This window comes from Aegilops tauschii, chromosome 7 (assembly GCF_002575655.3).
Source record: "Aegilops tauschii subsp. strangulata cultivar AL8/78 chromosome 7, Aet v6.0, whole genome shotgun sequence".
In the NCBI taxonomy this organism is placed as follows: Eukaryota; Viridiplantae; Streptophyta; class Magnoliopsida; order Poales; family Poaceae; genus Aegilops; species Aegilops tauschii.
This window is the reverse complement of record NC_053041.3, coordinates 339,862,936-339,935,024: the sequence shown is the minus strand read 5'-3', so window position 1 is coordinate 339,935,024 and position 72,089 is coordinate 339,862,936. Positions and strand designations below refer to the sequence as shown.

The following is a 72,089-nucleotide window of genomic DNA, read 5'->3' as shown; positions in this document are numbered from 1 at the left end:
GAACCCTAAATAACAAGTATCGTCGGTGCGAGATACATGTGGCCATCGGTGTCGAACACTACATCCACGTCCCACAAGTGACGCCGACGTCCGGCATCCCAAAGCAACTGTTCTCGGCGTCGATGGCGGTCGAACACCATCGCGAATTTGTCAAGCAGCCTCTGCGATGACGATTAAAAGGCAAGTGTTGAAACTCGAAACACCCAAACTGACTCAAGTCGGTTTGGTTGTTTGAAATTTCAAAACATGGCTTTAATCCTCATCGCATAGGCTGCCAGACAAATTCGCCAAGGTGTTCAACCGTCATCGGCCACCAGAACTATTGTTGCGGGATGCCAGGCGCCGGCTTCACTTGTGGGATGTGGATCTAGTGTTCAACGTCGACCGCCTCATGTAACTTGCACCGATGGTAGTTGCTATTTAGTTTACCCGGGGACGAGCGGGTTAGGGGGTTCCTCGGTGTCGATGGTACCCTAAATAGCATGTATCGTCAGTGCGAGGTACATGTGGCCGTCGGTGTCGAATACTACATCCACGTCCAACAAGTGACACAGGGGTCCTGCGTCCAGCAGCAACAGTTCTCGGCGTCGATGGCGGTCGAACACCATTGTGAATTTGTCTGGCAGCCTCTGCGATGACGATTGAAAGCAATTTATGAACTTCAATTCTATGGAAGAGTATTATGGAAGAGCTGAAGCAATTTATGAACTTCAATTCTATGGTGAAAACCCACCAAACGTCGTAGTCTTCAGATGTTATTGGTTCCAGCCGAGGGAGACTAGAAGGACTCATGAACATATAGGGCTAGTCGAAATCAAACAAAGCACCCATTTGGATGTTCCCGATGTCTATATTATGGCTCAACAGGCAACCCAAGTTTTCTATCTACCGTGGGCCTGTCAAAGTGATCCAAATCTCAGTGGTTGGGATGTCGTTTATGAAGTGCCGCCACGTGTTAGACCACCTCCCCCCAATGAAGAGGATTATGAATCTCACATTAACCAAGACACATATGACGAAGGATAATTCTTCCAAGAAACACGTCTTTCCAAAAAACGTTTCAAGAACCGCTCTACTCCACCCCAAAACATTGAAGTAGACAATGATAGTGAATCCGACTTCACCCCTGAGCCGGAACAAGAAGAGCCGGAAGAAGAAGAAGTTACTGTTGCAGATGACCTGTCAATGCTTGAACGATTACGTAAAGGTGGCCTTCCACATGATGATGCATTTATTAATGATGATGATGAGCACGTCATTACCGACAGTGATGATGATGATGCATTTATTAATGATGATGATGAACACGTCATTACCGATAGTGATTATTAGGTATTCAAATTTTATGTCGTAGTTGATTTATATAGTTATTTGTATGATTATATGATTTATATAGTTGGTATGTATAATTTTCTTACTTTGTATGATTGTTTCTTATACATAGTGCCATGGTCTTGATGTCCGTCCCCGTCGGCCCTCGCCCGCTTTATGATTCGGATGTGGTAAATTCTCTTTCATAACTATTTGTTGCATTTCACATTTATGACAATTATGGCCATCAAGTTGACATAGAGATATTTTAATCTAGGAGGTATGTGAACCGGAATTTGAAACCGACCCTCTTGTCGAGAAGTTAAATTTAGTTGAAAAATAAAATGAGTATTTGAAAGGAAAAATTAAAAGAATTGAAGAAGAGAAGATGATATTGGAGTTGTATGTTGCCGATGTCATCGATGATCACAAGATGAAGATGAATGCAATGCGCTTGAAGATGGATGCAATGTGCCTGAAGCTTAAGAAGATTAGAAAATATGCCATTGATAATGAGGCTTGGTATCATTATGCCGTTGGATCAATTGTTACCTTAGTCGCGATCTTCATCACATTTGTTGTGATGAGGGTAAGTTTTCTCTAGTGTTTTGCTTTACAAATGGATACTTAGCTTATTTTCCTCCGAAATGGCATAATTACCTAAGTTAGATAAAAAAAATGAGCTATACTTAGCTTATTCAGTTCTTTGTGACATACTTAGCATACTTAGGTCAAAAATGGCATGATAATCTTTGTTACCTCCAAAATGATATAGACTTAGCTTATTTTCCTCGAAAATGACATAATAACCTTACTAAGCTCCAAAATAACCTATTTACCTAGCTTAGCTCTAAAATGACCTACACTTAGCATTTTTACCTAGCTTAGCAATAAAATGGCATTTTTACCTACCTTAGTTAGAAGAAGAAGAAGAAGATAAAGAAGAGGAGAGGAGAAAAAGAAAGTGAAGAAAAAAATCTTCTTCTCCTTCTTCTTCTAACTAGTCTTCTTCTTCTTCTTCTTCTTCTTCTTCTAACTTTCATCTTTCCCAATTTGCAGATTTGCTTTACATGAGGAAGCTTGGATTCATGGAGTGTACTATTCTTATGGTGCTTCCTTGTTGTTTATGAAAACTTGTTTGGATATGTATGTCTATATGGATATGTTGTTGGAAACTTGTTTCTGGTTATGTATATATGGATATGTTGGACTTTGTTGAACTATGCTGTTGGATTTGATGAAATATGTTGTTGGACATGCTGTTGGATATGTTGGATATGTATGCATGTATATCTGTGTTTGAAACCATGTCTAATTAATTGGATTTAAATAAAAACAAGGGATATACAGCCTCTTTGTCGTCCACTAGCAGACGGCAAAGAGGGCACGTGGCAGTCACCTGTGCAACCTGGCAACATTGGCTGCCTATTTGGTCATTTTGACGTCTGCTGGCGGACGGCAAAGTGACCAAATAGGCCTGGAAAACAGGGCCATCTATGCCATCTGCTGGCAGATGGTATAGCTAGCCACGTGGCAGCTTCCCAGTGCTGGCCTAGCTAAGCTCTTTGCCGTCTGTCAGCGGACGGCAAAGAGCGCCGTTAACCCCCTAACGGCTCTCACCCCACACCACTGTCATCCGTTCTCTTTGCCGTCTGCTGGCCTCGGATGGCGGACGACACAATCCTTTTCCGTCCATTTCTGCAAAGCAGACAGCAAAGAAGGCCTTTGCTGGCACGTGTTCAGACAGACAGTTTGCCGTCCGCTGGCTGACAGCAAAGGAGTTTGCCGTCCGGGATCTGTGCCTTTGCCGTCCGCCATGGCGGACGTCAAAGAACCTTATTCCAGTAGTGTAGGAGCCGGATGGAGGAGCGTCTGCACTCTTATTTTATTTTAAAATGTGATAAAGCAATCTTCAGCAAATGTAGTTCTCTTCGAGGGTTCTCGCATGTGATAATGGAAGTTGATTGCGTGGAACACTCGCCACAATTGTCGCTTAATTCTGGCTCATATCCTGTTACGAATAGGATGCTCGGTAATATTTTATCTTTTTTGTTATTCAACATGTAAACAGGTCAGCAAGCCTTGCGGCGCATCTTTGTGCAAACCGTGCTTGCTGCACTTTGAATGTGACCGAGAGCTGGCTTGATGAAACATCTCGCTTCCTTCTTCTTTTTTGCGGGGCACCTCGCTTCCTAGTGACAGTCTCTTGGCTGATCGTCCTAAGAATGCTTATATATGAATAAAGCTCTCTCATTTACCCGCAAAAAAGATTAAGCCATATTAACCGGAAAGGAGGGAGTATGGACTAGCACTACTTTTTGGTGTGTCCCGTCAACTCATAGAACGAGGAGAAGCTTGCAGGACAAGGTGAAGCTCGCTTACGCCCACTCCGTCTACCTCAAGCCTGGTGGCTCGCGGGACGAGGAGAAGCTTTTGACTAATGCAACCTACCCTCACCCAGGCAGTGAACATGCAGCAGTTCATTCGGTGTCAGATTGCCTAAGGCACACACTGTAGTACCATCATTGTTCGACTTCACGAAGAGGCGACAAGCCAAGAGCAAGGTTTAGTAGTACGGGTAGTACTACTACTAGAACCGCGTGGTGCAGTGTCTGTACTCTTATTTTATTTTAATCTCTGACAAAGTACACATTTATTCGGGAGAAGTGCAGAAAACGGCAGCCCAATAGTAGTATTAAAAAACATCGAACATGTAATGATGATATCGATCAACCATGCTCAAATATACCTTGGCCTCCGTGCGAGCCCATCTGTGTGTTCTCGCTCCACGTCTCTCTCAAGGAACAGCGGGTTGGCCATTTTGCCGTCAATTGAGATTGGTTTGCTCACACTCCGGTCCCACATGACAGTGATATGCCAAGAGGAAGTGCGTTGACCGACTGGCCATACGCGTACTTGGTTTTGCACCTTCATACTACTCCTCCCTCCGTCACAGTTTACATGGCGCACTTCATTCTCATGCATTTCTCTCCATGCATTTCCACCACTAGAGAGACTTTAGACGCGTTTGCTTTAATGCTCAATTAATTAGGGCGTGGTAACCGCAATCAAGTCCACAATTTTCTCTCGATGTACTACATGTGTACGCGGAGTGGAGTAAGTGCGTGCATTTGTGTACCCGGGGTGGAAGCACTGCATGCATGTGTGAACGCATTATTTCCTCTAGTAATAGACGCCATGCTATAACTACCAATGCTAGTTTTCACGCCGATCGCTAGTCGCCTTGGTCCCAGATTGTTTTTTTAAGCACGCTCTATAAACAGTGACGGAGGGAGTAGTATGAGTGGATTCAAAGAAGAGTGTATTGATGGTTGCTTCTTCTGAGCAACTTACAGTAGGAAAGGTGGGGCTTATGATTTTACTGCTCATTACTCACTATTAGTGCAGCACAACAACCGGGCTGAGTCGAGCTTTGCTACATCCACGTAATCTTACGTGAGTTTACGTGCTGAATATGAGGTGGCAAAGTTTAATTGGGCTTAATGAGGCGCGGGGCCCACCTTGGAAATCAGGGGGGAATGTTTAGTACGTGGGGAAGGAAGGTTTCATAACTTCACGTAATAGTTTACGTAGGTTAAGCATTTTCCGGCTGAGTCTCCCATGCGGTTGTGCACTACTCCCTCCGTTCTTAAATATACTATGGAGTATTTGTCTTTCTAGAGATTTCAATGAGTGACTACATACGAAGCAAAATGAGTGAATCTACACTCTAAAATATGTCCATTTGAAATTTGTAAAAAGATAAATATTTAAGAACGGAGGGAGTATAATTTTGTGCATGGCACATGGACCCGGATGCTGAAGAGGCTTCTGGCAATGCTATCAAGCTTCTAGCATTTGTTTACATAATTGACGTACTATACAAATAATTTTCCAGCGACATGAAATTGTACAATGCTCAAAGCTTTCTGCTTTTGTTTCGTGTGTCTTGCCATCCATGCTCTTTTGAAAAAATAAAAAACTAACATCCTTGCTAATGCATATCAATGATTAGCATATCAGATCTAATACTGACATCACAACTGAAGACAAACTCGTGAGAAGGTGTTAAATTAAAATTGATCCATGCTTTGATTGGCAGCAACTTCCCCCCAGCTCTGTCCAAATCAACAAGGCATGTTGGGAAAAAAGTAGCTGTCTGGAGCATGCAACATTCCGATCATTTTGTGCGGTTCCACTAAAATAGAGCCGAGCGTTCCTGTTCCAAAGATATTAAGTGTGGTTACAATAATAGAGGACTGTCGATAAAATAATAAACACACAAATAGACGATGGTCACCTTTGCAGTCTCTCTTAAGACTAACTATTTGGAGAAGATTAAGCAAATAGTTGGAGAAGATTAGGCTCGAAGTTGGATGAGGAGGATAGAGCAAGACCAATCTCCCTTTGTGCAGTCGCACTGAAATGTAGAGACGTTGCTCGTGTGACATTTTAGTACAACTGCACAAAACACTCTTAAGAAAAAAGTGATTTGTGCAGTTCACCAAAAGGTCGCAATAGCAACGAGGTGAAATGGATAGCCCTGTTTGCAAAAAAGAGGTATAAAGGAAAAAATTACTGGCCAATAACAGTTGATGACACATACGATGAAAAAAAGCATATTCCTTGTCCTAAGGGAAGATAACAATATGGTTGTGTTTGTCTAAAACGGTGTGACGAGATTGCAATATGGAAAGTACGTCGGACAAGCTACGTTTTGGGCAAAGAACTATGGAAGATCCACATGCAAGATTTTCCACATGCAGCGACGTGGGAGATGGGCAGTGGAGTAAGGCTGGAGGGGATACCTGGGGGTCATCGAGATGTAACTAGGAGAGCGGCGGTGGGCGGGATCTGCCCATACTGGGGCAGCGAGTAGGTGGCATAGGCCTTACCGCGCTGGAGCTTGGTCATAGAGAACGGTGGGTACCGCAGATCGGGACGTGCTACCTCGGCACTGTCGAACGGACAAACAATGCACATCCTCCCTTTCCGCCGGCGGACGGGATGCGGCCGGATCAGTGACCAACGGTGAGAGAGAGAGAGAGGCCACCGCCGCCTTGTGTGAGATACTCTGAAGAGAGACAAACCCCGGCAGGCAGGCTCCATTGCATATAGTGGAGCGGACTGCCTTTTTCTTCACAAAAATCATTTTACATTCTGTGTACGTGCCATTGAGTGATATAACTTTATTTGAAAATAACGCGCCAAAGCATCAAGTCGAACTTTGTTTCATGCACACGTGGTACACGACCTCCGTAGGTAAACAACCACTACACGCGCTCAAATTAGCACGTGGGCTGCCATTTCGTACAGAAATGAGCTCCACCGTGTACCCGCACGGGTGTGGCTGGGCACGAAGCGTGAGTATGTGTGCCTATTCTCTTCGTGTACGTACGCCACCTATGTGGGGTTGTGTGAGAGAGATACAAACATAGAGAGATATAGTGTGTGGATTCGTGAGTGTTTTTTTGGGGGGGGGGGGGGGCGTGAGAGATAGACATGCAATATGTGCCGATGATATTTCAATCAAAAAATGTAACATATGCAATGTGTGTGAAATAGAGGCCTGGATATATCATATATATAGAGGGGGCGATCCACGAGAAGAGAGTGAAGGTATCATTGGCGTGAGGTACCCATAGAATCGAAGAGAGGGATGATGATGATGATGTGTGTGTGTGCGCGCGCACGATCGATAAAGAGTGCCACCGATTTTGTGTGTGCCCACGTCAAAGATATAGGGGGCCTGGCCTACTGGAACGCGAGAGGGGACAGGTGCAGTTTGTCTCTGTGGCATGGATACATACCTACAACGCTCGACTATCGGTGTGTGGTGGGGGTGGCGGGAGAGACCTAATTAACTATAGAGGTACAATGGTTGGTATATGTGTGGAGGAGGAAAGAGACCTACCTTATGTATTGAGGGACATCGATCGGCATCCATGCATATTTGTAGGAGAGGAATAAGGTTGGGAGAGAGACAGAGCTAGAGTGTCGAAGGGGTTGGTGGTGGAGTTGCTTCTAACAAATGCTGGGAGAGGCTTGCTAGACAAACGGAGGGCATGCCTGCAATATCAATAAGAGAGGGGTTGTCTGCCTATCTATGCACGAAGATGAGGGGGGACGATATGGCTGTGGTAAGCAGACGTAACTACATAGGAAGATCAATCGTCCTTTGTCAGAGAAAGGAGAGACATAACTTGTGAGGTACGTCGATCGATGGGTGGGGGAAAATAGTTAAAGTCGACCTAGGTATATGTAGGGAGATCGATCGGTATACATGCATGTATGTGTTAGAAGCAAATAATGCCCGGAGAGAAGAATAGAGAGAGAAGGGATGCAACAAGGAGGTGGTGCGAGAGGCATAATTATCGAGGGGGAAGGAGTGTGCGAGTACGAGATCGATGAAAAGAGGGGTGGGAGTGAGGCATGGACGGTGAGAAGAGAAGAGGGAAAGCTTGTGTTTGTGATAGGAACACCTGGCTAGAGAGGCATATCGATCGATGTGTGCGGTAAAGAAGGAGTTGGGGGGCCTACACACACCGTGGGTGAACGACCTAAAGTGAAAAGATGAATTTGCGTGATGGAGCTAGAGAATTCCGAGGGAGGGTGGGAGGGATGCGGGCGTGTGCATGCACGGGAGAAAGTTAGCGCTAGCTACAAAGACAAAGAGGATTGTGTGGGTGTAAAAGATGAATAGAGATCATAATTCATTATAAAAAGTGAATTAGGATATTTGAAGAATTTATCATAGTGTTTTAAACCGACGCATGCGTGAATATATATAACGGTGATACGCATGGTATGGTTATGAACATGTTATACTACATATAATATATTTTATCTCTACTCTTGTAAAAACAGAGTTGTAGATGATGGTGTGCCTGCCATCCTGCAATATAGGCCACCCGATTTATATCTGACGGATAGGAAGCAAACTATGGCAATTTTGAAAAAAGATACCCACACCCCTCTCCACATTTGCAAATAAGGCCTCCCCTCGATCATCTTGATGTTCCGTAGAACGAATGGGCATCTTGCTAGTACTACATATAATATATAGAACATTGATTATAATTTGGGATAATGTGCGACTTTTGCAGCTCAGGGCTAAATACTTGTCATAATGTAGGGGGTGGGGCACTATACTTTGTGTGATAAACACGGTGTACATATGGAACATGGTTTAGATTATGAATATCTAGTTAGTAAATCAAATGTACTATTATTTGGAATCAACATCAAGTGTATTCAAAAAATTGAATTCGAGTTCATATAGTACACATAGTTCATATCTATCTCTATAGTAATCATGTGGTGTGTTGTTAAGGTAATACACGAATGATGGTTGAAGTTGGCAACAATCATGATTGAAGATTTTTATTCAAATAGAGAAACGAATTCAAATTTAGTTCGAATTGCAGCGGTAGTATAGACATTTGGAATGCACTAAAATGTTGGTATGAGTAGGTTACATGCATTATACAGCCAACGAAAAAATTTAATTGGACATAAAATGGATTCATAGCTTTGAATAGCATTTGTATAGTAAAAAGGGACAAGACTCTCTGTTTGTGTGGTGTGAATAGTTTTGTTTTTTTTTCATTTTTTTCGTTGAGGGAAGTGCGAATTGATTTGGTACGTACTAGTACACTATTACACGTTAGGCTTGTCCCTAAAATTCAACCCGCGCCTTGTTATATCCCAAAAATTCAGATATCGTGCTCCCAAAACTCGCGCCTTCACAACCCGCGCCTTGCTATCCCAAAATTACAACGCACGCGAAAACTCCCTCAAACCACCAAATCCCGACACGCGAAATCCCCCTTCTAACCCTGAGCCGAAAGGGCTGCTAGTTCAAATCGGTGGGGGTACTTTTGTAACACACCCTACATTTTGGACAAGCGCGTCCCTAAGTCATGGTTCCTCTCTCCCATCGCCTCCTTTCCGCCATTCGAAATCTCAGGCCGCCATAACCTCTCCGCTCCAGCCGCGAAACCCCACCCTCCTCCATCCGCCACCTCACCACTGCCCAGCCGGAGCCTCTTCCCCGACGATGTCGTCCACCGCAACAGCTCGACGTCCCTCATCCACCTCCCCGGATGAGGATCCGTCATCCATCTCGTCGCCCCGCTGGTTCAGCCACCCCGTCCTCCACGTCCAAGGAGCTGCTCCGACGATCGCCTCGTCTATCGTGGCTGCTCCATCCCCACAGCGCCGCCTTAACCTGCTCCACCGGAACCGCATCATCCTCACCGACTCCTCAGACGAAGCCGAGGCCTACTCGGCGCCACCAAAGAGGTTGTACACTCATCGCATTGCACCTTCTCCTTAACTCGACCTCCCGGCACCGACGGTGCTCCATCCCGCACCCCCATGGCGGGGCTACCTCAAAGCCGGCACCGCGGGAGACATCTCCACGGCGGCTCTCCCCCAGTGCGAGGCCCCTTCGGCGGCGGCGGCCATACCAGCCGGATCTGCTGCTGCTACTCCGGCTCTCGCTCGCTCGCGCTGCTGCTGCTCCGGCTCTCGCTCGCTCGCTCGCGCTGCTGCTGCTCTCCCCCTTGCTCGTGCTGCTGCTCTGCTCCAATTTAGCTACACTTCAGTCGACTAAATCGACTTTTGGGTCTTTTGATTTTCAGGGGGTGGGGGGGTGGGGGCTCACCGGAGTTAAGGAAGAACCACCCGCAGCGGGGAGGGGGGCTCGCGGGAGAGGTACCCCACTATCTATCTTAGGGTTCAGGGTGGGGGCGGTGGTCGCCGGTGGTGGGGGCGCGGTGGTGGGTCGGTGGCGTGGGGGGGCTAGGGGCTGGCCGGGGCGGCGGCGGACCGCCGGTGGGGAGTGGTTTCGGGGCGGCGAGGCGGCACGAGAGCGCCGCCGGCCACGAGCGGCGGGGGCCGGCGGTTCGGCCGGTGGTGGCTCGCGGCTCAGGGGGGTGCAGGTTGAAGATGAACTGCAGGCCCTCCCTGAACTACATGTGAAGTGCCTCTCTGCTACCATTGCGTTCAGTTTCGACAATAACATTCAGATTCCACAGTAAATTTCAGTTTCGACAGTTAAGTTCAGAGTCAACAGTTTTTACCTCATCTGTTGTAGTTAGGTGGTTTTCGGTGATGTAAATTTTACATCTATCACTTTTTGGTAATGTATTTCACATCATCTATTGGAGATGTTATTAGTAACGATGTATGTCTTGTGCTGCTTCAGCCTCGACGTCTTACGGCTCGTTGGAGCTGCTCCAACGACGGTACTATCCATCACAACAGAGCAGTGCCCTGGACGCCGCCTACAGATTCCTCAGATCTTCCTCCACACCTCTGACAGCCACCTCTGCCTCAACTTCTTCAGCGACCAACCCAATGATGCTGAGGTCGACACGGCTACGGCAAAGAGGTTGTACACTTGTCGCATCACTTATTACTCTACATTCATGTCGATCCATTAGGGCTATTTTGGTTCAACAGAAAACCATAGCAATAGGAAATTTTCCTATGGCACTCTACTATTCAATTATTCATGCATTTTGTTGAAAGGAATGGAGCAAACATCCACCTGGTCCTATTTTTCAAAATCCTATGCATGAAAACAAGACCAAGTGCATTAGTGGCAGAATAACATTCTAACTATACACGCTTTCATATGGTTTCACTTTATTTTAGACATGTTTCTTTGCATTCCTCTACTCTTCCAATTCCCGTGAACCAAACACCCAAGTTGATAGAAATCCTGTGTTTACAAATGCTTTGTTTCCCATGTGAATTCCTATCCTATTCTGGTGTTTTTCCTATCCCTGCGTTTTTAGAATCATGCTAGCCAAATGAGCACTTACAGAATTACTTCAGTAACAGGTAGGTGTCGAAGAAAACTTTGTGTGGTTTGTCCTGCTCCTGCCGCGACATCGTCCACCTCACCTGAGCTGCTCCATCGACAGAAACCAGACATCATGACCCCTGACCGTCTTTCGCCACCTCAGATCTCCTTCCCTGCCGCCGGCACCCACCGCAACGCCATCACCATCATCGACTCAGCAGATGAACCTGAGGAGTACACGGGTCCACAAGAGAGTTCACACTCTTTTCTTTCTGCTTATGTTATGCATTGCTTAATATTACCTGCTACTTTATCATCCTGTTCACATCTTAGACTCCAGGTCAGGTCCAAACTAATGTTCAAACTTGAGTTCTAAATTAGTTGTGGGCACATATCGAGGCAACAATGGATAGTATCTCTGTCTAATATCTGGTTCACCTAGGGTATGCCTATGTTGTTCATCTTGGGTGGGAAACACATAGTAAATCAATCATCATCTGTCTTTTTATTAAAATAAAGCAATCATCAGCCTGCTATCATTATTTTTGGATCCATCCACTAGTTGTTACCATCACTCTAGATTTCTGCATGCTCTCCTTACATAATCTCACCATATGTTTTTCGTATGCATGTCAGACATTGTACACAGGCATGCTGAACATGTAGAGAAAAAGATAAGAGTTTTGCGCGGCAATACAATGTCATGCAGACATTGCTCCATGGTGGGTTCAATGGCAAACCCTCCCTCCTCTCCAGATTGTAATCCAGAGGAAGATATCTGTTCTGAGGGGGATTCAGACGCAGCTGACCACTCCTATTTACTCCCCAAGGTGTTTTCTCTAACTTGGCATGATGATGTTAGTCATATCATGCATATGTTGCCTTGCAGTGCCTACTTTCGACATCATATATGCCATCTGCTTAGTTTAGACATGTTCTGTAATGCCACCTGTTTAGTTTCTATATCATATATGGGAATTATGTTGTCTCATGTCTTTTAGCCAGCCATAATATATGTGAAATGTGCAATGCCATCCTGTTTAACCAGGCATCATATATTTGAATGATATCTTTCCCATCCTTTTCTTCATTACATTTCCATTTGTCGACAATGTTTGTACATTAAACTACTCTTCGTGTGAATCATCCATTTGAGTGGGTGATGGAAAAATCTGGAGTGAAAACAAGGCCTTCAGAGCAGACAGTGCTACCTGTTGAAGCAGATCTCTTGTTGGGTCCCGATATCTCCTCAGAGATGGATTCAGAGACAGATGACCAGTCCTATTCCCCCACCGAGGTGTATGCTCTAACTTGGCACGGTTATACTGCTCATATCATGCATATGGTGTCTTGCATTGCATAGTTTAGACATCATATACACAATATATGAGAATGCCCTCTGCTTAACATATAAATCACATATGTTCTTAGTTCAGACATCATATATGCGAATGCCCTCTGCTTAGCATATAAATCACATATGTGAATTAAATCATGCGATCCTGATTACTTGGATAACATGTATGTGAATTATGTCATGCGATCCTATTTAGCTATTCATCATATTTTTGAATTATCTTATGCTATGCTATCCAGTTTGGATAGACATCATATATGTGAAATTATGTCATGCTATCCGTTTTAGTTAAACAATATACATGTCAACTATTTCATGCCCTCTTTTTTCCACACTATCTATTGCATTTTATCTCATACAATGTCTGTACATTCAACTATGTTTCTTGTTTATCAGCCATTTGAATTGGAGCGGGTGATGGCAGTATCTAGCGGAGTAAAAACACGATCTTTAAATAAAACAGTGCTACCTCTTGGTGGAGATAGCACCCCAGTTGTACATGCACGAGAACCAGCCCTACCACACATAACCCAGACTCTCGCAGATTGTACCCATACTACGATGGACAGAGAACCAGCTTCACCCAATCTAACCCCAACCCCAGCAGATAGTAACCCAGTTCCTGTTGACATAGCACCATCTCCACCAGAGAGCTCCCAAACAAGACCAGTTAGTAAGGAAGCTCTGGTGCCCAAAGCGCCAGTACTACCAGGGCGAACCCCAACTCAACAAGTTAGTACACCTATTCCTATGGAGGAAGCACAACCAGCTATTCATAGTTTAGCATCTATCACATTTGATGTTGTTAAATCCTATGTGCGTATCTTCCCGTCATAGAAATATTATACTGAAGATGAAGGAAAATGCCAGTTGTAGGTGTTTGTCCAGGAGTTATGTGTTAGTAATGTTATTCATGGCAATTACTTTGCTTTGTCCCATACATTCTACCTCCATGATGGTTATAATACGGCAAATTTTCCCATTTTTGTTTATAGAGAAGGACCGATTTGGAAACTCGGGATGAGGTAACCTATGCTAATACCTCTGCTATCTTCAAGAATGCTTGGTGGCAGTATCGGAATTACCTGAAGAAAACGTACTTCACTGGCCAAGAAACTCATCAAATTCCCTTACGTTCTCCTGAGACACATTTACTAGACGATGACTGGGAATTCCTTGTTCTGTACTGGTCCCAAGCCAAGAATGTGGTAAGGTCTATGAGCTCATTTTTTTAAAGTACTATATGCTTGCGTCTTACTGTACTCTGCTCATGTAGAACAAGTGCTTAAACCTAAAGAACAACTGTTCTCATTTAAGATTCCATTCCTATCGTGCATATTGCTTGGCTCTTGTATCACTGTATTTACTCATACAAACTTATTTTTAAATTGAACGATCCAATCGAAACTCCAATGGCACAACAGGTATGTTTACGCATGTTTCTTTAATAGGTTTGCTCTTATAAATAGCTCTATTGATTTCAATTTCAATTGTGTATACAATTGACTTCTCATATCATGCAGATTACTAGCATCACAACAGAGCCAATATTGCTGTTGTACATGTAGACCTGTGGTATCCATCTGAAATGTTGTTGTTTCGTGTAGTTTCCTACACTTTGTATTCTTTCAGTGTTGCTTTCTCTTGAACTGATATGATTTGAACCGTGTCTCTATTTTGATTTGGCAAGACAATGCAGTGACCATAGGACATAGATATATGTTTGTTTGATGCTTTTATAATGTAGTACTTCTCAATAGAAGACTTGGTAGTTTAATCTTGTCCACCTTAGTAATGAACTGGTTCACCGAAATGAGTTTCATATACTAGTACATGCTAAACCAGTTATGTGTCTGCCTGTTTCTTCTTTTAGAATGCTGACAGAATATTGGGGAAGAGTGCCTTATTAAGCAAAGGTAAAGGAAGTAATGCAGATAAGGTTCAGGATAGTGAGACATCCTTTTTGGTCTCCAAAAAAGCTGATAAAACAGCTAAGGAAAACTATCTTGAAGATAGTGAGACAACCCCAAAGTCTTGTCTTGTGTGGCACCCCGGCTCAGAGCAACCGGTTTACCTTGCATTGCCAGCCCAGAGATCAAGTGTTCTGGCAATACACAACAACATGCTACAGAAACAACTGCTTTATTGAAGCTAGCGGATTACATAAGTCTGATATTACATCGAGATACGAGGCCAAGCGGCACACTCGGTGCGGCTGGACAGTATGTACATTATTTAATGAACATGACGAGGGACTTGATCACACGAACTACACGGCAGCGGAAGAACGACGAAGTGGAAACTCCATAGCACAGGGACACCGACGTGGACACGGCCTAGACGCGAGATGCGCTCCGATGCAAACCGACTTGCCTAAAAGCTGGCATGACACGCCAGGTCAGTACATTGAATGTACTTGCAAGCTCAGAACAAACATAAGCACGATGACAAACAATATCAAGACAATTAATCAGGTTAATACAATACAAGAAATACTAGTAATGCGGTGAAACCAACATGTGCACCAAGTCTCGTGGACTCGCTTACCAGACGAGTTACCTTGTAACCGTACGATGACCATACCTGGGTCACAACTGAAACCAATCACTCATGATGCAACTGATGAGTTCATCAATCATCACGAAATCAGTGCCAACAACAATCATTTAGTGTCCAGGATTACTTATGAGAGTTGATCCATGGTGTGACTTACTTCCGAGCTATGCCCATAACCGAGGACGCAACTATCGATAGATTAAATACACTCTGCAGAGGTAGCGCACTTTACCCACACCACAGAACCAATGGCCTCGCACTCCCATTCGGGTGGACCAACAGCGTCCCGACGAAACCCTCCCCTTACCATGACACTCTCCCGGTCACTCCGACCAACTCCCTCTCAGGGCTAGGTCTTGGGTGGCCCCGTGCCTACCAAAGGCACCAACGGCCACCGTCGTGGCAAAAACGGTCCCAAACGGGGACAAGGTACCATAAAAACAAAACGAGCACACAAGGTTATGTCTGCTTACCGGGCCAGGGTATGCGGTAACCTTCCCTCGCGGGAGGCACCGGTGAGAGGCAAAACAAAGGACCGAATCAAGACCCCCCCATAAGGTAAATGTGGTCGCACTGAGTAAAACCAGATTTAGTGGCACCATGACGTGATCAACATCATATTCAAGTTGGACTTAATCAGGTTTAACTTTGAAATAAAAACTTTATATAAAAACCCATACTATGCCATGGTCAAGCAACTAATCGACATGCAAAGCTAGCAACTCATAGATACGGATCAACATAATTATCTTGCACTACTCAGGATCAAAAACTTTACTGGTTCTACCTCATTTTAATTGTCATGCAATATTTTGATTAACTCATAATTCATATGAATATATCACTTAATAAAAGAACTATCATTATTTTATCATAGCAATATAACTAAGGCAAAGTTTTATTGTACTTGACCAAACTAGTCCATGCATTCAACCAGTAACTTAAACAAGCATTTCAAGCATGATAAAGTAACTAGCACCTAACAAAATTTATTCAACAAATTTTTAAATGCAAATAAGAACTCATATTCAAGTAGAAAATCATAGATATTGAAATAACACCATCCAAATGCTGGTGTGGCTTGCCTTAGTTCAGAGGATCACACTCCTCCTGGTTGGCTTCAAGACAAGTCTCTCCTTCTGAGAATATTTAAAAACCACAAAGACAAATATCAAAAACCAATCTGAAAATCACCAGAAATTCTAGACAGCAAGGAAAAATCCACATTTTGGTGTGCTGCTAGAGCTTTCTAAAAATAAAGGCAATGCAAAAAGAATCAACTCATTTGGACTTATAGGCTAGAAGTTGTGGCTGGTCAAAGTTTTAGTCAAAATCTGATTAAATTTGAATAATTCAGAAAATCATGGGGGTGTGACATTGAAGGCGTAAAGGGGGAGTACGCCTCCACCCATACCGCTTTGGGCGCGAGTGGTGAGGCTGACGCTGGGCCCCACCCGTCAGGAGAGAGAGAGGGAGAGAGATCAGAGCACGACGGTGCTTCGCCGGAGCTTACGCCAGCGAGGAGTGGGTTTGGGGCTAAACCAGAGGGATAGAAACGAAGAGGGGTTCACGGCGCACATGCCCGTACCCGTGGCTTGCCGTGGGATGGCCGGAGCTGCTCGCAGTCACGCTCGCAAGCGACGGTGGCGGACGAGACTTGCCGGAGAGGAAGAAGGCGACGACGAGAGGCGGCTCCGAGGGCTCAGCAGCGTCCAGGCGGCACCAGAGGATCCCCAATGCCACGCCCGAGAGGTTGGTCGAGCTCGAGGGACACCGGAGCGAGGTGGCTAGGCTGTGGAGGTCGCCGAAGATCTCTGGTCAGGGTCAACGGCCAGAGGCCTGCCCGACCGGGCTACGGTGCCCCTACGTGGTCGTGGCGGTGGTTAGGAGTGGTGTGAGGCTTGGAAGCGAGGAGAGGGGCGCTATTTATAGCCGGAGCAAGAGGGGGTAACGTGGCGCCGCCGGAGTGCTCTGGATGCCGGCGAACGGTGACGAAAGGCGCCGGTGCGAGGGTGCAAGGTTTCAGTGTCAAGGCAGAGGCTGTCCACCCTCGCGGACGAGCACAAGGAGCAGTGGAGAAGAGGACAAGGGCACGAGCGCACTGTGACGTTTGGCCGTGACGTGCCCATGCTCCCTGCGGCGTCTTCGGTGTCGGCGAGCGCCAGGGAGGGGTCATGGATGATGGGTCGAGGCTGGTCGCGCGGCGCGGCAGTCGTCGGCTAGCTCTGGCTTGAGCACGCGCCGAACAGAAGTGTTGGCGCTACCCAGAGCGCGTCGAACGCGTGCCAGACGCCGTGTCCTCACGCGGTCACCACGCTGGCATGGTGAAAACGGCACCCACGTGCAGCCAACCATCTATGGGCTAAAGTCCACGCAGTGTTTAGTGTAGAGGAGCTGAGGACACATCACCAGGCCGACCAGATTTGACGCAACCAAGTTGGCAAGTTTCTGACCAGGAACTTGGTCGCCAAGTTTGGCTAGCTTCTAGATGGCCATTAGGGCTTATCTCATGGGGTTAAGGGTTTCTTAGGAGGGTAATTAGGCTCAAGAAAAATCAGGGCCAAAACATCAAGGAAAAATGCACTTGCTATACAAAGTGCATTTCTGGACCAGAAGAGAAATTATTTTCTATAGCAAAAATATTACAGAAAGTCATGCAATATTTTTGCTTGGGAAGGTGTGCCAAGGTCCAAAGAATATTCAGGAACTATTTCAGGATTTTTGGAGCACTAAAAATGAGGGTTGCTTTGGAGCACTAGTTTCTGAAAAGAGTTTCAGAGAGGAAAATGAATATTTTCTTTTATGAAAAATATTCATTTGATTATTTTGGGGATTTATCAGAGAAATAAGGTTGAATGAGAAGTAGATAGGTCAATTGGCTGAAAGTCAAGGGCATGCCCAAGTGACAAGTCCATTTGAATTGATTCCAAAAATCCAAATCAAGGCAAAGGCGAAAACCAAGTCCGAAAAAAGAGAGAAGGAAAAATTCAGGCTGTCACAAACCTCCCCCACTTAGGATGAATCTCGTCCTCGAGATTTGGTTGCTTGGGAAAACAATTCATGGTATGCAGTCCTTAAAAATTCCTGTCTTTCCCAGGTTGCTTCCTCCTTGATGTGATGCTCCCACTGAACCTTGTAAAACCTTATTTCTTTGCTGCGAGTGACTCTCTCTGTCTTATCTAATATTCTGATTGGCTTTTCCTCATATGTCAAATCCTTAGCCAATTCTATCTCTGCCATATAAGTCCTTTTCTTCGGTAGCGAGATGCATCTCCTTAGCTGCGAGATATGAAACACATTGTGTACTTCTGACAGTTTGGGTGGCAATTCCAACTGATAGGCATCTGTTCCGACTCTGGCCATGACACCTTTTTTAAGGTGTCCACTATGACCCATATTGCATCATTTCCTTGGTGAGTCCTTGGTAATCCGGTGATAAAATCCATGCAGATATCGTCCCATTTCCATTGGGATACGGGCAGAGGTTGGAGGAGTCCAGCGGGTTTTTGGTGTTCCGCCTTTACCTTGTTGCATATATCGCAGCAAGCCACAAAGTAGGCGATGTCTTTCTTCATTCCATCCCACCAGAATACCTGACGAAGGTCTTAATACATTTTGGTACCACCGGGGTGAATTGAGTATGGCGATTCATGTGCTTCTGTCAATATCTTCTTCCTCAGACCTTCATGGTTGGGTACGCAAATCCTTCCTCGGAACCTTAGCGTACCCTGCTGATCTCTAGAGAAATCCGGTGTATGCCCCTCGTGCATCTTCTTGGCATATAATTGCAATGATTGATCATCTGCCTGAGCGTTGCGAATTTCTCCTTCAAGAGTAGGGGCAACTTCCAATTTGTTGGCAAGACAGGCATCGGTAATCACCAAGTTGAGGTGAGTGATTTCTTCATAAAGCTCAGGAGGCAAGGAATCCATTAGAGCATTTAGGTTGGCCGGTTTGCGGCTGAGGGCATCAGCCACCACATTAGCTTTGCCCGGGTGATAATTTATACCGAGGTCGTAGTCCTTAACCAACTCGAGCCATCTTCGCTGTCGAAGGTTTAAATTGGGCTGAGTGAATATATACTTGACACTCTTGTGGTCGGTAAATATCAGGCACTTCTTTCCAATGAGATAGTGTCTCCAGATCTTCAAAGCGTGCACCACCATGGCCAATTCCAAATCATGAGTGGGGTTTCCTTCGTGTGGCCGTAGTTGTCGGGATGCATAAGCCACAACCTTGCCATCTTGCATAAGTAGACATCCGAGACCTTTTCTAGAGGCGTCATAGTAGACATCAAGACTGCGGTAGATGTCTGGAACACTCAATACTGGTGCTGACGTCAGCATGATTTTTAGCTCATTGAAACTCCTTTCGCAGTCCTCGGTCCATTCAAACTTCTTATCCTTCTTTAAGAGCTCAATCATTGGCTTGGCAATCTTGGAGAATCCTTCAATAAAATGGCGATAATATCCGGCTAGTCCAAGGAAACTCTGGATTTCTGAGACTGTCGTGGGTGCGGACCAATCAAGTACATCTTTCACCTTGCTTGGATCCACGGATATTCCTTCTGCCGAGAGGACATGCCCGAGAAATCCAACTTGCTGGAGCCAAAACTCACATTTGCTGAACTTGGCATAAAGCTGATGGTCGCGGAGCCTTTGCAAAACTGCTCGGAGGTGGTCCTTGTGTTCGTCTTTGCTTTTTGAGTAAATGAGGATGTCATCAATGAACACCACCACAAATTTGTCCAAGAAATCCATAAACACCTTGTTCATCATATGCATGAAGAAGGCCGGGGCGTTGGTGAGGCCGAAGGACATAACGGTATACCCATAAAGACCGTACCGAGTGGTGAACGCGGTCTTGGGTATATCCTGCTTCATTATTTTGAGCTGATGATATCTGGTCCTCAAGTCAACTTTGGAGAATAATTTGGCCCCACTGAGTTGATCAAACAAATCGTCAATCCTTGGCAGTGGATACTTGTTTTTGATGGTGACGTCATTCAGCTGTCGGTAGTCTACGCACATTCGTAGATTGCCATCCTTTTTGTCCACGAATATCGCTGGTGATCCCCATGGTGAAGAGCTTGGGCGGATGTATCCTTTCTGCAGCATCTCATCCAGTTGTTTCTTCAATTCCACCAATTCTGATGAATGCATCCGATAGTATTTCTTGTGTATCGGTGCGGTTCCAGGCACCAAGTCAATTGCAAACTCCAGTTCTCTGTCTGGCGGCATGCCTGGTAATTCTTCAGGAAATACATCTCGATACTCACTTACCACTGGAATTAGTTCCACCTCTTCTGCCACGGCTGTGAAAATCATATCCTTCTTGGGTATGCTTTTGCGGGCATAAAAACTTGTGGTGCGGCCTTCCGTATTTGTCATGGTAACTTCTCTGGTCGCACAGTTGATGCATACTTGGTATTGGCTTAAACAATTCATGCCCAGAATAATATCCAATTTGCTAGAATCGATGATTATCAGAGATGTTGGAAACTTGACTCCCTTGATGTCAATTTCCAAATTGCGGCAGACCAGATTGCTTCTGAGCAGGGATCCCAGGGATTGTACCAGCATGTGTTTTCCCAAAATCGAGCAAGAAAATTTGTTTTGGGCAGCAAAACTCCGCAAAATAAAAGAGTGGGAAGCCCTAGAGTCAAATAAACGGCGGGTATGTCATTAACAAGAAACATACCAATGACGACTTCCGGGTCCTCTTGGGCTTCGTCTGCGGAGATATAATGGATTTGCCCTTGGATGGTACTTGGGGCGGAATATGGCTCCATGTAGTTGACTTGCGGATGGAATGGAGATGTTTGTTTGTTGTTCTTGGGGCACTGTCTGGCATAATGTCATGTTTGCCCACAGCTGAAACAGGAATTGTTGCGCTGACAATCTTCGCGCACCGGGCTGGTCACGACATTCTTGACTTGGGTGGTGGTCTTCTTGACATTTTGCTGCCAGTTGGGTTTGTACTCATCCTGAGTCTGTTGCCAAGTACGAGCCTTCTGCACCGGTTGCATATCCTTCTTAGGCTCGAATTTGCGCTTGTGGTCATTAATAGCTGGCTTGTTGTCGTGTATGAGCTTGTGTTCCCTTTCTGCGATGAGGGCCTTGTTCACCAGAGTTTGGAAGTCCGGAAAATCAAACATGCCGAGAGTGCACCTGAGATGCTGATTCAGTCCTCCAAGAATTCTGTCGACCTTCCGTTCTTCTGTGGCCACATCGTAAGAGAATAGCGGGACAAATGGTTGAATTTATTCAGGTACTCGCTGACTGTCATGCTGCCTTGAGTGAGGGCGAGGAATTCGCGCTGCTTGATTTTCATAATCTCGGTGGGAATATGATACTTGCGGAAATGATCCTTGAATTTAGTCCAAGTAATTTCCTCGTCTGCGGGCCACATGGCCTTAGCATTATCCCACCATATAGCGGCAGCTCCTTCGAGATAATGCATTGTGAAGGGAACCTTGTCTCCCTCTTCAGTGCGAGCAATTTCCAGTTTCTTCTCAGTAGTCCTTAACCAATCATCGGCGTCCAATGGATCAATAACTTGGCTGAAGCTGGGAGGCTTGGTTCGCTGAAAATCGGAGAGCTTGGTGTGATGACCATTCTGATTTCCATTCTGCCCAACCATAACTTGCACACTTTTCAATATTTCCAGTAGATCGTTGCTCCTTCTTTCTTCAAAATTCGCAGGATTTGCTCAGTGGAGGGCGGATGTGGTGGTGGAGCCGGAGGTGGCTGGTATGGCTCGGGGGAATGTCCTGCCTGTCTTGCGGAGCGACGGACAGGGACATCCTCACAAGCTTGGGTGCTACTGCCTCCCCGCATCATCCTATTATTTATTTTCCCAATACATAGCAACCGCGATGAGAAAAATCCAACATGGGAGGAAAGCCATTGACAAATCCCGGAAGAAAACAACGAAAGAAAACCAAAGCGAATAAAAGGTTCCAACATAATTATACATAGACTCAACATGAAAGTAAACATCACAATAGGTCTACCACCCTCATACATGAAACTAAGCATCATGACACATGCAATTACACCCATACTTCATACTCATGATGAAAGCGATACTCTAATGGTCTACTGCTCGGACGGTGCTGCTGCGGGCTCCTCTCCTGAGCCGGACCCAGATCCTGAACTGATAGTAGAGACCTCCGGGTTAAGAGAGACGCGACGGCGCTGCCTCGAGGGCTCTCCCTCAGGGGCGGGCGCGGGATGGGAGCTAAGCACAGGAGCTGCAGGAGTAGCGACAAGGGAAGCCCACGCAGCAGGGGCACTGCGAGGGGTCAGTACCAAAGGGTTAACGGTACCCTGCGAAGTCACTGGAGGAACGGAAACTGAAGGAACTGGAGGAGCGAAACCGATAGTAGGGAGAGGGTTCCTATTACGAGCAGCAGCGAGAGCTGTCCGGGCGCGGGTTAGCTTCGAGCTAGCTCGTAGTTTAGGAGATAACTGGCAGTGATATAATGGGATAGGTGGCTAGTGGGATGATCGCACGCCGGAATAATCAAAGGAAAGCGTATACGCCCATTCTCCTGCAGAGATGGGTAGTAAAACAGACCTGGGTGGGTGTGCATGCGAACCTCGTTGTAGCGCAAGTCTACAAGAGCCTCGATAGCAGTGAACTGGACCGCCTGAGATGGCGTAGAAGCGAGACCACCCTTAGTAGAACGAGTGTAAGCGCCGGAAGGGGAATTGTGGTGTAGAGTGACCTCAACATAATACTCATACAATGCACTGGCCAGATGCTCCCGATATACCCGATACTCTGGATCAGCACCCTCTGGGTAGAGTCGTCGCCACACGTTCTAAAGCAGGTGCGGCGATGTGTGCGGAGCTGGCTCAGGATGGTACAAGATCGGTACTGGAGCCATCTACACTCACAAACCATACGATTAGTAATAACAACAGATAAACATGCATGCAATGCAGCAACCAATTTCTATGAGTACCGGCACTCAGACGAAGCTATCTACCATTCCACTAACGCACTAATGGTCTAGCATGTCCTACAATCAGCGCGGCTCTGATACAAAGCGTTGTGGCACCCCGGCTCAGAGCAACCGGTTTACCTTGCATTGCCAGCCCAGGGATCAAGTCTTCTGGCAATACACAACAACATGGTGTAGAAACAACCACTTTATTGAAGCTAGCGGATTACATAAGTCTGATATTACATCGAGATATGAGGCCAAGCGGCACACTCAGTGCGGCTGGACAGTATGTACATTATTTAATGAACATGACGAGGGCCTCGATCACACGAACTACGCGGCAGCGGAAGAACGACGAAATGGAAACTCCATAGCACAGGGACATCGACGTGGACACGGCCTAGACGCGAGATGTGCACCGATGCGAACCGACTTGCCTGAAAGCTGGCATGACACGCCAGGTGATACGGGGCTAACCCGGTGTAGGCCGATCTTTCACGATTGGAGTGGGTTCCCTCGAAGAACATGATGAACACGGGGAAGAACAGAGAGAAATCACAAGGGGAAACACTCAAGAACAAGTCCAATCACACATCCACTAGACAATCAAACACACAAGATCCACAAGGTACATGAACAACAGAGGGAAAGATACAAGGTAAAGTTCATCTCCATGAGGAGGTCTTGAAGGGGGGCCGCCCAAGAGGGGGTCTTGATGATATATCCCGCAGGATCTTCTCCTAGATGGAGGTCTTGGCCTCCATAAGGAGTAGTAGTCTCTCTCTCTCTCTCAAGAGTAGAGTGGTACAAGGAGCAAAGCTCTCTATCAAATGAGCTATCACTTTGCTAACTCTAACTAGGAGGAGGGGGAGTAGTATATATAGTCTAAGCCACGAAGGGGTAAGTGGGAAAGGGATACATGGGTCTCTGGCCCGACTCTGCACGCAGGCAGGCGCCGGATGTCCGGGCTGTGGGCCGGATGTCCGGGCTCTCCTGAGATGCTGGATATCCGGGGCGCTTGGCCGAATGTCCGGCCCGAGCGGGGTGGCCTTCTGTTGTGTTCTGTCGCCGATGCCGGATTTCCGGGGGAGGCGCCGGATGTCCGGGCTTTGTCGAGGCGCTGGATGTCCGGGGCTGGCGGCGGATGACCGGGGCCTGTAGCACTTCAGCTGCTGGGCTCTGCTGTCATGGTCATCTCCAGGGACCAGATGTCCGGGCCAGGGCCGGATGTCCAGGTCCTGGGAGTTGTCTCCGTCTTCTTCTTCCGTCGTCTCTTCCAGGCTTCCCTCACGGATGGTGTAGTTGTTCCTTGGCGCTTGCACTCCTCCTCAACATCCGTGAAGCTCCGACAATACCTATGCATGCACACGGGAGTAGTGTCAAGTAGTATACCATCCTCGAAGGGGTCAAGTGAGCACGTGTAAAGGAGATGATTCACCTTTGCGTATGTGAAGTATATGTCGCACGTGTCACTTGCCAAACGAACTCTTGACATGGTGATGTCCATAGGATACTCCGCATCATCTCCCCTCCCTTGGGAAAGATCCGACCTCGGATCGAAAACCAAATCACCATGGGAAAGAGATGGCTTCGCCATGTAGAAGTAGATGTTCACCAAGTACTTGTCATCTTGAAGCTCGAAATGGGCACTCTCCAATGTCGCACCGTCTTGTGATTCCTTCAAAAGGAGTAAGGACAACAAACACTTGGAAAAACAAATGTGGTTAGCGTTAGTGCAAAACCAAGCATTCAAGAGGTGATTCACCAAACAAGTGTCGTCATCATGCAAAGCATATGGTTTGACAAAGGATTGTGACATAGCATGTAAGCATATCAATTGATCACAAGCAAAGATATCATGGGGACAAGCATGGAAATGGGAGGTAGAGATGCAAATATGTGTGTCAAGAGAATAAGCATCTACCTCGAGGTCATAACAAGCATTCACAAATTGCTCAATGAAAGGTCTATGGTAGGCAAATCATTCACAACACCAAATAAAATGAAGTGTCTAAACACATGGGTTAAGTGCAAGACAATCCAAGGATAATGTGCATAGGGTGTAGTGAACATAGTGTGGCACTCAACACAATAGAAAGAGCAATTGTTCATCATGTGTGAGGCAATCAAGTCAATCATGTGACAAGCAATGGGACATGGCATATGTGAAGTGATGACATTGTTGCAACCAAACATATGAGAGGAGCAAATAATCCAAGAATTAGATGCAACACACAAAGTATATATGTCATGAGGCATGGAAAGGCGAAAATGACAAGTCGAAGTAAGATCTCTAACATGTGCGCAATCAAATGGTCCAAGATGACCAATAAGTCTCATGGTACAATCAACACAAGTACTATGATCCACAATATCCATGCTCATGGTTTGGAGGTTCTCAAAAGACAAGGATATCACCTTGAAAGCATGTCCTTGTGCATTCTTCACAATGCCGAAGCACAAGCAAGCGTGATGTAGAATCGTCGTGGTAGAAGGTGGTTCGCTCTCAAGAGCTCGGATTGTCAACTCACGTGACGTGGAAGTTTACACAAAGTCCAAGTATCCTACACATGCACACAACAAAATAAAGAACGTATGTGCATGGTAGATAAACACATCATCCATCATGATGGTTCTCTTCTTTTGCACACAACCATTAGAAGCACAAGTGCATGAATAATATGATGCAACAATGGCAATATTCATGGCACTAGGTATATGGTGCAAAGAGGTAAGAAAAGCATGCTTCACAAGGAATATGTCAAAATCTCCAAATATATGTGAGAAAGCTATGGGGGCAATCTCATGAGCAAGACTAATAGCATGGTTGCACTCAATACATGGCAAATCATTTAGCATGAGGGAGGCAACATATGGAGAGATACGACAAGAAGCAATAACAATCATGTGCAAAGCATGTAGATGGTTGTCATCAACCGCATGAAAGGAGAAAATATGAATCATTGGTGATGCAACAAGGCAAGCAAGCATAGTAATCAAGTCGTGCAAGATAGTGGAGCGAAGATCCAACACACTAGAGTAAATCATGGCAAACATGTCATGTGAGCGAATAATAGGCATAGACAATGCACATGACATATCGCAAGCACGAACACAAAGCAAGATCATAGTATCATCATAGGAATGGGTCACAAAGCAAACATGGCAATAACAAGCACTATCTCCACCAAGCTTGCAAATACACATACAAGTATGAGAATCGATATCATGTGTAAAGCAAAGCATGGGTCACAAATGCATGGCAAAAGCATAGGAATAAGCATATCATGCAAAGTGAACATGGAACGATGGGCATATGATATGTAATGGACAATAACCCATAACCATGAGAGGGTCATGTAGAAGAAATGCGCGAAGTTTTTGCGCGAAGCGAGCGGTAGGAAAGGCAATCCATGGAATCCCAAGTCATCATTGCTCTCTAGAGCTTGTTTTGTCAACTCATGGGATTGTGAGGTTGACAAGTGTTCATGGGTACCTACACAATAAAGACACGATCGAAAGAAATTGTGTGTGTGGTAAATGTACACATCATCCATCATGATGTGTATGTGCACATGTGAGTTAGCACAAGATAAGCAATGCTCAAAGAAATTTGATGCATGGTATAAGAACATGTCATCCATCATGAAAGAATTGTTATTGTGTATGACACGATGGGGATGCAAATTTAGCATACAAGTATATGGCACATCAATAGCATGTTTATTCATGGGAAGCATATTGTGCACACAAGTATTGGGATCATGCAATGGATAGGATGAATCAAAATCTCCTAAAATGCATGAGGAAACTATGGGGGTCTCCTCATGAGCAATATTGGAAACATCATATGGAGAAAATGGACAACATCCAAAACAATGCATATCCGAAACTAGGTGGTCATGGCATGGCATATGAGATAAATGATGCAAAGGGAGCATATCAATATCATCACAAGAAAAACAAATGCCAATAACCATGGGCTTGTCATCTATGCCACAAGTGCAAATTGGGTTTATTTTAATGGCATATGCATAGTCACTACGATGAGATTGCAAATATGACATATGATTGATCTCATGCATAGCATATGACAAGTCAAGCGGATTGTCAAACATGATGTGACCTAAAGAATTGTCACAAGAAATCCTATGTAACATGGCATCACAACTAATAGACTCCACATGGCAATCATCATACTCATAATAAATGGGTAAATCATCGCATGGGGAAATCATAATAGCATGAAGCATGGTAATAGGTTGATCCACATCATGCAAGCAATCAATCTCAAGAATGTCCACTAGTGGGACTAGAGCATCATCTTCACCTATGTTACCATTCGCATTCCACTCATGTGGTGTAGGTGAGGTGGCAAAGACCAAATGGTGGTCATCTTCATCTTGATGGAACCATGTGGGGGTGCATCATATTCCACCATGGCCATCGTCTTGTCCAAAGGAAGGACGTAGTCGTCGCGAATCGGCGTGTCATCATATATGGGACCTAGCACCAAATGAGAAGACACAATAGAGGTAGAGGTTAAGTCGTTAGAAATTGAAGTGGCCTCACTCTCTCTATGTGGTGGTTCACTCACTCCCTTAAGGTAGGTGCACTCAAAGTCACATATGGTGGAGTCACTCATCTCACTCAAGTGGTGGGGGTTGTGGCTCTCCTCACATGGGAATTGGGGCAACTCGTCACATATGGGGCTAGTGGTGAAGTCACTCTCACTCTCAATATGGTGGCACAAGTCACTCAAGTCATCATACGTCGCCGCGGTCGAGGTGAAATACTCAACCATCTCATCGGCGTCACCATGGATGAAGGCCGGAGATGGCACATCATCACTCTCCTCCATGACCGAAGGGAAAATCCCATGCTTGATCATCTTGTCATCGTCGCCATGGATGAAGGCCGAAGATGGCACATCATCACTCTCGCCTCCTAAGATGGAAGCATCATCCTTGCTCGTTACCAAGTCGCTCGCCTCCAAAGCTTGGTCCTTGAAGGTCTCCATAGTCATACTCGTCGCCGCACCATCTTGAAAAGAGTCGTGGAGGACTCGGCATCATCAATGCCACAAAGAGGGATGGCGTTGAAGTTGAACTTGGGAGCATCGTCTTGGATCTCATCGGGCTTGGACATCTTGGTGGTACTAGCCTCATGCTCGTCGTCTTTGAGCTTGGTCTTCGAGAAGTGTGCTTGGTGTGGAGAAGCCTTGGCCTTCATGAGTTCTTGTTCCGCCTTGAGAGCACCGATGTAGTTGTCGTCGAGGGACTTGTAGTTCTCAAGGAAGATAGTCTTGGAGATGTCGTTGTTCAATTCCATCATGAAGTGGAACTTCATTGACATGGGGTCGTCCACACTGGCTCGTCGCAAGGCATTCTTCATCTCCTTGAAGTACGCGTCGATGGACTTGGATCCTTGGATGGTGGTCTCCAATTGGCGTAGAGGTTGTTCTGTGTAGGTTGGAGGCACAAACTCTCGCCGCAAAGCTCTCTTCGTCTTGGGCCAACTCATGTCGTAGCTCTCCGAAGGTGTGTGAAGCCACCATGTCGAGGCGTAGTCGTGGAAGTTTCTTGTGGCGCACTTCACTTGATCTTCGGGAGCAACTTGATGTAGCTTGAGGTAGTCGTCCATTAGGTGCTCCCACTCGAGATATCCTCGGGTTCTTGAGTCCCATAGAAAGGAATCTCATGGTCGGTGTCGAGGTCGTAGTAGCTCGTGGAGGTCGTGGACTTGAGCTTGGGGAGCTTCTCTTGAGCGTAGTCTTGAGGTGCTTGTTGGCGAAGATGCCGTATATCCGAAGGCGAAGATGCCTTGAAGTCACTTGGCGAAGATGCCAAGGGAGATGGTGAAGTCGTTGAGCGGTTGTTGGTGTTGAGCTCTTGACCTTCACGTTCTTGTCGGTGGTGATGGTGTCGATGCCGATGTGATCTTGCCGGAGATGGTATCTCGGAGGCATGTGCTCTTGAGCGTCTTCGCGAAGATGAGGAAGATCGCTTGTATGACTTGATGAGGGCTTTGATCTCCTCCATTTGAGCGTTCATCTTGGCGTCGTCGGAGTTGTTCGTGGCATCGAACTCGTTGTTGTTGTTGTAGACCGAGGGTGAAATGCCTTGCCTATCCATCACAAGACTCGAGTAGAGGTGAGTAGGAAATGAGATAAACAATACCAAGTTACCTTTTCCCAAAGTTGAGGATGTATCCCGTTTCACTCAATGTGAGATGAAAGAATAGTGGAATTGGTACCGGACTTGTTCACTCACACCTACAAACTAAAGCTTATGGAGTAGCTCGGTGAGGATAGTGGCACAAAAATTTAATGCAAAATGTTAGCAAGAGTCAATAATGTTGAAAGAGATTCACAAATTCGCAAGTGAAACAAGTAGACCAATAACAAAGAAGGCACTCGGAAACACACACACGGATAGATAAATGGGGTCGTGCAACCAAGGAATGAGCACAAAATGTGGAATCCACGGAAAACACTCGTGTTGCACAACTCAAGAGAGACGCTAGCACGATTGCTCAATAGGAGGATACAACAGTTGTGCACAACCTATAAGATGCAAAATGGATAAACTTTCTATCCCAAGTATGCTATGTATGTATGGTTCCCGGTGTTTCTCACACGATGATCCAAGATGATCAAGTATAATACCATATGATATATTGTGATGCTATGGCTATTGCTTACAAGCTCTTTGTTCACTCTTTTTCTTTGCTTAAAAGCTTATTCTTCTTCTTTTTTGATATGGCCACGATGCACAAACCAAGATAGCAATTGTGTATATGCGGGAACAATCTTGTGACACAAGTATGATGATACCAATATGATATGGTATGTATGCAATGGAAGGTGTAGATCACTAATGTGCACAAGTAACGTTGCCGACAATACTCAAATGGCTAGTCTCGATAGGCAAGTGACGCAAAATGGGCTAGGGGTTAACAATGCAATTGCAGGGGGAATATACAATGGTGTCGTCGAGGTTACCGTCCGTGTCGATGATGAGAGGCGGTGTTGTCGATGTGAACCCGTTCCTAATTAGCCGAAACACCATAGGAAACAGAAAAACCACAACTCAAAATCTCAAGGACAAAAGTCAAATGGTGGTAGCGGGAATGCGGTGGTGGTTTTGCGGAAGCTCAATGGGATTGCGAAAATGCAATGATGGGTTTTGAGACGCGATGCGGAAGTCGAGGGTTACAATACACGGTGTCAGAGTTGGAAGCACGGTCCCTAAGTAGCCGAAACACCTTAGGAGACACAACTCACAACACAAACAAAATTGGGTTAAGTTGGGATGGCGGAATTGTATGGTGGGCAAGCCTATGCAGAAGTTATGTTGGTGGTGGTGGTTGATGAAGAAGCAACCGTCCCTAAGTAGCCTAAACACCTTAGGAGACTCGAATCACTACTCAAGCAACCACAAATGCTATAAGGAACAAAATGGGTTAGGTTACGGAAGTCGGTGGTGGTTATGCGGATGATATGGTGGAAGCCTTAGGCAAAGATGCCAAAGTGCCAAAATTTTATGGGGTCAAATGGTGTTGATACCAATCTAGCGGGATAGAGGATGTCAATAGCTACTCAACGAGCTAAAGAACGCGAAAATCGGACTCCGGATGTGGAAGTTATGGGCAAAACGGTGAAACACGGGAGGCTGAAATCTACAGGGGTCGGACATCCGGGGTTGGGTCCGGATTTCCAGGGGTCAGTGTCCAGAACCGTGCAGATTTGGTGCTCCAGGAGCCGGATGTCCGGCTTGGGGCCCGGATGTCCAGCCCGAGGCCCGGATGTCCGGCCCGACGATTCTAGATCGGGAATTGGACTTCGAAACTCGATTTGGGGCGGAAATGGATGATTTTGGGGGCAAAATTTGATGGATTTTGTGGATGGAAAGTGGGAAAAGATGGGGGAAAGCTAGATCCACTTGAAACCAAGCAAATCCATGGATCAAAATCAACAAAACATCATCAAACCAACAAATCACAAAAAAAATTGGGGGCTATTTTTGGTGGGGATTTTCGAATTTAGGACGAAATCAAACAAAACAAGGCTAGAAAACGGTGGGAGGGACTCCAAATACGTGATCAATGTGGCTCATGATACCATATGATACGGGGCTAACCCGGTGTAGGCCGATCTTTCACGATTGGAGTGGGTTCCCTCGAAGAACACGATGAACACGGGGAAGAACGGAGAGAAATCACAAGGGGAGACACTCAAGAACAAGTCCAATCACACATCCACTAGACAATCAAACACACAAGATCCACAAGGTACATGAACAGCAGAGGGAAAGATACAAGGTAAAGTTCATCTCCATGAGGAGGTCTTGAAGGGGGGCCGCCCAAGAGGGGGTCTTGATGATATATCCTGCAGGATCTTCTCCTAGATGGAGGTCTTGGCCTCCATAAGGAGTAGTAGTCTCTCTCTCAAGAGTAGAGTGGTACAAGGAGCAAAGCTCTCTATCAAATGAGCTATCACTTTGCTAACCCTAACTAGGAGGAGGGGGAGTAGTATATATAGTCTAAGCCACGAAGGGGTAAGTGGGGGCCCGACTCTGCGCGCAGGCAGGCGCCGGATGTACGGGCTGGGGGCCGGATGTGCGGGCTCTCGTGAGACGCCGGATATCCGGGGCGGTTGGCCGGATGTCCGGCCCGAGCGGGGTGGCCTTCTGTTGTGTTCTGTCACCGATGCCGGATTTCCGTGGGAGGCGCCGGGTGTCCGGGCTTTGGCGAGGCGCTGGATGTCCAGGGCTGGCGGCGGATGTCCGGGGCCTGTAGCACTTCGGCTGCTGGGCTCTGCTGTCATGGTCATCTCCAGGGGCCAGATGTCCGGGCCAGGGCCGGATGTCCGGGTCCTGGGAGCTGTCTCCCTCTTCTTCTTCCGTTGTCGCTTCCAGGCTTCCCTCGCGGATGGTGTAGTTGTTCTTTGGCGCTTGCACTCCTCCTCAACATCCGTGAAGCTCCGACAATACCTATGCATGCACACAGGAGAAGTGTCAAGTAGTATACCATCCTCGAAGGGGTCAAGTGAGCACGTGTAAAGGAGGTGATTACCTTTGCGTATATGAAGTAGATGTCACACGTGTCACTTGCCAAACGAACTCTTGACATGGTGATGTCCATAGGATGCTCCGCATCACCACGTGAGTACATTGAATGTACTTGCAAGCTCACAACAAACATAAGCACGATGACAAACAATATCATGACAATTAATCAGGTTAATACAATACAAGAAATACTAGTAATGCGGTGAAACCAACATGTGCACCGGGTCTCACGGACTCGCTTACTAGACGAGTTACCTTGTAACCGAACGGTGACCATACCTGGGTCACAATTGAAACCAATCACTCATGATAACCAGTGCTAAAAACAATCATTTAGTGTGCAGGATTAATTATGAGAGTTGATCCATGGTGTGACTTACTTCCGAGCTATGCCCATAACCGAGGATGCGGCTATCGATAGATTAAATACACTCTACAGAGGTAGCGCACTTTACCCACACCACGGAACCCATGGCCTCGCACTCCCATTCGGGTGGACCAACGGCGTCCCGACGAAACCCTCCCCTTGTCATGACACTCTCTCGGCCACTCCGACCAACTCCCTCTCAGGGCTAGGTCTTGGGTGGCCCCGTGCCTACCAAAGGCACCAACGGCCACCGTCGTGGCAAAAATGGTCCCAAACGGGGACAAGGTACCATAAAAAGCAAAACGAGCACACAAGGTTATGTCTGCTTACCGGACTAGGGTATGTACGCCCATAACCTTCCCTCGCGGGAGGCACCGGTGAGAGGCACAACAAAGGACCGAATCAAGACCCCCCCATACGATAAATGTGGTCGCACTGAGTGAAACCCGATTCAGTGGCACCATGACGTGATCAACATCATATTCAAGTTGGACATAATCAGGTTTAACTTTGAAATAAAAACTTTATATAAAAACCCATACTATGGCATGGTCAAGCAACTAATCGACATGCAAAGCTAGCAACTCATAGATACGGATCAACATAATTATCTTGCACTACTCGGGATAAAAAACTTTACTGGTTCTACCTCATTTTGATTATCATGCAATATTTTGATAAACTCATAATTCATATGAATATATCACTTAATAAAAGAACTATCATTATTTTATCATAGCAATATAACTAAGGCAAAGTTTTATTCTACTTGACCAAACTAGTCCATGCATTCAACCAGTAACTTAAACAAGCATTTCAAGCATGATAAAGTAACTAGCACCTAACAAAATTTATTTTACAAAATTTTAAATGCAAATAAGAACTCATATTCAAGTAGAAAATCATAGGTATTGAAATAACACCATCCAAATATTGGTGTGGCTTGCCTTAGTGCATAGGAGGATCACACTCCTCCTGGTTGGCTTCAAGACAAGTCTCTCCTTCTGAGAATATTTAAAAACCACAAAGACAAATATCAAAAACCAATCTGAAAATCACCAGAAATTCTAGACAGCAAGGAAAAATCCACATTTTGGTGTGCTGCTAGAGCTTTCTAAAAATAAAGGCAATGCAAAAAGAATCAACTCATTTGGACTTATAGGCTAGAAGTTGTGGCTGGTCAAAGTTTTAGTCAAAATCTGATTAAATTTGAATAATTCAGAAAATCCTGGGGGGGTGACGTCGAAGGCTGAAAGGGGGAGTACGCCTCCACTCGTACCGCTTCGGGCGTGAGTGGTGAGGCTGACGCTGGGCCCCACCCATGAGGAGAGAGAGAGAGGGAGAGAGAGATCAGAGCGCGACGGTGCTTCGCCGGAGCTTACGCCGGTGAGGAGTGGGTTTGGGGCTAAACCAGAGGGATAGAAACGAAGAGGGGTTCACAAGGCACATGCCCGTACCCGTGGCTTGCCGTGGGATGGCCGGAGCTGCTCGCAGTCAAGCTCGTAAGAGACGGTGGCGGACGGGACTTGCCGGAGAGGAAGAAGGCGACGGCGAGAAGCGGCTCCGAGGGCTCAGCAGCGTCCAGGCGGCACCAGAGGATCCCCAATGCCACGCCCGAGAGGTTGGTCGAGCTCAAGGGGCACCGGAGCAAGGTGGCTGGGCTGCGGAGGTCGCCGGAGATCTCTGGTCGGGGTCGACGGCCAGAGGCCTGCCCGGCCGGGCTACGGTGCTCCTACGTGGTCGTGGCGGTGGTGAGGAGTGGTGTGAGGCTTGGAAGCGAGGAGAGGGGCGCTATTTATAGCCGGAGCGAGAGGGAGTAACGTGGCGCCGCCGGAGTGCTCTGCAAGCCGGCGAATGGCGACGAAAGGCGCCAGTGCGAGGGGGCAAGGTTTCAGTGTCAAGGCGGAGGTTGTCCACGCTCGCGGACGAGCATAGGGAGCAGTTGAGAAGAGGACAAGGGCACGAGTGCACTGTGGCGTTTGGCCGCGACATGCCCGTGCTCACTGCGGTGTCTCCGGCGTCGGCGAGCGCCAGGGAGGGGTCATGGATGATGGGTCGAGGCTGGTCGCTCGGCGCGGCAGTCGTCGGTGAGCTCTGGCTCGAGCACGCGCCGAACAGAAGCGTTGGCGCTACCCAGAGCGCGTCAAACGCGTGCCAGACGCCGTTTCCTCACGCGGTCACCGCCCTGGCATGGTCAAAACGGCGCCCACGCGCGGCCAAACCATGTCTGGGCTAAAATCCACACAGTGTTTAGTCTAGAGGAGCTGAGGACACATCACCAGGCCGACCAGATTTGACGCGACCAACTTGGCAAGTTGCTGACCAGGAACTTGGTCGCCAAGTTTGGCTAGCTTCTAGATGGCCATTAGGGCTTATCTCCTGGGGTTAAGGGTTTCTTAGGAGGGTAATTAGGCTCAAGAAAAATCAGGGCCAAAAGATCAAGGAAAAATGCACTTGTTGTACAAAGTGCATTTCTGGACCAGAAGAGAAATTATTTTCTATAGAAAAAATATTACAGAAAGTCATGCAATAGTTTTGCTTGGGAAGGTGTGCCAAGGTCCAAAGAATATGCAAGAATTATTTCAGGATTTTTGGAGCAATAAAAATGAGGGTTGCTTTGGAGCACTAGTTTCTTAAAAGAGTTTCAGAGAGGAAAATGAATATTTTTCTTTTATGAAAAATATTCATTTGATTATTTTGGGGATTTATCAGAGAAATAAGGTTGAATGAGAAGTAGATAGGTCAATTGGGTGAAAGTCAAGGGCATGCCCAAGTGACAAGTCCATTTGAATTGATTCCAAAAATCCAAATCAAGGCAAAGGCAAAAACCAAGTCCGGAAAAAGAGAGAAGGAAAAATCCAGGCTGTCACATCTTGGTTTAGTGTTCGAGTTACTGGCCACTACCACTGGCACAAGCTATTCAAACTCACTGTCTGAATCAGTTCGGTTTCTTGAGTCTCAACTACAAGCTGAAAGACATCGATCAGCTGTGCTGCGACAAGAAGCAGAAGGACTGCGGAAGTCCCTGGAGCATTCAGATGCATACTTTCTGGTGCAACAACAAGCGTTGGAGGATTTTAGCGCCAAACAGGACAAAGCTAATAAGCTTGCTAAGCTTATTGCCAGCATGGTGGATACCCAGGATAACGTTTCTTGAGCTGTTCTGAAGTTGTTTCCTCGTTTATTTGCACTAGTGGCTAATTTAGACGGTCGGTGTATGTAATATGCTATTTTGTTCCCCATATTTGCACTAGTGGTGAACTTTGATGCTCAGTGGATGTAATATGTGTAATAGCCGTAATAGCCTAGCATTATTTGCTTGCTTATTTATTTCCTTATTGTCTTGTTTAGTTGTTTGCTTGTAGTCACTGCACTTCTTTTTCCACGTTTTCCTAGTGGCCACAATAACCTATTTTTGGTAACTAGGCCACAATAACCATGGCAACACATGGACTGTTGTAACCATGGGCCTCCCGCGGGCCGTAGGATCCATGGGCCTTCTATGGGCCGTAGGATCCATGGGCCATCTACGGGCTGTAGGATCCGTGGGCTTTCTACGGGGCGTATGATCCATGGGCCTTCTACGGGTCGTAGGATCCATTGGCCTTCTACGGGCCGTAGGATCCATGGGCCTTCTACGGGGCGTATAATCATTTCGCCAAACATGGTTGTACTATTCGTGGACCATAACAGGCCGTTAATAGGCCGTATTTGATAACGCTATGAAAACAGCCCAACAGGTTAACGGGCCATAAACGGGCCGAATGTAACAACAGGCTGAATGTGGCCCACAAACGGAACAGGCCAGTAACGGACCGTAACAAACCGAATTCTAGAAATGAGCCCAAGAATAAACGGGCCCTTAAAAGGCCGAAACTTAACACGGGCTAGAAATGGCCGACAGAATAATGGGTCGTTAATGGGTATAAAGCGATACACTGTTCATTATGGGCGAGTTTCATCTCGGGCCTTTAATGGGCCCAGAGTTACAAAGGGCCTCATATGGGCCAAAAGACATCATGGGCCATACATGGCCCGGAAGTTACAATGGGTATCGGTTCCATATCCGGCATATCTCGTAGTAGGGGTCCTAAGCTAGACGTCTTGGAGCGATGGTAACATGGACACGGGATTTTACCCAGGTTCGGGCCCTCTTGATGGAGGTAAAACCCTACGTCCTGCTTTTCATTTTATTCATATGAGGTGTAGTACAGAGTATATGTATCTATGACGAGATTGTTTTCATGAACATTAGATGTCTATTGACTAGCCTGGCCTCGGTTTATATAACACACCAGAGGCCTAGGGTTTAGGAGAGTCCTCGTCTTGGGCGCCAAGTCTTGTGGGATCTCCCTTGTATGCGGCATGGGCTGTCCGAACTGGCCCAATAGTGAACCGCCATGGGGGTCCTCGGCCCAACCCACTGGTCGGGATACGACGTGGTGAGTACCCCCTAGTCCAGGACACCGTCAGTAGCCCCCTGAACCGGTCTTCAAGTTGGGGACGCTCCTCGGTTCTTCCGAACTGTTCTTCATCTTCTGTCGTCGGTCTTGAAAACTGGTTCAACAAATCTTTCCCAGCTTTGATTGAGGATCGCCGAGCTGAATCCGAAGAGTGCACACGTCGGGCATCCGAGGAGACCTTTAAGTTTTCGGCCTTTATCAATGCCTTGTTATTTTTTACGCCATACCTCGGGTTTGAAGTTGTTCCGTGCGGCGGTGTCCTCTTGCATCCTAACTCCAAGGCTGGACTCTATCCAAGCTCTAACGCCAGACTGCATTCGAGGTGTCTTTTTGCAGCCCAGCTCCAACGCCGGTCTGTATCCGAGCTCCAACGCCAGACTATATCCAAGCTCCAACGCCGGACTGTACCCAAGCTCCAACACCGGACTATATCCAAGATCCAACGCCGGAGAGTATCCAGAGTGTCATAGATCATCTTGGCTCAAAAAAGTCGACGGAGTTTAGCCAAGCTTTATGCCGGAAATGCCCTCTATGGAGCCAACCATTTGTATCTAAGCTTTATGCCGAATAAGCCCAAGATGGTACCTATTATTGTCCGAAGACGCGTTTGCTTATAGCTCGGTCAAGCCGAACACTTAGCACTTTGAATTTTCTGCATTGAATAGGCAATGCAGTAGCCCCCGAGCCACTGGTCGGGTGGCAACACTAGATCGGGGGATCGATGTGCCCCTATAATATTAGTAAATGATAAGCCTGAAGCCCAGTAGCCCCCGATCCTTAATGTGGGCACGGGTGGCCGAATTAAGGATCAATATTCGGAGTAAAATCACAAATTATGTCTAATGATTCTATGTATCCAAGTACTCTACATCATTAATGCTCGGATCCGCATTGTACAAAACTTTGTTGACCGACCATCGGCTTCAACCTCCTTGGCTAGTAGCCGGAGAGTGTTTGCTCTACTTTATAAAGCCTTTATACGGGCAAAGATTTACGGCAAACAAGGCAATCCGGCCATACGGTTTTATAAACAAAGGTACGCGGAGAGATATGTTATATTAATTCTAATCGTAAGAAACATCTTCAAAAGAAAATAGTCCCGCTATCGGTTCCTTTCTTTGGGTTTTCATGCTGATCATGATCATGAAACCTCACCTCCGAGCAATGTGGGAGGAAAATATTGAGGATTTAGTTTGGGGAAAGTTTCCGAACTCTATGGTTTTTAGTGAACCAAAATTTTCACTTCCGTCGTTGCCGACCAATTATATCCTTTAAGATCGCTAGCTTTCGGCTTCACCCAGTCTGAGGTACTAACTCGGATGGCCCAATAGTAACAATCACAGAGGTGCTCCCTTTACCGCCTAGCCGAACAATCGGGAACGTAGGGGTAAGCACATCAGCCAGGCAACCCAGCTTGGCCAAAATCTTAAGTCAAATTAATGCATATTTATGGCTTTATAATGATACTTACGGAAGGCAGCCCTCGTATATTAAATACAAACGCCGATGATATGTTTATTTTGACTCTGTTGCGACCGTTTATCAGTGGAAAGTGGCCCATCATTGACTTCCACCCCCTTGTAGATGCTACGCAGGGTGTTTCCGCAATAACAAAACAACCCTTAGCCGACGTCTTGGTGCCCGAAGGCGGTTGTCTTAGCGGAAACGAGGCAATCAGATATGCGGGCTTTATAACTTTCACTTAGTCATAGGAGCTTTAAACTGGGGAAACTAGCTACGAGCCCCCAGTTAGTGTTCGGCACCGAGCAAAGTCTAGCCATTCCAATGTTATGAAAGGCCCATCGATTAACACGGGGTAATCGATATCGATCTATAGTTTGATACCGTCATCGGATCGCTGACCAGTTTACGCCCATTGTGACAGTCAGTTTTCGGCTTTCTCCACTGAGGTGCTTAACCATTTGAGCTGGAAGCACAATTGCAGTGGTTCTCCCTTTGCACACCTAGCCGAACAAAGCGGAACGTAGGAGGCAAGCACAAGAGACGGGCAACCCAACTATTGACCATATCCAGCATATCTCGTAGTAGGGGTCCTAAACTAGACGTCTTGGAGCGATGGTAACATGGGCACGGGATTTTACCCAGGTTCAGGCCCTCTTGATGGAGGTAAAACCCTACGTCCTACTTTTGATTGTATTCATATGAGGTGTAGTACAGAGTATATGTATCTACCACGAGATTGTTCTAATGAATATTAGATGTCTATTGACTAGCCTGGCCTCGGTTTATATAACACACCAGAGGCCTAGGGTTTAGGAGAGTCCTCGTCTTGGGTGCCAAGTCTTGTGGGATCTCCCTTGTATGCGGCATGGGCTGTCCGAACTGGCCCAATAGTGAACCGCCATGGGGGTCCTCGGCCCAACCCACTGGTCAGGAGACGACGTGGTGAGTACCCCCTAGTCCAGGACACCGTCAACGGGCTGGAATCATATTGGACGGCCCACATGAAGCTAGTGGGGTTAATTCTGATAGGTCGTAACAGGCCGTGAGTTAGCGGGCCGTAAATGGGCTATATACGAACAAGCCGTTAGCATGCTTTCCGTGGGCCAGCCTGTGACCTTTTGACCAAGTCAAACAGGCCGACCTTTTCATCGGAATGGGCCTCTGTTGGATCATGCCACGTGTCGACGTATCATAGGCGCCTCCTGTCCAATGAGTGGATGACATCTGTCCCAACGGTGAGCCAACACATGTTTCCTCCAGCCAATGAGAATTTTACATGTGGAAAATCCCCATTGGTCCGGGCTGTTAACGGGTTATCGGATCCAAAACCGGACCTGATAGCTTAACGATGACCTGCTACGGTGGATGCCACGTGTCGGTTACCCTTGACGAAAACATTTCCATGATGCACCATTTATCGTCATGGAAGTGTACACTTCCGTGATGATAATTTTGGTAATGGCATGGAACACTTCTACGACAGCACAGGTATGACTATCTTGATTCTGTCATAAAATCGTCATGGATGTACATGCATGACAGAAAACGTGACCTACTGTGACAAACACGTATCATCACGGAAGTGTATTTTTTTTGTAGTGCCGAAAGCACCAAGTTAATATTAGAAGCTAAAAAACAATTGCAAAATGATGTACTACAACACTCCCTCCATCCCATTATGTAAGATTTTATTACATGTATATCTAGACATCATCAGAACATTAAGGTAACACTCTTCCTTGTTGCTATGTAGCCTCGGATTGCATATTTAGTCATTCAGTACAATTCATGTTGCTATGTAGCCTCAGATATATGAAATATGGCCCTAGTTAACCTAATGATAAATGGGTTACAGATATATTCAGTGAAATGTCCGATTCAACGATTAATCCCTTATCAGCCCCCATGCTATATGGTACCGGCGATATCCTGAACAGTGAGTACATATAAGCAATGCGATGAAACTAACCTCGATGGAAAACAACACTGTTCTCAATATTGTCCTGTATGAGTACATATAAAGGCATGTTAAGCACAACAGGCTAAACATCAACGAAATATATCCATGGTAGACAACATAATCTACAAATGATAGCTTCAGTGTGCAGGCTTAAGCATGTTATTTAAGCAAAACAAGAAGTGGAAAGGCGTGTTAACTGCATCAGGCATAACATTGAAAAACAAGCAAATAGTCATTCAAACTAGTATTGTGCATGTCTAAAGTACACTAGTTATTGTTAAAAAATGAAAAGGCATGTTAACTGCAACATCCTTAATAGAAACCAAATATCATAATTCATAGTGGTATTGTTGAAACTGTTATTGATGAAATCCAACTGCACGGCAAATAGTTGCACATATAGAGCATCACATTGTGAAGAACTGAAATAAACAAGGCATAAGGCCATCTCTAGACGATCCTCTAAAAGTTAACGGACTAAAACCCTTAGTGAATATATATATATATATATATATAATCCAACAATTTTTTGGCCGTTTCTGGTCGATCCCCTAAACTTAATGTTGTACACTTCAATTTGATCAAGTTCAAAGCAGGTTCAACCGAAAGTACCATGCATTCAAACCTAAACATAGTAGTTTTGCATAACCGAACATAAAACATAAATTTAAACTAATCTAAACTACTTTCGGTCGAAGTGGAGGTCGAGCCAATCCTTCCTCGTCAGGTACGGTGTGCCGCGAGCCGCGTCCGGGCCGGTACCCTCATCAGGGTCGTTGGGGAAGACACTCCTCCACTCATCGGCGTCGATCTCCTCATCCTCGGTGCCCACCTCACCGCCCTCCTCGCCGCCTTCGACCTCGTCATCGGAGGAGAGCACGATAACCTCGCCGCCCTCCGCGCCGGCAAAGATCACCCGTTCCGCCTCCATGAGCTCCGGGTGATGCCGGCGGAGCTCTTGCATGTAGGCCTCGTCGGTGGCCTTGGCCTTGAGGCGCTCCCACGCCATAGCCGAGCTCACCACACCTGGCTCCGACGGAATGAGGTCAACTGGACGTGTGCCGAAGGGGAAATTGAGCCTAGCCGTCGCGCCGTGGTAGCGGACCTGCCAGCGGTCGTACTCCATGGCCATGAGCTCGGCCGTGTGGAAGCTACCGAACCACCGGCGGGTGTGGGTCTCCTGATCCGTAATCTCGGCGACCCACGTCCCCCACCATCGCTGCCGGACCCCAATGTAGGACCTCATAAGTGGCCAGGCCCGAGGGAGGATGGGGAAGTCCTCGAACCGGCGTAGGGGCGCGGCGGCGGGCGGATCGGGCGACTGGCGATAGCGGATCGATAAAGAGCCCGCAGAGGACGACGGGGACACCTCGGCGGCCACCTCACCGGCGTCGAGCGAAGAGGCCGCGATAAACCTCGTTTTGGCCATTGGTTCATCGAGCTCCTCGGCACAAAGGCAGAGGTTGAGGATGGAGGCGGCGGCGGCGATGGCGGCGACCTACCAATGGTTTCGAGCGAGGGAGGGATGGTGTGTCTGTGTGAGCGGAGGTTTTGGGGAGTGTGTGGTGTGTGTGGAGGGGGGAGCAAGGTGGTGTTTGAGGAAATACCACAGCAACTGAAAAGTTTACTAGGCAGGAGTAACAAGGCGGGGCTACTGAAAATTTGGATCAAGGGCGGCAGATATTTTTGAGATTGCGAGGTATGCAGAGGCGGGAGTAAAATGTCGGGGCAACTGAAAATTTGAATCAAGGGTGAGCAGATATTTTTGAGATTGCGAGGGATGCAGAGGTGGGAGTAACAAGGCGGGGCAACTGAAAATTCAAATCAAGGGCGAGCAGATATTTTTGAGATTGCGAGGGATGGAGAGGCGGGAGTAAAATGTCGGGGCTACTGAAAATTTGGATCAAGGGGCTAAAGCATAGTGGGAGTAACCGACATCGCACATGGTCCGCACATACTAATCGTGTGCTATGAAATATTAAAACCTTCCAGGCGGTAGATATTTTCGAGATTACGAGGCAGTAGATATTTTTGAGACTAGGAGGCAAGCCTCTTGGAGCCCAATCTACTGTGCTGATGTGAGGGACTGCAGGGCATGGGCGTGGCACACGGGTAGTCTGACCGAACCGTGTCTATTGCGTACCCAATGGCAGACGGTTTCTACATCCAACTTGTGTGCTGTTTATAAATCTGGCAAAAAGAATAACGCGGGAGAGGGTCAGAACACGAACACACTTGCATGTGGACCAAATATATGTATGAAAAGGGTGGTTTGATGTTTGAATACCCAATGCACAACTTTGATGTGGCACCTGTCGCACAAAAGCACAGTATTGCTAGTCAGCCACCCCCTACGAACCCCACTTTGTGTCGGCGTTAAGGGAATCGTAGCTACGAATGCATGCCCCCAAATAGCTAGGTCTGAAATCTCACCCTACCGTAAGAAAAAACCTATAGGAGTCCATCATATATATATATATATATATATATATATATATATATATATATATATATATATATATATATATATATATGGTCAAACTTCCCCTTTCGCTTCCTGAAAAAGGTGGACCGTGTGCTGACCCACAAATGTGTGCTTGTGGCACGAGATGGGTGAGACCACATACGGACCACATGCGGGTGGCCCTACTATATGTATGAAAAGGGTGTGGTGTGTGATATTTAACTACCATTCCCAAGTTTGATGTGGCACGTGTGCCTCGCAAATTAACTGAACTTCCGCGACCCCATGGAGGTTGCAGGTAATGCGAAGAAGCCCCCCCCCCCCACACACACGTCGGGGGGAGGGCATCTCACAAAGACGTACTGTAACATGGACCAAGTAGAATCCAACTTGGTCGTACAACCTCTCTCCGCTCGTTGTTGGTCAAAGTGATGCATGTCCACACGGCCCCGCAAAATGGGCTAGCTTGTCACCGATAACCTCGCGAGGGAGTACTGTATGAAGACAAACCCACTCTATGCATGTGGCCCAAGTATGTATATGGAAGTGGTGTGTGTGGTGTTTGAATACCCAATGCGCAAATTTGATGTGGCACCATGCTTTGGAAGCGTAAAATCCCCACACCGAGCGAGGGTTCACGACGCGTAGCATGCGCTCAAACTTAATTAGGCTTGGGAATGGGTCAACCTACTATACGGTAACTTGAAGCAAAGAAGAAGAATCCACCCTGGTAACCTTTCTCGTCGTTGGTCGAAATGATGGACGTCCACGTGGGCCCACGAATATATATAGGCTTGCCGCCCGTGACCAAGCGAGTGAGAGTATGTCCAAAGACAACCATTACTGCATGCGTGTGTCCCGAACATATTTATGGAGGTGTGTGATGCATGCATATGTGTTGAATACCCGACCCAATGCACTACATTGATGTGGTGCATGCGTTGAAAATCATAGAGGTCCCCACACAGAGCAAGAGGTCGTTCATGACGTATCATGTGATCGCCCCCCCTTCGATCCAGCGGGATGGATTCATGTGTACAGATGCGCTATTATATATTTTTAATCTCACATCATGATCTATATCAAGACAAAACAAAAAATTAATCCCCTCCTAAGTCAAATTAGTTAACCTCTCTCGCGCTGTCGGTGAAAGTGATGGACTAAGCTGGTCATCCCCCTTCGACACGTACTATATATACACCTAGTAACACAGCCCTAAAAGAATTAATCCTCCTTGTTCGTCAAACGTACCTCTCTCTCGCTCGGTCAAAGTGATGGACGGTGAACTCGCAGGCCCAACACAGAAGCGAAGCGTACGTCACACACGAGTGATCATCCTATATAGGACTACGTACCACCGTCTTCATGTGGCCCAAAGAGGTGTTTGTGTGATGTTTGAATACTCAATGCACAACTTTGATGTGGAACCACGTATATAGGAAACCAAAAAGTCCCCACAGAAAGCGCGAGGTTCATGACGCGTGGTATGTGCTATATGTACGCCCCCATTCGACGCGTGGTGTATATGTACTTCTACTGTATAGCACAAACCAAAAAAGAATCATTCCTTGATGGTCAAATTAACCTCTCCCTCGTTGGGTCAAAGTGATGGAGGACAACCTCGCATGCCCACGTATGGAAGCGCCACATGCGAGTGAGTTCCTATATATAGGGCAACCACCGCCTGCATGGTATTGTGTGATGTTTGAATACCAATATAATGTACAACTTTGATGTGGCACCTGCCTCGGGAACCGTAAAGTCCCCACATGGAGCGAGGTTATGACACGCATATATATAGAGTATTCACGTTGCCCCTCTTTGACATGTACATACTCCTATACCGTGCATATACGTAACACAAACCAAAAAAGAACCATCCTTGATGGTCAAATTAGCCTCTCTCTCTCTCTCGTTGTACTTTCAACTGGTCGACGACGACCTCGTGGGCCCATAGAGAGAGGCACACGCGAGTGATGTCATCGGACAAAACCACCACGTGCATGCACTCGTGTGTTATGTGATGTTTGAATACCCAATGAACAACTTTGACGTGGCACATGCTTCGCAAACCGGAAATGCACTACACCATGATGCGTGTAGCCCCCTCACTTCAAGCCGGTGGGAGTGTGTACGCATGTGCTCGAACTTTGATATGGAATGCCACCATGATCCACACCACACACATGCCAAGATGAATCCACCTTTTGGTCAAATGCCTCTCCTTGTCAGTGGAAACTGAAAACCTTTGCGGGCTAACGAATGGGCACGTCGCTGATAACCGCACAAGGGAGAGTGTCTGGGAGGACCACCAATGCATGCATGTGGCCCGAACATTATGTATGAAAGGGCTGTGTAATGCTTTAAATAACCAATTCACGACTTTGATGTCGCATATATGACTCACAAAATGATCAATAATCCTACACGGAGGTTCACGACTCGTAGTATACTGCCGGACCCCTCCCCCCACCCCCATACACACAGACACACATATCCCGCACCACCACAGCGACTCTGAGGCATGTCAAACTTTTTCTGCAGTGAACATGTGACCAAAGGCGGAGTGTCGTGTTAAAACTAAAAAAAGACATCATTCGACCATTTTTATACATTGATTGATTTCCTAGGGATTTAATGTGCAAAAATCAAATTTGAGCTACATGTGCACCAGAATGGGTTGCAAAATCATATGTGTCCCTAGGTGCATGTTTCCCTATGCAAGAGATTTCAAAATATTGAGAATATTTTTTTTAAATTCAGTAAATCCAAAACTTAGATGAAATTCATGAAACTTATCGTGGTGCCATATATGGACACCAGTAAAATGTGATATTGTATTTTTTCATCAATGAGACCATTTTGATATATTCTTCTTACAAATGGGAGATTATTAAATACTGGCAACCAATATCTCATACGGATTATTTGTTCGGACAATGTGAGTTATACCGTGCCATGCTTCAGTTAAGTAGTAAAGCGGCAGAATGAATCATCAATGAACCAAAAAATATACGTGCTGCAACATGCCCCACGTGCCGTGCGAGTAGGCGTGAGTTGACGGGACGCATGCGAGCAGTCCACCACGCAGGCATACCTGGAGGCTGCGTGCAGGTGTGCGTATTGATAGGAGGTGTGCGAGTAGATCCGTGAAATGATGGTAGGAATGGCAGAAGTCTGCTACACATGCTCCTGGGAGGCGAGAAATCTTTTGACCGCCGCCTACCTCGCTCCCACTAGTCCGTATTAATCGCGCGCCCGAGCCTCCGGCCATAATAGGCGGCCGCACCCCGGTCCACAGTGGTCACCAACGTCTGGACTCTGGAGTGCATGAGGATGCCGCCGAAGCGCACCATCGGAGGGAGTGGCGACGCGGGGGCTGGTGAAACACCAGCGAAAAGCATGAAGCAGGGCACAGAGGTTGCCGTCGGCGCCGACGAGGTCTCGCGCGGGCGGCAGCGCGGCCTTGACTTTATCGGCATCGTCGTGCCCCCCCAGCCAGAGCCGGAGGTCAACAGCAACTCCGGCAACGACTGCGAATCCGACGAAAAACCGGTTAGTCATCTATATACCCATTTGTGCGGCAAACATATCATGTGTTTTCTCTGGTTACTCCCCCCTCTATAATTTTTTTGAATACAAATCCTATGGTTATGTTCTCTCGTCCATGAAATCAGAGTAATTAAGATCCGTTAGATGCATGTAGTGTATTGATTTTTTTGAATGTTATCCGTATAGAGTTAGTGATTAATTGTTTGTTTTATACAAATGATTTTTGCTAATAATCCAACTAGGGTTAGATTACGTGCTAATAATTCGTGGCAACATCTTGAGAATTGATTTTGAATGTCATACATATATGTTTGTGCCTTTTTTCTTCCAGATCTTGAGAATTGATTTTGAATGTCCTACATGTATGTTTCTACCATTTTTTTCTTTCAGATTGGTATGTACACAGATGAGGCTCCGGCCAGCGCCGCAGCCGGATGTAGATCTTGGACCCGGCTGCACGGCCAGAAGCGGCCACTGTCGAATTCAGGGTTCCGCAAACCCTTGAGAGGTTCGAACTCTGGGGTGCGTGTGAATAACTCGTCCTCCCCAGTCTGCCTACTCAACGATCCCACGGCCTAGCTCGATGAACCTAATGGACAAGAGACACAACAGTTTACCCAGGTTCGGGCCACCTTGCGGTGTAAGACCCTACTCCTGCTTTGTGGTGGATTGGCCTCGAGGGGCTGAGGATGAACTAGTACAATGGTAGAACAGCCTCAGGAGATGAGGTGTTCTTGTGCTCGATGAGCTGGTGAGTTGGTCAGGGTGGAATGGATCCGATCCCCTCTATGGTCGTGGCTAGGTCCTATTTATAGTATCCTTAGTCCTCTTCCCAAATGTAGGCGGGAAGGGATCCCACCATGATGCGGAGCATCCTACGGACATCACCATGTCAAGAGTCCATTTGGCAAGTGACACGTGCGACATCTACTTCACATACACAAAGGTGAATCATCTCCTTTACACGTGTTCACTTGACCCTCTCGAGGATGGTATACTACTTGACACCCCTCCCCTGTGCATGCCTAGGTATTATCGGAGCTTCACGGATGTCGAGAAGGAGTGCAAGCGCCAAGGAACGACTACACCATCCGCGAGGGAAGCGTGGAAGAGAAGACGGAAGAAAGGAGAAGAAGAAGATGGAGCGGCTGCTAGAGCCAGGCCGGACATCCAGACCGATGTTTGGATCATCCGGGCTCAGCCGGATCATCCAGACCCTTCCCTGAATCGTCCGTCTATCTGCGCCGAAGACACCCGAAGTTTTCGCCTGAAGTCGGATCATCCGGGACTCCGTCCGGATCATCCGGATCCCCATTGCCCGGATCATCCGGATCCACATCCGGCTCATCCGGCCTTGCCTGCGCGCATGACTTGGGCCGAGGCCCGTGTACCCATTCACCCCCTCACTTACCCCTTCGCCCCTTGGACTCTAAATAGACCTCCTCCACCTCCTTTCTAGGGTCACCAAAGTAATAGCTCATTTGTATGTGAGCTTTGCTCCTACCTTCTCCTGTTGAGAGAGAGAGACCACCACTCCCATGGAGTTCAAGACCTCCATGTGAGAAGATCCTGCGGGATATATCGATCAAGACCCCCTCACGGGCGGCCCCCTTCAAGACCTCCTCATGGAGATGAACTTTACCTTGTATCTTTCCCTTTGTTTTTCATGTACCTTGTGGATCTTCTGTGTTTGATTGTCTAGTGGATGTGTGATTGGACTTGTTCTTGATTGTTTCCCCTTGTGATTTCTCCGCGTTCATCGTGTTCTTCGTGGGATTTGCTCCAATCGTGAAAGATCGGCCACCTAGGGTTCCACCCTACATCATCTTGGATCAGAGCAAGGTTGATCACGAATTTTGAGCCCCTACCCCTTTGTTTTATAGCCTAGTTTTGTTGATTTCGTCCTAACGTCGAAAATCCCCACCAAAAATAGCCCCAAAAGTTTTTGTGATTTGTTGGTTTTGATGATGTTTTATTGATTTTGATCCATGTATTTGGTATCGAGTGGATCTAGAATCTCCCCAAGTTTCCCCACCTTCCATCCACAAAATTCCTCAAATTTTCCCCGAAAATCATCCATTTCCGCTCAAAAATTCGTCCCCGAGAGGAAATCCCGAGCAGTTCGACCTGCGCAGATCATCCGGACTTGCTCCCGGATCATCCGGACACCTCCCGGATCAGCTGGACCCTCTCCCGGACGTCCGGATAACCCACGCACCCAGACGACAGAACCGGAGCTGACGAACCCAGATCATCCGGAAGTACACCCGGATCATCCGGACCAAGCCCGGATCATCCGGACCAAGCCCGGATCATCCGGACCTCCTCCCGGATGTCCGGTTAACCCTAAAACTGATATGGACAGATTTTTGTTTTGGTCATAACTAATTCATCCGGAGTCTGTTTTTGACGTTCTTTAGCTCGTTTTGAAGCTCTTGACATTCCCCTTACCACAAAAATACCACCAACATCATTTGACTCCATCAAATTTTTGGAACTTTTGCATTTTTGCAGGGCCACCACCATATCATCCGCTACACCACCGCCGACTTCTGCCACACCAACTTAACCCAATTTTGTTTGAGTTGTGAGTTGTGTCTCCTAAGGTGTTTCGGCTACTTAGGGACGGTGACCTTCAACTCCGACTAACATAACCCAATAGCCCTTCACCCCCGCATTGCCTACTCACAAAACCACCACGGCATTTCCGCTACCACCATTTGACATTTGCCTTTGGAGATTTTGAGTTCGCGGTTTTTCTGTTTCCTAAGGTGTTTCGGCTACTTAGGAATGGTTCTACATCAAGAACACCGCCACTCATCATCGCCAAGGACGGTAACCTCGACGACACCATTGTATATTCCCCTTGCAATTGCATTGTTAACCCCTAGCCCATTTTGCGTCACTTGCCTATCGAGACTAGCCATTTGAGTATTGCCGGGCCATGTTACTTGTGCACATTAGTGATCCACCCTTCCATTGCATACATACCATATCATATTGGTATCATCATATCATCCCTTGTGTCACAAGATTGTTCCCGCATATACACAATTGCTATCTTGGTTTGTGCATTTCACATTGTGGCCATATCAAAAAAAGCTTTTAAGCAAAAGCGAAAGAGCAAAGAAGCTTGTAGCAAGTGCCATAGCATCATACCACATTGCATATAAGATTGTCATATCCGATCATCTAGGATCATCTTGAGAGAAACACCGGGAACCATACATAATAGCATACTTGGGATAGAAGTTGATATATCTTTGCATCTTATAGTTTGTGCACAAGTGTCGTATCCGCCTATTGAGCAATCGTGCTAGCATCTCTCTTGAGTTGTGCAACACGAGCGTTTTCCATGGATTCCACATTTTGTGCTCATTCCTTGGTTGCATGACCCCATTTATCTATTCCGTGTGTGTGTTTCCGTATGCCATTCATTGCTATTGGTCTACTTGTTACACTTGCGAATTTGCGAATCTCTTTCAACATTATTGACTCTTGCTAACATTTTGCATCAAATTTTTGTGCCACTATCCTCACCGAGCCACTCCATAAGCTTTAACTGATAGGTGTGAGTGAACAAGTCCGGTACCAATTCCACTATTCTTTCATTTCACATTGAGTGAAACGGGATACATCCTCAACTTTGGGAAAAGGTAACTTGGTATTGTTTATCTCATTTCCTACTCACCTCTACTCGAGTCTTGTGATGGATAGGCAAGGCATTTCACCCTCGGTCTACAACAACAACGATGAGTTCGATGCCACGAACAACAACTTCGACGCCAAGATGCAAGCTCAAATGGAGGAGATCGAAGCCCTCATCAAGTCCTACAAGCGATCTTCCTCATCTTCGAGAAGACGCTCAAGAGCACATGCTTCCGAGCTACCATCTTTGGCAAGATCACATCGGCATCGACACCATCACCTAAAAGAACGTAAAGGTCAAGAGCTCAACACCAACAACCGCTCAACGACTTCACCATCTCCATTGGCATCTTCGCCAAGCGACTTCAAGGCAACTTCGCCAATGGACATACGGCATCTTCGCCAACAAGCACCTCAAGACTACGCTCAAGAGAAGCTCCCCAAGCTCAAGTCTGTGACTTCCACGAGCTACTATGACCTCGACACCGACCACAAGATTCCTTTCTATGGGATTCAAGAACCCGAGGAGTATCTCGAGTGGGAGCGCCTAATGGACGACTACCTCAAGCTACATCAAGTCCCTCCCGAAGATCAAGTGAATTGCGCCACAAGAAACTTCCACGACTACGCGTCGACATGGTGGCTTCACACACTTTTGGAGCGCTACGACATGAGTTGGCCCAAGACGAAGAGAGCTTTGCGGCGAGAGTTTGTGCCTCCAACCTACACGGAACAACTTCTACGCCAATTGGAGAACACCATCCAAGGATCCAAGTCCATCGACGCGTACTTCAAGGAGATGAAGAATGCCTTGCGACGAGCCGGCGTGGATGACCCCATTTCGATGAAGTTCCACTTCATGATGGGATTGCACAACGACATCTCCAAGACTATCTTCCTCGAGAACTACAAGTCCCTCGACGACAACTACATTGGTGCTCTCAAGGCGGAACAAGAACTCATGAAGGCCAAGGCTTCTCCACCCCAAGCTCACTTCGTGACGACCAAGCTCCATGAGAACGAGCATGAGGATAGCACCACCAAGATGTCCAAGCCCGACGATGCTCCCAAGTTTGACTTCACCACCATCCCTCTTTGTGGCATTGATGATGCCGAGTCTACTTTGACTCTTTTTCAAGATGGTGCGGCAACGACTATGACTACGGAGCCATCTGAGGACCAAGCTTTGGAGGCGAACGACATGGTGACAAGCAAGGATCATGCTTCCATCTTAGGAGGCGAGAGTGATGATGTGCCATCTTCGGCCTTCATCCACGACGAGAGTGATGATTTGCCATCTTTGGCCTTCATCCACGGCGACGGCGATGAGATGGTTGAGTATTTCACTTTGACCACGGCGACATATGATGACTTGAGTGACTTGTGCCACCATATTGAGAGTGAGAGTGACTTCACCGCTAGCCCCATATATGATGTGTTACCCCAATTCCCATGTGAGGAAAGCCACAACCCCCACCACTTGAGTGAGATGAGTGACTCCACCATATGTGACTTTGAGTGCACCTATTTTGAGGGAGTGAGTGAACCACCACATAGAGAGAGTGAGATAGTTGATCGGTCTCATGAGGCCATTTGCATTTCTAACAACTTAACCTCTACCTCTATCGTGTCTTCTCATTTGGTGCTAGGTCTCATATATGATGACGCGCCGATTCTCGACGACTTCGTCATCCCTTTGGACAAGACGATGGCCATGGTGGAATATGATGCACCCCCCACATGGTTCCATCAAGTTGATGATCATGACCACCATTTGGTCTTTGCCACCTCACCTACACCACATGAGTGGAATGAGAATGGTAACAAAGGTGAAGGTGATGCTCTAGTCCCCCTAGTGGACACTCTTGACATTGATTGCTTGCATGATGTTGATCAACCTATTACCATGCTTCATGCTAGCGCGACTTCATTTATGATGAATATGATGATGAGCATGTCACTATAGGAATCGGCTACTTTGCCGTCTGCTAAGGCAGACGGCAAAGGCATGGATGGCGGACGGCAAAGGCCTTTGCCGTCTGCTGCGGACGGCAAAAGGCGCCAGCAAAGATAGGAACGGTAAAGACCTTCTTTGCCTCCTGCTTTCTGAAGCGGACGGCAAAGGGGCCTTTGCCATCAGCGGCTGATGGCAAAGAAAGCCAACGGCAATAAATTCGTTGTTAGTCCGTTAGGTGGCTAACGACAGTCTTTGCCGTCCGCCAGCTGACGGCAAAGAGCATCAGGCCTTTGCCGTCGGCCAAATGACGTCAGCTGCACATCACTGCCCACCAAGGCTTTGCCGTCCGCCACTGTAGGCAAAGGCGGTGATCCTTTGCCGTCTGCCACTGTAGGCAAAGGCTTTGCCGTCCGCCACTGTAGGCAAACTGACCAAATGGGTCAGCTCCCAGGAAACACAGGTGGCTGCCACGTGGCTTCTTTGCCGTCCGCGGCGGATGGCAAAGAGCCTGCATTGCCTCTTTTTCTGTTTTTTTAAATCCAACAGTTTTCACAGCAAATATATATGACATATATATATATATATATATATATATATATATATTTCATAGGGCTATTTCACAGCAAACATATGACATATCCAACACATAAGTTTCATCATACATACATATATAGTTCCATCCATACATACATAGGAAGTTGCACATACACATTGTTCAATCCATACATATTACAATGCAAAGTTTCATCCATATAGCAAGTTCCATCATAGCAAGCTAGAAGAATACTAGAAGTGAATGAAAGAAAAAACAAGCACTCCATCATAGCAAGCTAGCTTCCGTGAAGTGAATGAAATCTGCAAAATGGCAAATAAGAAAGTTAGCAAAAGGTGACTAGAAGAAGAAGAAGACTAGAAGAAGAAGTATATGTCATTTATGAGCTAACCTAGGTGAAATGGATCATTTATGAGCTAACTTAGTTAAAATGGATCGTTTATGAGCTAACTAAGGTGAAATGGATCATTTATGAGCTAACTTGGGTGAAATGGATCGTTTCTGAGCTAACTTAGGTGAAATGGATCGTTTATGAGCTAATTTAGGTGAAATGGATCGTTTGTGAGCTAACTTAGGTGAAATGGATCATTTATGAGCTAACCTAGGTGAAATGGATCGTTTATGAGCTAACTTAGGTAAAATGCATCATTTTAGAGCTAACCTAGGTAAGATGGGTCATTTTGGAGCTAAGCTAGGTAAAATGGGTCATTTTAGAGCTAACCTAGGTAAAATGGATCATTTTGGAGCTAACCAAGGTAAAATGGGTCATTTTAGAGCTAACTTGGGTAAAATGGATCATTTATGAGCTAACTAAGGTAAATGGGTCATTTTAGAGCTAACTTAGGTAAAATGGATCGTTTATGTGCTAACTAAGCTAATTATGCCATTTTTGACATAAGTAAGCTAAGTACATGTCATTATTGAGCAAACCTAGTTAACTAAGCATATTAGAGCTAACTTAGGTCATTTTGGAGGAAACAAAGCTAACTTAGGTAAAATGGATGGTTTTGGAGGTCAGTAAGCTTATTAAGTCATTTTGGAGGAAAAGAAGCTAACTCTAGGTCATTATGGTAAGCATATTGGAGGAAATAAAGCTAAGTCTAGGTCTTTATGCATTTGTTAAGCAAAACACTAGAGAAGCTTACCATGATCATGGAGGTGTAGGAGCGGGCTGGCTCATGTCGGTACCTGGAGAAGATCGTGCGATGCTTGTCTGGAGTTACGTTGCACCAAAGATCATTTCCAATGTCTCGTTAGCATGATGAGACTCAAATGTTAAGACTAGCAAGTAATGTCCATTCAAATTAAACTCACCGTGGTCCCAGGAGCAATCTCTGGCATCGGCGGAGCGGTCTGACCGGCCTTCTCGCACACAGACTGCACATTTGGTTTTGATGACTTAGTCATACTAGTTAGTAATGAGACAAACATTACATGAATGTTTTGGCTAATCTTTAGAAGAAACTTACCACAAGGAGCTCGTACATGGCCCTTGTCTGCATGTCATTCCGTGCCCTCTCCTCCTCCAACATCTTTGTCGTCCTCTCCTCCAACTCTCGCTGCCTCTCCGCTGCCTCCGCCAGAAGTTTCTCCGTTCTATCTTTCTCACTCTGTATAGCAGCCTGCAACACCACTCCTCGTTAGCATTTGTAATCATTGATGGAAGCACACACAATGTAATGGAGAAAGATAGCTGAGTACGTATAACTAACCTTGAAGGCGAGTTGGACTGGCCGTTCACGAGGCCTTATCTCAGGAGCGGAGCTTGACTAGCGTGCCTTGATCTCTGGGAGAGTGCTAGGACAACGGATAAGTCCATCTCCAATGGCTATCGAGCCATGGGACCTCCCGCCACCAGCTATCATCACCAGCTCTGGATCAATGGGACCCTGGCTCGGGTTAAAGTCCTCCCCTTTCCTCGCCTTCCCCTGATCTCTATATTTCACGAGCTTGTCGTGGGAGGAGATGTTGGTGAAGTTGTTTGGATCATTGAGGTCAGACGGAGAGAATGCCTTGACTTTCTTGTAAGAGGCAGTATGGGCCATGGTAGAGAGGCCGTACACCTCTGGCACCTTATCCGCCTTATTGTAGCGTTCCTGAAAGAGAGAAACAAAGTAAATTAGTAATTAAAGGGCTCAATCTAGCATGATGAATGAATTGCATGAATCATGAAGCAAACCACATACCCAGTTCCGCTCGAACTGATATAAGTTGGAGCTACCTTGATGGTGTGGCACACCTTCCATTTGGGCACGTTTTTCCTTGGCCTCGTTGTGGACGGCTAGCCATTCTTTTGAGCACCACTCGTCGACTAACACCTCCCAACAATCCATCCGATCCGCACACCATCTCGGAGGCGCCTAAGTTAGCAAATAGAAACTTGAGCTCTACGGCCATGAATTACTAAATGAAGGAAGTAAGTACAAGGCCTTAAGAATTACCTTCATGTACTGCTCCTTACTCAAGAACTTCTCGCGGCACGCCGGCTTGGTCTTCTTGATACCACGTAAGGTGTAGTAGTCTCAAACAGCCTGCACCCAAGCCTCGTGCCGTAAGTTCTGTAGTACGTGCTTGCAGACGTTATCGATAACATTTGGCGCATCCTTCTCGTATCCCTCCTCACACATGTAGAATGTCTGCAATCAAATGAGACAATATTGATTAGTACAATTAATAACTAGTTAGTTGAAGATTTTTAATTGTGTAAAGGAGAAATTACCCAGAACTTTCTGATCACCACGTCTGCCCTCGTGTCGCACAAGACACCGTCGATAATCTCACCCGGCAGGGCCGGGGCAGCCAAGTAGTGCTCCCAGCTCAATCCAAGTTCTGGAAGCCGACCCTCACCAGGCAACGTGACAAACCCCGGGAAGTTTTGCCGGCAAAGCACTCCAAGGACGGAGTTGGGCCGGCGGACATTCTGATGGTGGTCCCAACCCCTGCAGCATGACAAGGCCAACGCATTAGATATTTGAAGAAACGTGAATGCAGAAGGTACAAAAAGATTAAATGCACTTACCTCTCCCCATTAGGGAAAATCAACCACCTCTGCTCGCGGGTCGCCGGCACGGACGGGAGCCATGTACAACCACGCTGGTAGACGGTGCCCCCCTCCTCCTCAAAATCAGGCGGCTCCCCGCCATCATCAGCATGGCCACTCGGCCCCTCAGGCTGATCCGGCCAGGTACCCCATCCAAACGTGTGCTCGTCGGGGGTCTCATGGGCCGAAGGCCCGTGGACCCGAGGCTCGTGGGTAGAAGGCCCGTGGACCTGAGACTCGTGGACCGGAGTCCGTGTAGCCTCCTCCTCGGACGAGTCCACCCTAGCAGTCACGTGCTTGGGTGAAACAGCTGAGGGTAGTGGCGAGGAAGGCACCCTAGCAGTCACCCTACCTCCTCTCCCTTGACCACGTGCTCCAACTCCTCTCTTCGTCCCTCCCTTACCTCGTCCCCTTCTGGGCACCGCGGTCGACGAAGAAGGGCCCGGCAGTGTCGCCATACTGTCCAGCAACGCTCGGCGGAGAGGTGCGTGTGGAATGGAAGACCTCCCACCACATGCCGACGAAGAAGGGGCCACGGAGCGCTCCGGACCAGCGCCCACCATATTTCAACACCTGCCCTGACAGAGTAAACGAAATTACTACAACAACAAAAATACCGACATGAATAATAATATGTATATCACTTAAGTGTATCATCATCAAGTACAACATAAAAAAATTGAATACCTGACACGAACTACTAATAATCTCGATCACTATCATCAATAAATGCATAATCATCATCATCACTATCATCAATGACGTGCTCATAGGGTTCATCGGCATCAACATGTGGAGGGCCACCTTGACGTAATCGGTCAAGCATTGACAGGTCATCCGCAACAGTAACCTCTTCTTGTTCCAGCTCTTCTTGTTCCTCCTCTGGGGTGATGCCGGATTCACTGTCGCTGTCTACTTCAATGTTTTGGGGTGAAGTATAGCGGTTCTTGAAACGTTTTTTGGAAATACATGTTTCTTGGAAGAATTCTCCTTCATATGTGTCTGGGTTAATGTGAGGTTCATAATCCTCTTCCTTTGGGGGAGATAGTCTAGCACGTGGCGGCACTTCATAAACGACATCCCAACCTTTCAGATTTGGATTAGTTTGGCAGGCCCACGGTAGATAGAATACTTGGGTCGCCTATTGAGCCGTAATATAGACATGAGGAACATCTAAATGGGTGCTTTGTTTGATTTCAACTAGCCATATATGTTCATGAGTCCTTGTAGTCTCCTTCGGCTGAAACCAATAACATTTGAAGACTACGACATTCGGCGGGTTTTCACCATAGAATAGAAGTTCATAAATTGCTTCAACTCTCCCATAATACTCGGTACCTCCTTCGCCGATAGCAGATACACAAAACCATTCGCCGATGTTGATGAATGAATTTGTAAACTTTCGGTCAGCCATAGATAGCTCTTTGCCATAGGTACGAAAGCGATACCCGTTGATGTCGTATTTGTCAAATGAACGGACCTTATAGTCAAAACCATTAGCGACTTGTCTCAATTCGGCGTCCATAGACTCTGAATTAGCCTACAAGTTTAATACAAAAGGATTGTTGCATTAGGCACAAATTAGCGAATGAAATGAAATGGTCTAATAAAAATTACTGTTTGTTTGAACCAAGAGATGAAACCGGGATAGCCGCCTCCTTGCTTTGCGAGAGCTCATACTCTTCGACGGAATCCTTTTGGATCACTGCTCCATATGAGAATATGGTGACGTATCGACTGTATGAAATACCCAGGAATAAGAGCAGTTCAAAGTAAATAGAAGTTGCGAAACAATGTACCGAGAATTTACTCGATGTACGGCCGCACTTCTGTCAGGTTGTTGAAGATATACAACGAAATGGTCCGCCATTCTTCATTATCCAAAGATACTGGTCTCGAACCACTGGCTGGTGTGAGATTCCCTTTGAATAGGCTAAGGTTGGATCCACCCTTTTTAGGGTCGTCAGCATTGTACCGAGGCTTCGGATTATGCAAATGACGATTTTTGGCTTCGTAGTGTGCTGTCACGAAGTTTGCCGTCTCCTCAGTGATGAATGCCTCAGCCATCGATGCTTCAATTCTACGTTTATTTTTACATTTTTCTCGAAGCGTCTTCTGCATCCTCTTAGTTGGGTAGCACCAACGATTTTGCACGCCCTCCCCAACTTGCCTCAGTCGGGAGATGCAAAATCAAATGCTGCATTGGATTAAAGAAGCCCGGTGGAAAGATCTTCTCTAACTTGCAGTTCAACTCCGGTGCCAACTCTTCCATTTCTTCTAGCACGCCAGGCGATAGTTCTTTCGCACAAAGAACACGGAAGAAATAGCTAAGTTCTGCTAGTACTAGCCATTCATCCTCAGGGATGAAGCCACGCAACATCATCGGCATTACCCGCTCAATCCATATGTGCCAATCATGACTCTTTAGACCAAATATCTTCAATTTATCAAGACTCGCTCCCCTCTTTAGATTGGCTGCATACCCATCGGGGAACATCAACTGCATTTTCATCCACAAGATAATTTCCCTCATAGTTGGCCTTCCAAGATTGAACCATGCCTTTGGCTTCGTCCAGTTTTGCTTTCCTTTCGTTCTTTCATGTTTTGTAACGGCCTATCACATAGCGCCTCCAGATCGACTCTAGCCTTAGTATTATCCTTTGACTTCCCATCTATGCCGAACAATGTACCAAAAAGTGCCTCGACGATATTCTTCTCAGTGTGCATCACGTCGATGTTGTGTGGGTAAAGGAGGTCTTTGAAGTAAGGCAGATCCCATAAGCATGTCTTGTGAGTCCAGGCGTGTTTAGAATTATACCCCTTGAAGTACCCTGGACGCTCTGGATCTGGCTCGAGAGTGTTTAACTGATTCAGGGTCTGTTGGCCTGTCAACGCAGGCGGTGCAGAGTTTTTGACAACTCTACCTCTGATGAAGTTCTTCTTGTCTTTCTTGAACTTATGGCGAGGATCCAGGAACTGTCTATGCATGTCGAAACAAGAAAACTTGCGACCGGCCTGAAGCCAACAAAACTCAAGAGCTCCCTTGCATGTGGGGCATGGGAACCTTCCATGCACACACCAGCCAACGAATAGCGCATACGCCGGCAAGTCATGCGCCGAGTACATGTACCAGACACGCATTATGAAGTTCCGTTTGCTATAGGTGTCGTATGTCTTGAACCCATTATCCCAGGCTTCTTGCAATTCGTCCTTAAGTGGCTGCATGTACACATTCATATTTTTCCTCGGATAGTTGGCCCTGGAATTATCAACGTCAGGAAAATGTTCTTTCTTTGCATAATCTGTCCGGGGGGATTTAGTGGAAAGACAAATACGGGCCAACAACTGTATTGGGCTGCCGTCAGACCAAATGCACTGAACCCATCCGTGCTGATGCCGACTCGAGGATGCCTCGGATCTACCGCTTTGTCATCATGTAATTCATCAAACTTCTTCCACGCAACACCATCCGATGTGTGTACCATCATCAGATTCCCATCTGCATCTAGTTCGGTTCTTTTGCCCATTTTGTGCCATGTCATCTGTCTGGCCGTCTCTTCGACCATGAAAAGACGTTGAAGTCTTGGTACGATTGGCATATACCGAAGAACATTAACGGGGATTTTGGTCTGCCTCTTCTCACCCATACCGTTGTCTACCACAACATACTTGGAAGACTTGCAAATGGGGCAATAGTTCAAGTCCGCAAGCCTAAATAAGGCACATCCTTTCTCACAGGCATGTATCTTCTCATAGGGCATCTTCAGTGCACGGAGGATTTTGTCCGACTGGCACAGGTTTGCAGGCATTACATGGCCTTTGGGTCGAATGCGCCCAAATACTGTCATCATTGCGTCGTCGCATTCTCTGCCCAAGTTGAACTGAGCCTTCAGAGCCATTACTTGTGAGATGGCATCCAACTGACAAAGCTCAATGTGCTCGTGGAGCGGACGTTTTGAAGACTCAAACATTTCATTGAAGGCCTTTGCAGATTCCTCCATCTCCTCGTCCGAGTCTCGAGCATCATCCAAGTCTTGCACCATGTTTTCCATCCGGGTACCATGCTCGTCGGTGCGATGACGAACCACCTCAGCTCGGTCACGTTGGGCAGACTCACCATGAAATGTCCACACCGTATAATCGGGCGTAAAACCACTCTTCTGCAGGTGTTTGCCCATTTCAGCCTCTGTCCTCTTTTCCCAATTGTCGCACCGGAAACAGGGGCACCAGGTTTTCCTCTGGCCATTTGCAAATGCGGCTTGCACAAACCCCTTGGTTTTTGTGAACCATTCAGTGCTCCATTTGTTCTGACCAGTGTGACCGGTGTACATCCACGCACGATCACTCATCTTGACTTTCAGAGCTACTGGACACACAACAAATATATACACACACACACACACACACACACATATATATATATATATATAATTCACCATGTATATATTCATCAGTTGATCTAGTTTGTCAGTTTTATTACGTCCATGCAACCTACACTCTAATAGGTAATGATAGGTCCTAATCCCACCCGAGTATGTGTAGATTGGGTTCATTTTCCCATGCTATGCTCCGGATCCGACGCAAAATTTCGGCAGCACCTCCCCGCTGTTCTCCTGATACACGTCTCTGCAATAAACAGAGAGGATGTGTACCCGGAGAACAACAGGGGAGGCACTGACGAAATTTATGCGTCGGATCCGCATCAAAGCATATGGGAAAACGAACCCAATCTACACATACTCGGGCTGTCCATGGATAGCGTTGGACAATTCGAAAGAATCATGGTTATAAATATGCAAATGCATGCATATTTATAACTATAACCCTTTCGAACGGGAGACACATATTGGTTACGCATACTGATGATTCAAGACACATATATAGCTAGCTAGCAAGTTTCATTGGCACGAACACCGGAACAGAGCAAATAATTAAGGGGGAAGGAGGACATGTCATTTGTGCTCACCCACGAACGAAGGGGAAGAGCTCGTCAAACGCACGGGGAGGTCGTCGAACACCACACCTCGCAGCGACGAAACAACTGCACATTTAAATCTACCCGATCAACACAATTATATATGATGTTTTTCATAACAAGATCGAAAAATATATGACCTAACTCATAATTCACAAATATATGACCCCGTCGGCCTCTGCTGTCGTGTCGGGTCGGGGTGCCGTGTCGGGGTCGGGTGCTGTTTCGGGGTCGGGGTGTCGGGGTCGGGGTCGGGGTGTCGTGCCGGGGTGTCGGGGTGGCGTGTCGGGGTCGGGGTGTGGGTCGGGGTGTGGTGTCAGGGTGTTGGGGTCGGGGTGTTAGGGTGTCGGGATGTCAGGGTGTCTTTTTCTTCTTCTTCTTCTTCTTCTTCTTCTTCTTCTTCTTCTTCTTCTTCTTCTTCTTCTTCTTCTTCTTCTCCTCCTCTTCCTCCCTCCTCCTCCTCCTCTTCCTCTTCTTTCTTCCTCCTCCTCTTCTTCTTCTTCTTCTTCTTCTTCTTCTTCTACTTCTTCTTCTTTTCTTTCTTCTTCTCCCTCCTCCTCTTCCTCCCTCCTCCTCCTCCTTCTACTCTTCTTCTTCTTCTAAACTAAAACTAAAACTAATCTAAAATAAAATAAAATAAAAATAAAACTAAAACTAAACTGAAACTAAAACTATACTAAAACTAAAAGTAAAATTATAACTAAAACAGAAACTAAACTAAAAGAAACTAAATGAAACTAAACTAAAAAAGGGGGGAAGATCACTCACCTGCAGGGGATCATCGGTGGACGAAGCGCGGGGCGGCCGGTGGATGGGAGGGCAGCCGCTGGAGGAGGAGGCAGCGGCTCGGTGGAGGGGGAGGCCGCGGTTTGACGGGGCGGGGACAGCGATGCATGGGAGGGGGCGGGGCGGCTGGACGGCCGCGGCGTGGCTGGCCGGCGTGGAAGGGGCAGCGGGGGCGCGGTGGACGTCGGGGCGCTGCAGGGGAGGGGTGCGGGGCGAGGGGCGACATGGCAAGGGGCAGCGGCGGGTGGTGGGGCGACGGGGCAAGGGCGCAGCGGGTGGTCGGGGCGACGGGGCGAGGGGCGGTGGGTGGGCAGGTGGCGGCGGCGGGTGGTGGGGGCGGTGGCTGGTGGCGGGCGCGGCGGCGGGTGGCGGTGGTCTCGCCGGGGAGAGATGAGGACAGAAAGAGAGAGAGAGAGGGGCGGGGTGGGGAGCCGTTAGTTAGGTTAACTCTTTGCCGTCCGCCCTCCTTTGTCGTCCGCTTTTTTGCTCTTTGTCGTCTGCTAGCAGACGGCAAAGAGGGGGGCCGTTAGGTTTTTTTCTAAGCAGCTCGTTAGTGGGGCCACCTCTCTCTTTGCCGTCCGCCAGCTGACGGCAAAGATTCTTAGCCGTCCGCTAGCAGACGGCAAAGAAATGGCTGATGGCAAAGACCTTCTTTCCCATCAGCCAGTTCTTTGCCGTCCGTTTTATGTAAGCGGACGGCAAAGACCTTCTTTGCCGTCAGCCAGCAGATGGCAAACAATTGGCAGACGGCAAATAAGCTAATTCCAGTAGTGTCTTGAGTTGCCTAGTAGTGATGCCATGTTACATAGGATTTCTTGTGACAATTCTCTTGGTCACATCATGTTTGACAATCCTCTTGACTTGTCATATGCTATGCATGAGATCAACCATATGTCATATTTGCAATCTCTTCATAGTGACTATGCATCACCATTAAAATAAACCCAATTTTCACATATGGCATAGATGACAAGCCCATGGTTATTGGCATTTGTTTTTCTTGTGATGATATTGATATGCTCCCTTTGCATCATTTATCTCATATGCCATGCCATGACCACCTAGCTTCGGATATGCATTGCTTTGGATGTTGCCCTTTTTCTCCAAATGATGTTTCCAATATTGCTCATGAGGAGACCCCCATAGTTTCCTCACACATGTTATCCCATCCATTGCATGATCCCAATACTTGTGTGCACAATATGCTTCCCATGAATAAACATGCTATTGATGTGCCATATACTTGTATGTTAAATTTGCACCCTCATCGTGTCATACACAATAACTATTCTTTCATGATGGATGACATGTTCTTATACCATGCATCAAATTTCTTTGAGCGATGCTTATCTTGTGTTAACTCACATGTGCACATACACATCATGATGGATGATGTGTACATTTACCACACACACAATTTCTTTCGCTTGTGTATTTGTTGTGTAGGTACCCATGCTTACTTGTCAACCTCACAATCCCATGAGTTTACAAAACGAGCTCTAGAGAGCAACGATGATTTGGGATCCCATGGATTGTCTTTCCCACCGCACTCTTTGCGCAAAGACTTCGCACATTTCTTCTACATGGCCCTCACTTGGCTATGGGTTATTGTCCTATGCATATTCTATGCCCATATTGCCATGTTCACTTTGCATGATATGCCCATTCCTATGCCTTTGCCATGCATTTGTGACCCATGCTTTGCATTACACATGATGATTGATTCTAGTACTTGTATGTGTATTTGCAAGCTTGGTGGAGATATCACTTGTTATTGCCATGTTTGCTTTGTGCCCCATGCCTATGATGATACTATGATCTTGCTTTGCGTTGGTGCTTGCGATATGTCATGTTCATTGCCTATGCCTATTATTTGCTCACATGACATGATTGCCATGATTTCCTCTAGTATGTTGCATCTTCGCACTACTAGCTTACACGACTTGATTACTATGATTGCTTGCCTTGTTGCATCACCGATGATTCATACTTGCTCATTTCATGTGGTTGATGACAACCATCTACATGTTTTGCACATGAGTGTTATTGCTTCTTGTCATATATCTCCATATGTTGCCTCTCTCATGCTAGATGATTTGCCATGTATTGAGTGCAACTATGCCTTTAGTCTTGATAATGAGTTTGCCCCCATAGCATTGTCACATATATGTGGAGATTTTGACATATTTCTTCTGAAGCATGCTTGTCTTACCTCTTTGCACCATATACTTGGTGACATGGATAGTGCCATTGTTGCATCATATTATTCATGCACTTGTGCTCCTAATGGTTATGTACAAGAGAAGCGAATCATCATGCTGGATGATGTGTTTCTCTACCATACGCATACGTTCTTTGTTTTGTTGTGTGCATGTGTAGGATACTTGGACTTTGTGTCGACTTCCATGTCACGTGAGATGACCATTCGAGCTCTTGAGAGCGAGCCTCGTGCATCTTACCACAACTCGCTTCTACACCGCTTTTGCTTGTGTTTCGGCATTGTGAAGAACGCACAAGGACATGCTTTCAAGGTGATATCCTTCTCTTTCAAGAACCCCCAAACCATGAGCATGGATATTATGGATCATACTACTTGTGTTGCTTGCACCATGAGACTTATTGTTCATCTTGGACCACTTGATTGCGCACATGTTAGAGATCTTGCTTTGACTTGTCATTTTCACCTTTCCATGCCTCATGACATATATACCTTGTGTGTTGCATCCAATTCTTGGATTACTTGCTCTTATCACATGTTTGGTTGCAACAATGTCATCACTTCACATATGCCATGTCTCATTGATTACTACATGCTTGTCTTGATTGCCTCACACATGTTGAACAATTGCTCTTTCTATTGTGTTGAGTGGCACACTATATTCACTACACCCTATGCACATTATGCTTGGATTGTCTTTCACTTGTCCCATGTGTTTAGACACTTCTCTTTATTTGGTGTTGTGAATGATTCATATGCCTACCATAGACATTTCATTGAGCAATTTATGCTTGCTTGCTATGAACTTGAGGTAGATGCTTATTCTCTTATCACACATATTTGCATCACTACCTCACATCTACATGCTCGTTCCCATGATATCTTTGCTTGTGCTCAATTTTTATGCTTAAATGCCATGCCACACTTCTTTGTCAAACCATATGCTATGCTTGATGACAACACTTGTCGGGTGAATCTCCGCTTGAATGCTTGGTTTTGCACTAACGCTAACCACATTTGTTTTTCCAAGTGTTTGTTGTCCTTGCTCCTTTTGAAGGAACCATGAGATGGTGCGACATTGGAGAGTGCCCATTTCAAGGTTCAAGACGACGAGAACTTGGTGATCGACCACTCCTACACGGCGACGCCATCTCTTTCGCATGGTGATTTGGTTTTCGATCCGAGGTCGGATCTTTCCCAAGGGGGAGGGGATGATGCGGAGCATCCTACGGACATCACCATGTCAAGAGTCCATTTGGCAAGTGACATGTGCGACATCTACTTCACATACACAAAGGTGAATCATCTCCTTTACACGTGTTCACTTGACCCTCTCGAGGATGGTATACTACTTGACACTCCTCCCGTTTGCATGCATAGGTATTGTCGGAGCTTCATGGATGTCGAGGAGGAGTGCAAGCGCCAAGGAACGACTACATCGTCCGCGAGGGAAACGTGGAAGAGAAGACGGAAGAAATGAGAAGAAGAAGATGGAGCGACTGCTGGAGCCAGGCCGGACATCCGGACCGCCGTCCGGATCATCCGGGCTCAGCCGGATCATCTGGACCCTTTCACGGATCGTCCGGCTATCTGCACTGAAGACACCCAAAGGTTTCACCTGAAGCCGGATCATCCGGGACTCCGTCCAGATCATCCGGATCCCCGAATGCTCGGATCATCCGGATCCACATCTGGCTCATCCGGCCTTGCCTGCGCGCATGACTTGGGCCGAGGCCCGTGTACCCATCCACCCCCTCACTTACCCCTTCGCCCATTGGACTATAAATAGACCTCCTCCACCTCCTTTCTAGGGTCAGCAAAGTGATAGCTCATTTGTATGTGAGCTTTGCTCCTACCTTCTCCTCTTGAGAGAGAGAGACCACCACTCCCATGGAGTTCAAGACCTCCATGTGAGAAGATCCTGCGGGATATATCGATCAAGACCCCCTCACGGGCGGCCCCCTTCAAGACCTCCTCATGGAGATGAACTTTACCTTCTATCTTTCCCTTTCTTGTTCATGTACCTTGTGGATCTTGTGTGTTTGATTGTCTATTGGATGTGTGATTGGACTTGTTCTTGAGTGTTTCATCTTGTGATTTCTCCGCGTTCTTCGTGTTCTTCGTGGGTTTTGCTCCAATCATGAAATATCGGCCACCTAGGGTTCCACCCTACATCACACGACGACCAAATTCAAAGGGAGACAACTAGTACAAGTTGTCCTGACAAAAGTAGTCTTCGCCTGCAAAAGCATCTGGTGGTGACGCCGTGGTGGGCTCCGCGATGACCTCCGTCCTGCCGTCCTGGCGGTTTTGGTCTTGTTGCACCGAAGTGGAAACCTTTACTTGACCCCTCGGGACTCCGCTCCTGCGCTTGCCTCCTTAGCACCAAAGAGGAAACTGGTACACTGCGCCCGCTGGCGCCCGCCTGGCCTTGGTCGTCACGGCTCACGTCATATGAACCTCGCGAGGTGCACCTTGCACAGATATCTCCGCTCCTCGGGAGCCAGCCTGGGGAGGCCGGCCCCCAGGGAGGTCTTGGTGGCGTCCGCCTCGCGAGGCTTGGCCCCTCGTGAGGATCTTGGCTTGTTGTTGCTGAAGCTGGGCCATACCGGGCCGTCGACGGAGCCACGTCATGGGCCACAGGAAGGCAAGTCTGGGTACCCCCGTTCCCAGGATGCCGACAATAGCCCCCGGGCCGAAGGCTCGCTCGAACTTGGCTTCGAGGCAAAGCCAAAGGGCCAGTGTGGAGCGCCGCGGGCCCTAACCGCCTGCAGCCTTGGTTGACGCGTGGCGATTGATGGGACGTGGGTGTCTTCGCTTCCCCACGCTGCCTCGGCAACCATCCGACTTGACGAGAATCTGTTGCATGCAGAGGAAAATCATCATGTGCGTGCGATCTTGGAGGCCGGCGGTTCGCCTCCCTCTGGCTATAAATGAGGGGAGGGGCAGAGCCCCCTTGCTCATCTCCGTCTTCTCGCCACCAGCTCCTTCTTCTTCCTTCTTGCCTTGCCATCTTGTGGTAGCACCCATGGCACTGACGGGGAAGTTCTCCGCTGCCGAGAAGGGGAAGGCCCCCAAGGAGGGGCCCTCAACCCCTAAAGCATGTCGCGACTCCCGCGGTGCCTCCTCGGGGGCGAGGGCGTGCCTCAATTGGCCGCGGCGGCGCTTCATCTCGCGGCGAGAGCCGCCAGGGGAGAGGAAGCCCCTGCGATGGAGGGAGGCACGTCGTGGTCGTCCGATCTCTTCGGCCGCGCTTCCACTCGGCGGAGGTGCTTCCGGAGTTTGTTGTGTGGTCGGAGAGGCCGACCGGCACCTGGCTCCCGCTCCCTCGCTTTTTCACGGGCGAGCTGTCGGTCGCGGGCCTAGATGGCCTCTGCCTGCAGGCTGACAGCTGCTGCAGCAAGGCTTCATGGGTTGGGGTCGAAGTTTCCGCCGCCGGGAACGTGTCCTTGGCCCGCGGCTGTGTCACACCCTGATTTTCATGGCACTACACTTAAGCTAATAATCATGCTAAAATATGGTTTGACAAAACTTTTGAGTGTTTAGAACCTTGCTTGATTGGATTTTTGATTGTTGTTTGCAAGTGCTCTAAAAATCAAATAAATCCTCCAACTCTTATACTCCTTCTCCTTGAGCCAAAACTTTGTCCAATGATCATGCCATGTGTATAGGACAGAATATTATTTTCTTACAAAAATAATTTGGTCAAAAAGTATTTTCTAAATTAGGTATTCCAAAACCCCCTGAATTGAGACTTGAACTGCAAGTACTTAATTAAGGGTGTGAAAAATCTTACAAAAACTATATTTAAATCCTATTAGATATAGGACTCCGGAAAACCACAAAAATATTATTTTAAAAGTTATTTTACTATTTTATTCAAAGGCTTTTTCTTCAGGCTAGAAATTGTCTTTAATAGGTTAAAATTATGTTTATGTTTCAAAAATATTTGAGAAAATTTAGGGAAGCTCAGTGGACATATATTTTCCATATATAAGAGACTCAACACATGTTCATGTTCAAAATATTGGAGAAAACCCTCCAAACCATTTCTGCTCATTCCAAGTATTTGAAATATTTCTATAAGAAATGTTTTCAAATAAATCCAGGAAAATTATAGCAAGTCATATATGCATATTGTGATTATCTTGCAGAATTTCATTCCAATCAAAATAGTTTTGGTTCACAAAAGTGCCCCAAAACCCTCTCTGTCCAGAACCAAATTTGAGCAACTCTACATTGTCAAGTGTCTCCTTTTGATCTCAATTTTGGTGGACTTGTTTAAATCCTCAAATTATGTCACTACACCAAGCAGTGCATCAAGGAGAAAGCATTTGCAAGACTAAATCTTGGAAACCCATTTTTGTTGATTTCTAGGGTTTACAAAAGTTGCATTGACTACTTTCTATTTTTGCTCTCAAATTTTGTGGAAACTCCTATTTTGTGATTCCACTCACTCCTGTTAATTCTCATGTCAAGTGGCACTCTTTTGTTAGCCCAAAACTCTATCAAACACCTTCTGGCATTTTGCCAAAAGCATCATTTTGACCCTTTTTACTCTTCTCCTTTGCTTCAACTTTTTACCACAGGCCATACTAACCCTCTTCTACCTCCAGTAAGTTTTTCTTGGCCACATCTCCATTATTGGGGGGGGTGCAAGCATCACTCTCTCTGGACAACACAATTCTCTCTCTCTTAACCCCACCTCTATCCTAGTGGTTCACCAGGGCATCCAAGGCCTCCTCCCCTTAGTTTACTCACCCCTAGACCCACCAGACACAAATGGACAAGGTGGACGCGTCCAGAGCACGTGAGGGCATGGCCATGCCGGCCATATGGGCGCTCTGGAGCACGGTACAGTGCGCCATTGCACTGTAGCCGCGTCCTGCCCGAGGCTCCAGGCCACCTCGAGCTCCTCCCGCGCGCCAGCGGGACCACCTCGACGTCCACAACACGTAAAATAGTCGGCCCCCTCTTCCTTCTCTCTCCGGCGACCTCGGTCACGCGTGCCCGAGCGCCGCCCGCATCCGCCAGTCGGTGCCCGTGTCCCTGGCCCGCCTCGCGCTCGCTCTCCTCTCCCTCTCTACCCCGGCCGTAGAACACCCCCAGGAGGACCCCTGACTCGAAGCCGAGCCCTCCCGTGGCCTCCCGCAAAGGCTACGACCTCGCCGGGGCACGAGCTCATGGTGCACCTCACCCCCTCTCATTTAAGCCCCCCCCCCCCCCCCCCGAACTCTCTCTCTGGCGGCATTCGCTCTCTCTCTCCCCCAACAAACTCCCAGGCCGACCCTCTCCCTCCCTCGTGCCCTCCAGCCTCCTCCTAGGCCGGAGCCGAGCCGCCGGCCATTGCTTAAATTCGCAGGCCTCGGCCCCTCTCTCTTCCCCCTGGAGATCCCCACACACCCTTGTCACCACCGCAAGCCCTCCCAAGCCGCCATTCATCCCCCGGGGCGTCGTGCGCTCGAAGCCGAAGATGGCCGGCGGCCTCGTCCGCGGTCGTCCAGGCCGTCGCCGCTACGACCCTCCTTGGCGAGCGAGCCATACATCTATGGATGCGGCTCATCCTCCTGAGCACACCGGTGGGCAGAGCGTCGCCGGAGATGCTCTGTAGCCCCGGCTATCACCATCGGGAGCCACTCCTCCCCACGGCCAGAGCGCGCGCGGGAGGTTGAAGACAACCTGCAGCTGGGGCCCGCACGTCAGCAACCCAATAGGCGGGCCCGACCGTTTAAGTGGAAACGGCTTCAGCCAGGTCCACCTCCCGTGCGCGAAGGCGTGCTCCGCATGGGCGCAGCCGACATCACCGATGTCGCCCCGTGCGGCCGTGCAGCTGGGCCGGCCCACGGACTATCTGTCGCCTTGAGCGGAGGATAAGATTAAAGCCTTATTTCCTTTTTTCTTTTCAGTCAACTTCAAAAATACATAAATAATTCAACAGAGCTCCAAATTGGATGATTCAAATTTCTAGTAGTTCATAAATTCATGCTATATCATATGGTGCAACTTGCACATTTTTTAGAAAAACTTTCTTCACAAATGATTTGCAAATCCTATTTTTCCATTTCTGTGGTAAACTTTAGAAAATCACAGTGGGCTCATTCTTTATCCAAATGCAATGATTCAAGTTCTTAGATAGTTATATGTTCATAACTTAGTTTTTGAACATTTTTCCCAATGCTTTCTGTACCACATAAAATATGGTCCAATTATCCATGTATAACCAACTTTGCAAATCACTAGGAAATTCCTTTGAACTCCAAATCCAGTGAAACCAACTCCTAGATGCTTCTAAAATTATTCCTTGTTAAATGGCTGTCTTTTCTCATTTTTCAAATCATATTTCTGTACACTTCTTACAAATCCACAAATCCCTTGATTCCATCATATTGAAATGTTCAGAGATATCCATTGATCAAATTCCAATTAAACCACTTTGGTCATTCCTCATATGACTAAATGTATCCTAGAAAAGTCCAACTCACATTTTTAGAGTACTTTTAGTTTTGCCTTGTTGTGTTGCTTATTGTGATTGTTTCCGACGTTAGTCGACGAAGAAGACAGAGTACTTTGAGAAGGACCAGAAGACTTGAAGATTCCGATGAACCAGGCAAGCAGCCTTTTGACCATGTTTGAGAAACCCTTTTTGTGCATGTCATATAGCACCTTATTATCAATGCATCAGGATCATGATGAGGTGGTGACCACTTTGGTTGTTGCCTTTGTTACTTTCCTATTGAGACTTGCATCAAGCATGACCCTACATTCCTATGAGGGTTATGCGGGTGGGAGTGAATAGGATGCTAAAGTAGTGGCTATGCAAATGGGATGGGAATATGCATGGTGTTGGAGACAAAGTATTTTCAAAAAGACTTTTCAAAAACCCTGTCGGGTGCCACTTATGCCCGACGGAGATGTTGAGTTGGGTAACCACTTGATGACGAAGTGGTGTACCGAGGCAAGCATGTGTTGTTTTCAAAAATGGATTGGTTTAAGTTGCGACCGTTATTCCAACCTTACATGCACAACCACTCTACCCTTATATGGGAAAGGGCATTATTGATTACCTAGGCCGATACTAGCATGGTGCCCGCATTACTAGTGACAGGGGTGACACGAGGTCACCCTCGGGACGGGGTCGTGCTTGGATAGGCGGCCATGAGTGTTTTCACAGGGCACCGGACACACCGTTGGTACCCCATGCCAGTGGTATGTGATGAATATGGGAGCGAGTGTAACACCCCAAATTTTCAATTTGGAATGTTATACATAGACCATCATTTGCATATCATGTTTTGTGCATTTTGACAAATCCTCGATAAATCCTAAGCAACTGAAGGACCCTCGGAGAGAGTTGGGGATTTTCTTGAATTTTCTTATTTGATTTTCCAACGAGGATTTTGGTTTTTTGATTATTTTTCTCTCCGGAAGAATATTTCATTTTAAAATAAACGAGAGGAGAATATATGACTTCTCCAAAAACATTGAAATACTGGAGGAAAAATGTTAAAAAAATTATTTGGAATTTATTGGATTTTATTTGCAATTTTTATTGCATTTAAAAATATGCATGTTTTCAAAATATTTATTTTTGATTTTAAAAATGTTCACGCTATTCTAGATTTTCTAACTAGACGGGGAAAATTTATCTTGTATTTTTCTGATTTTTATTTATTTTTCTACGCAATATTTTCCAGGGAACATATTTTAAAAAAAAAATATACGCGCTTGCCCGACTGGGCCGAGGCCCAGCCGAAGCCAGGCCGGCCCGCCCGTGCTCTCCTTCTTCCCCACACCGCCGGAGTCCGCCGGGAGCACGAAGCCGCCGCCGCCTCGGGCTTTGCCCCTTCCCCAAGCCCTCTAGCCCCCCTCCTACCTATATATAGCCCCCCCTCCGTTTTCGCCGCCACCATCGCCGGAGCCGCCGCCGCCCCGCATCTAGCCGCCCGCCGCCACCCGCCGTTCGCCTCGCCCCTCGCCGCCGGGAGCGCCGGAGCCCCGCACCCTCGCCCGCCGGAGCCGCCGCCCGAGCCACGCTGCCCCACCGCCGACCCCGCCCACCGGAGCCCCTCGCCGGAGCGAGCCCCGTCGAGGTACTGCCGTTCGTGTTGACCGGTTTTTCTGAAAAAAAACCCTTTTGTTTTAAAAAAAAACTCTAGATCGGTTTTTTTCCGGTTTTATTACTTTGCGAGCGTTCACCGAACCGTTCGTTTTAACGAACGCATTCGTCGGTTTTTCTCTGTTAACGAACGTCCGTCATTTAACCGTTCGTCCGTTTTTCTTTTTCGGCGGATTTTCTCGTTATTTTCTCAGGTTCGATTTCTGATCGAAACTTCGAATCTGTTTAACTTTTCGCTGGTTTATCGGAATCAGGTGATTCAAGCGCCTAGAGTTTCGTCTCGAAATTCTCTTTCTGTTTAACCTACTCAAACAAGTGTTTGCTACAGTAAAATTTGACCTAGATCCAGATTAGCAAACGAAGTTTCTTTCTTCCGCCGTTTGACTTTCGTTGCTTCTTTCGAGTTGATTCTTTTTGCAAACCGGAGTTCTTAAGTTGAACTTTCTGGTTGTATCTTTCATTC

The 72,089-nt window shown here is 46.9% G+C and overlaps 1 protein-coding gene across 1 annotated transcript; it reads right to left on the bottom strand.

The window, feature by feature from the left end:
- Positions 1-21,221: 21,221 nt before the first annotated feature.
- Positions 21,222-41,326, bottom strand: LOC120968902 (uncharacterized). The gene is made up of 2 exons (XM_040395907.1): positions 41,234-41,326; positions 21,222-21,668 (listed from the first exon to the last, which is right to left on the bottom strand). Exons 1-2 carry the CDS (start codon positions 41,324-41,326, stop codon positions 21,222-21,224), a joined length of 540 nt encoding a protein of 179 aa, XP_040251841.1.
- Between the last annotated feature and the right edge of the window lie 30,763 nt (positions 41,327-72,089).

Excerpts from the sequence above, each read along its gene's own strand:
- LOC120968902 (XM_040395907.1), bottom strand. The coding sequence starts at position 41,326 with ATGGCGTGGGAGCGCCTCAAGGCCAAGGCCACCGACGAGGCCTACATG. Across the intron at positions 21,669-41,233 it reads AGCTCATGGAGGCGGAACGG|AATGGAAATCAGAATGGTCA; the intron begins GTGATCTTTGCC and ends ATGGTTGGGCAG.